The 72,089-nt window shown below is 38.9% G+C and overlaps 3 protein-coding genes across 3 annotated transcripts; 1 reads left to right on the top strand and 2 right to left on the bottom strand.

Moving 5' to 3' along the window:
• Nucleotides 1-24,570: 24,570 nt before the first annotated feature.
• On the bottom strand, nt 24,571-29,522 carry vgll3 (vestigial-like family member 3). Its single transcript, XM_058082393.1, has 4 exons — nt 29,174-29,522; nt 26,925-27,267; nt 26,306-26,863; nt 24,571-26,226 (listed from the first exon to the last, which is right to left on the bottom strand). Exons 1-4 carry the CDS (start codon nt 29,279-29,281, stop codon nt 26,186-26,188), a joined length of 1,050 nt encoding a protein of 349 aa, XP_057938376.1. The 5' UTR covers nt 29,282-29,522; the 3' UTR covers nt 24,571-26,185.
• A 12,695-nt stretch (nt 29,523-42,217) lies between these two features.
• chmp2ba (charged multivesicular body protein 2Ba) lies at nt 42,218-50,484 on the top strand. The gene is made up of 6 exons (XM_058082743.1): nt 42,218-42,423; nt 45,209-45,300; nt 47,156-47,350; nt 48,553-48,655; nt 48,858-48,964; nt 49,341-50,484. Exons 1-6 carry the CDS (start codon nt 42,390-42,392, stop codon nt 49,452-49,454), a joined length of 645 nt encoding a protein of 214 aa, XP_057938726.1. The 5' UTR covers nt 42,218-42,389; the 3' UTR covers nt 49,455-50,484.
• Nucleotides 49,340-62,511, bottom strand: pou1f1 (POU class 1 homeobox 1). Its single transcript, XM_058082742.1, has 7 exons — nt 62,131-62,511; nt 57,621-57,782; nt 57,436-57,534; nt 53,010-53,273; nt 52,595-52,759; nt 52,472-52,532; nt 49,340-51,522 (listed from the first exon to the last, which is right to left on the bottom strand). Exons 1-7 carry the CDS (start codon nt 62,264-62,266, stop codon nt 51,300-51,302), a joined length of 1,110 nt encoding a protein of 369 aa, XP_057938725.1. The 5' UTR covers nt 62,267-62,511; the 3' UTR covers nt 49,340-51,299.
• Between the last annotated feature and the right edge of the window lie 9,578 nt (nt 62,512-72,089).

Here is a 72,089-nt window from a genome sequence, read left to right as displayed (position 1 = left end):
TACAATATGTTTGGATCTTGTCGATGTTGAAGCTAACCAGTTCACATCTGCCGGAGCGTAAAGATAAATAATGTCAGAGCTTTCACTACTCTATTGTAAAAGGGAGTCATTGGCTTTAGTAACATATAAAATACCTTCTGGGTTTCAACCAAAATGGCCTAAATATTAAAAATATAAATCAAGACTGTTGAGTTTAAACCTGAAATTCCATATGTGTATATTTTTAATTCAGAGCAGACTGTTTTCGACGTCTTAAAGCGATTCTGTTGTCGATCTGAAATGGCTTAAGTCTGGTTCAGTGGTATCCTTGTGAAAAAAAAAAAAAAAACATTATTATGAAAAAAAAAAAAGAATAAACAAATTGACAGTGAGAGGCAAACAATGCTGATTACAAAGTGACATGTAGATGGCATTTTTATGGGCATGCACTGCAATCTTATTATTCCTCCCAGAAAATGTTTAGCTGTTAATATTATTATATCTTAATTATCCTATTTTTTGCACTTAATTGATTCATTCGCACTTGATTTGTGTAACCATGGCAACGCTATTAACAAAAACGTTCAAAAATGAACACAAAAATGAAAACGTGATTAGTGGCTAATTTTTTAGACAAACTTCTCAACTCTCTCTGTAGCTAATTCGGATGGATGTTTAGGATGTTTAGTTTTGGTTCTATCGTCGTCAGATAGAGGTGTGCGCAGTGTCAAAAATAGAGCATAAGAGGCTGAAAAATAACTTTTTTTTTTTGCAAACAACTCCTCCTCCTGGCCATACCGTTTTAGCTAGCTTGATTTATTTTGGTGAAAACATAGGCATCCAAAAATGTCACTATTATAATTGAAAGATGTACGGATTGCCTTCTGTGGCCCGTAGAAGTGACAAAAGTCGAAAAATTCTCCCATTGACAAAACTTACCACTTCCACACGGATAGGGAGGATAACTATTAACAGTTATTTAACCTGTTTGTCCTAGGTCATATATACTGTACAGATGTCACTCAATTTGAGAGCCTAGTGCAGGGGTCTCAAACACGCGGCCCGTGGGCCATATATGGACACTAGTTTGAGGCCCCCGCCTTGATATGAAAGTTTAATGTTAGTGCGGCCCGCGCAAGTTTGATATGGATGCTGTATGGTATCATGTACCCAGAAAAAATTATTACGTTTGATTAATGTTCATGATAAAGGTTAAATAACTGTTAATAGTTATCCTCCCTATCTGCAGTTGCGCAATATGTTGTAAATAAAAAGAGTATAAATGTGACTATAGTCGTGTTTTGTAACGTCTACAGGGCTCTAATAATGCTTTGTTCATTTTAATCTGAAAAAAATAATTTGTCTACCCACCAACTATATGTGGTTTCTTAAGTTTTTATTATTTGCCGTTTTATTATTATTATTATATTTATTTATTTATTACTGATTGATTTTCTTTATACTTGATTTGTTTATTTTTTTTCATCTTATTTTGTGTAGAAAAATAAAAAGTAAGATATTTGAGAACAGTGGAATGTGCTTTTCTTGTAGAAAATTACTAAATGCGTTTTTTTTTTTGTTTGTTTTTTTTTTTGGAAAACCTGATACGGCCCAGCCTTGCCCAGATCCTAGCTCCAGTGGCCCCCAGGTAAATTGAGTTTGAGACCCCTGGCCTAGAGTGTCCAGACTGAAGATGTATCTGTAGAAAAGAACTTAAATCACACAGACTTCATAAAAGGCAAAATCTGATTTGGGCCTGGCAATGTCAACAAGGCTTTGAGACAGTGTAGTACTTTTTGGAATGACCCATTCCTGGAAGTTCTCCCAAATACTGGGGAGGTCTTCAAATGGGAGAACTACAAACCGGATTATGTGCCTGGACGCAGACTTCCCTAACCAACGTAGCTGTATGCTGCATACTTTGCAGAATGGTCATTCCTCAAAACTTATACGAGTGCCTGCTGTCAGTTACCGTTGTTATACGACCCCCCCTCCTTGAAATAAGAACAATATGCCTACTATGATATTCATCAAATGTAACTGCTGAAAAAACAAATCCTGCCTGACAGGGAACCAATATGCTTCTCCTCTTAAAGATTCATGGAACCAATAAATCAGTCCGGAAAGATACAGTACAGCTGTAGTCCAAAGTACTACAGAGCTGGTATTTGTCAACTACTCGATTCGACTGTCAGACACAGCTCACCTATGTCTCCCTGGGGCTCCCTGGGGTCCTTGGTCATACAGTCGACCTCTGCTTTCCCCACTGACACGGTCACACTGCTCAGATTTGTGGATTTTAGACCTAAAAGTGTGTACACATTGTAGTAATAAGAGAGCATGTGATACCAGTTGAACATCAAGCATGTCACAGAACAGAAATAAACAGTCATGGACTCTCCTAAATGTAAGGCTGGTACTCAGAAGTTGAGTTGGGGATTGGGGCAGGGACCAATCTATGATTTAAACATCACAGTTAGCCGGATTGATTTCTCCGGGTACTCCGGTTTCCTCCCACATTCCAAAAACATGCTAGGTTAATTGGCGACTCCAAATTGTCCATAGGTATGAATGTGAGTGTGAATGGTTGTTTGTCTATATGTGCCCTGTGATTGGCTGGCCACCAGTCCGGGGTGTACATCACCCCTGGCCCGAAGACAGCTGGGATAGGCTCCAGCACCCCCGCGACCCTCGTGAGGATAAGCGGTATAGAAAATGGATGGATAGACGGATGGATTACTGAACTCCACTATGACGTTTGTGTTTTACCTGCCAAAACTGGGTGAGGTGCACTGTAGGTAGACACATGCTCCGAGTAGCCCTGGGAATATCTTTTAATAATATTATATTATATTATAATATAATAATATTATAATGGGTGGCACGGCGGTCGAGTGGTTAGCGCGGAGACCTCACAGCTAGGAGACCAGGGTTCAATTCCACCCTCGGCCATCTCTGTGTGGAGTTTGCATGTTCTCCCTGTGCATGTGTGGGTTTTCTCCGGGTACTCCGGTTTCCTCCCACATTCCAAAAACATGCTAGGTTAATTGGCGACTCCAAATTGTCCATAGGTATGAATGTGAGTGTGAATGGTTGTTTGTCTATATGTGCCCTGTGATTGGCTGGCAACCAGTCCAGGGTGTACCTGGAAGACAGCTGGGATAGGCTCCAGCACCCCCGTGATCCTTATGAGGAAAAAAGTGGTAGAAAATGAATGAATGAATATTATAATAATATTTTTATATAATATTTACACTTTCTGCTATATTATTTTAACGTTATTCTCGTAATATTTACAATTTTTTCCCAACCTGATTTTCCCAACTTTTTAACTTTATTCTTTTGTTTTCTTTTTTGTTTTTTTGTTTGCTTCTCAAAATATTAAGAAAAATAACTTGTCCTAACTTAATTTTCAACTTTTTCAATTTTATGCTTCTAAAATATTTTTTCCCCTCATAATATTCCAATTTATTTTCTCATAATATTACAACATTTTGTCTCTTTTGAAGGTGCTAATGGCCAATAAATAAACAGCTGCATTTTGGACATCCGTGGGTTAAACTCAAAGGTCTAAAAAAAAATTAATTCTGTGTACCTTTGTGTCTCAATATCATTCACAAATCCGTCTAAGTGACCCTTCATAACTCATAATTCATACATTTGTGACTACATGAAGATGCAGGTGTGTCTTAGGTTGGCCACAACAAAAGGCCCCTTCAAAAATGTGCAGTTTAATCTACAACTTGGTGCATGTTTATTTACACCGCAGAAAATAGCAGATAATGACATATAAAGTACATATATGCATGATTATAGTCCCTATGGATACATTTTCATCCAACCGCAATCCAACCTCTGATACCACCTATGAATGTTGTCCCCCATTCTGTGTAGGCGCTATTCAGCCAGAACAGAAGAATAAAAAGCTTTCACATCAAGTGCAAAAGGTGCTATTGAGGGTCTGAGGTTTTAAAAGGTGTACACAGCGTCTGACAAGCTATTTATCATCGCCAAAGAGCCGTGTCGGAATCCTTCAGGTGGTAGCCTCGAATGCCAACATCTTGTCAGATAATAATGTCTGCTCAGCACATGAGCCTCCTGCAGGACCTCAGATGCTTGTCATTACGACACACCGTTCAGATTGACAGGTTTCCAGAAGACATTAAAGCCAGGCAGTTGAAGGTAGATGGAGCCGGGAAGATGTTGTCAAATTGTTGGTGTTGAGGAGATGAGGAGGAAAGGCGTCAAGAAAAGGGCTTACAAAACACAGCCAGGAGTGCTACAACCTAAAAACCACAAGAAGCTAAGGGGCGGGAGCATGGAGCACATCAGACCTGCACTTGTGAAACAAAAACATGAATGACGAGAAACCGACAAGAAGCAAACAAAAACTAGAATCTAAACACACTTGATGCCTTGCTACATCACAGTTCAACTGGTTTTCAAAAATTCATTAATTATTAAACGATTGCCTGTTTCATGGTTAAAAATAGCCTATTAGTTGTTTTTTTTGTCCATAGGTATGAATGTGAGTGTGAATGGTTGTTTGTCTATATGTGCCCTGTGATTGGCTGGCGACCAGTCCAGGGTGTACCCCGCCTCTCGCCCAAAGACAGCTGGGATAGGCTCCAGCAACCCCCGACCCTCGTGAGGAAAAGCGGTAAAAATGAATGAATGAATGAATGTTCACTATACTGGGTAATACGAGTGTAAAAGTGACTATAGGGGTGTTATTTCCTGTCAAGAGGGCTCTAAATGTTCATTCATTCATTCATTCATTTTCTGCCGCTTATCCTCACGAGGGTCGCGGGGGCTGCTGGAGCCTATCCCAGCTGTCTTCGGGCGAGAGGCGGGGTACACCCTGGACTGGTCGCCAGCCAATCACAGGGCACATATAGACAAACAACCATTCACACTCACATTCATACCTATGGACAATTAACCTAGCATGTTTTTGGAATGTGGGAGGAAACCGGAGTACCCGGAGAAAACCCACACATGCACGGGGAGAACATGCAAACTCCACACAGAGATGGCCGAGGGTGGGATTGAACTGAGGTCTCCTAGCTGTGAGATCTGCGCGCTAACCACTAGACCGCCATGCAGCCTTTTAATAATGTTAAAAACTGTAAAAGTTTTGCATGCTCTAACTACCAAAATAGTTAATTTTGAAAAAAAATCTTACTTTGTGGAATTCTCTGGAACCTATTAACCACGCTAAATGACGGATTACTGTTATGACAAGACAATTTATACGATTTATATACTTTTGATTGATTTGTGAAATGCCCCGTCAAAGAGAGCTTTTTTTTTTTTAGAAATTGCACATTACATTAAAATAAATGTCATTAGCAACACCTGTTTTAAACCTTATTTAACAACAGAACAATAAATTATTGACTTTTGCGTATTATTATTATTATTATTATTATTATTATTATTATTATTATTATTATTATTATTATTATTATTATTATTGTGCATATGCCTTATGACACACACACAAGTGATTTACAAAAAAATGTTCTGTTGATGCAGTTAGAATAGATCACAAAATATGAAAACCAATAAGACTGCTGAAACATCAAAGAATGAACGTGATTATCAAAAAATCTCCACTGATACAATACAATTAAAATCAATATTACTGTATCTGCATGTAAACACAGGTACTGAATGAAAACCACCTATGACAACACAAGCTCTCTAAAAGTCACTCAGACCACATCAGTTATGCAGAAAGACCAATGTTGAAGCGCCTCCTTCTGGCCTAAAGTCAACACTGCGCCAAGTGTATCCCTAGCTATCAATTGTTCCTTTAGTTCATATTTGTGGCATATTTGTAATATTGTGGCAGGAAAGCAGTCAGAGCCAGAATAAATATAAACATTTAAATAAAAAAATACTATATAGTTTACCAGAGTACTTTGTCTTTGAGGGTAATTTCCGACTTTAAAGACCGTACAGCCAATATAACGGTGTCACAACTAAACTGTTCCCCCCTTGAATGTTGTCTTTGTTTACATTGCAATGCTTTTACTATCGAAGCTAAACGTTTAGCTAGCCAAAAACACACTTCCGCCCCAACCCACTAACAAAAGTGTATGCAGTGTTTAATTTGAAACGTCGCTTCCGGTTTGTATGTAACATCTGGGGTTTTATAGTGGCTCCAGACACTTTGTCGAAAAAGTGCTCATTTACCAATTACATACTTATTATGATTTTTTTATGTTATATTACTTTATTTTTTTTACATTTTATTTTTGTATTTGTTATTAATTTCACCAACAGAAACACGTGGCTGAATTTAGCTACAGTTTCTATACGACTTTGTTGTAGTTTCATAAAATTGCCACTAGGTGTCAGTGTTTCCCAAATGTTCTCTCTGGGGACCAAGTGGGCAATCGACACAATAAATAGACTACCACTTATAGAGCTTTGTAAGAAATTACTTACTTTGCAAGTAATTACTATTACTTTGCAAGAAAGAAATGAGTAAAACAAAATAAAGATAAAGGTGAACACATGCTCCAAATGTGTATAATTTATCAATATTTGCGTATTTAATAGTGTGCCATCAAAGCATACACATAAATGTGCAGATGAGCACATGATGAAATAGCATAATTTACAAACATTTCTGTGTGACTGCAATTTAAAATCTCTTCACTAATGTGACAATTTGTGGGTCCATCCATCAATATGGTCAGTCTTCATTTTTTTTCTGCTAAAACTGTATCCAAAATGTAAAGATACTGTATATATGTACATGTGTGCATTTACATGAGCATGTAAACTGATGAAGTGTGAGGAGGCCAAACATGGCAGGAGGCCAGTTATCGTCTTGTAGCACCTCCTGCTAACAGACAAACACACAAGATGTGGCCCTGGGGGACATAACCAGACAAAAGCAATCAAGTCCCATCATTGAATTAACTGCACACTGTTATGTTGTATTACCGAGGCAATTATCTTCTGTCTCATGACGACATGAAAAAAAAATAAAACATGAACACACAATTACAGTGGCGGCGGTAAAGCTCTGCTGAGAAAATGATTGCTCTCCAATCGGTACGACTCCGCGGCAGCCACAGAGCAGCAGTCTGTATGCTAATACAGCCTTAAGGGCTGCAGAGCGGCCCTGCAGCAATTATACTGCCTCAGAAGACTGCAGAAGACACCGCAGCCTTTTTATGAGTGCTTCAATATTAAAGTTTTTTTGTTTTTGTTTTTTTTTTAAAGTAAACCCTGCTGCTGAATAAACCACCTCTGAAGAACTATTGTTAGCAGCACCGAGACGGTGTGACACAGGTGGAAGTTTGTGGAAAACGAAAGAACAAATGCTCCCGTCATCAATATAAGTCATGTTATTCCAGAATAGCTGGTTGCTAGTTGATTCTATTCTCAAGATAAATCTTTTTTACTCGGGCAATTAACACGGCAGCCAAAGCGCTGATTTATCCTCATGATAACTACAACCCATTGCTAGATTCATTTTATTAGATTAATTTCTACTGATTTAATTGATGCATTAATATTTGAATGGTTACCACTGGGCAGTGCCGTTGGGGTTTTTGGGGAAATTAGTAGAAGAGGGTGAAATGAAGGAAATTGTATATGAAAATAGTTATTCCAAATAATATTTCACCAGATTTTGATGACTATAATTATTGTCATGCTTTAATATAAAGTCAATTCATTAATCACGTCGAAGTACGTAGGTGCGAATAAGCATTCATTCATTCATTTTCTACCGCTTTGACCTCACGAGGGTCGCAGGGGTGCTGGAGCTTATCCCAGCTGACTGCAAAATTTAAGCTAGCCGAAGTGAGCAACGCACTTCCGATTATTTTCACAAAATAAAACACCCCCTTACTTTTCTCATACAAAAAAATACATAGTGATAAATCACTGCTTTTACTTTGAAAAACAAGAAGCGAACCAACAGCGGCTGACACCGCCGTTTGGTCCATCCTACTTCTCAGTGTTCAGCCAATGTATTTTTTTTTTTTTTTGCGGTGGCGTCATGTCGCGTTGCATCCTGGGTAATTTGGGTGTGAGTACTAAGCTGATGATACATAATCAACATTTTTGGGAACTTCTTGCATACTCAAAAATCACATACTGCCAGTGTAGACACACTGAATACTCAAATAGTTAGTACAGTAAACCTCGGATATATCAGACTCGGATATATCGGAAATTCGCTCACAACGGACAGATAAAAAAGAACCAATTTTTCTGTAATGCATTTCCAATAAAAATTCATTGCATATATCGGATTTTTTATAACGGATTTCGCCTATTTCGGACAAAATCTCCAGTCCCATTCCAATGCATTTCCATTAAATTTCCCTTGCATATATCGGATGGCCGCATCGTGGCGCTCCGATTCGCCGAATCGTGACAGGCCGCTATACGACGTCATTTGCAGCGTTTGCAGCGTTGCCTGCACGTCCAGGTACATTGGAAACATAGTCAAGGAAGTGCCTTTTTATAACGGATAAAATCCGATTTACGCATATACCGGATATAAATCCTATATATGCGTAAAACGGACATTTTCCGGTATACGCATATAACAGATTTCGCTTATATCGGACAAAACCAGTGGGAACAATTGAATCCGATATATCCGAGGTTTACTGTATGAGTAGTAGGGAAGTATGCGGTTTTGAACACAGCCAATGTCTCTGAACTGACCTCGGAACGCCTTGGAATCCACTGAGAGGAGCCGGACGGAGTCGCCTGGGAGTGGGAAGTCTAGACTCCTGCCCCGCTGACCTTACCTCGGATAAAACAAAAGAAGATTCAATGGAGGCTGAGAATCTCAGAGTACCTCAATATACAATACGATTTTTGATAGGATGAAACAAAAACCCAAAACATGACATAATTTATGTATATTTTGCAGCATAATTTAACCAGAGTACAAACAACAATAGTGCAATAGTGACAATGACACTGAGGTCGTCCTGAGATATGCTTTCAATGTAGACAAGACGGTAAAAAGACAAGGTTCATGTGATGGACTACGGAGGACAGACGTGACAAGTACAGTATATCAATAGGACCTTCCTCTGTGACCCTGGCAGTGTTGTAATTCCTGCAGGATTGTGTCATGTGAGATGTTTCTGGCTAGTCTCTGAGCCCGGCAGCCCTTTTTTGGGAATGTCATGTTTTAACAACTCCAATGCCTTTCGTATTCCCGCTTGTGAGGGACTGTCTGGAAGTCATGGAATGTGTGTAAGGCAGCAGGGTACATGCTTGTATTAGGAAATAAACCCTGTGTCATGTCTGATAGGACCACTAATAGAAGAGAAATATGCATGAAGGAACGCACCACTTGGAAAACTGTAATGCTTTTACATACTTGCAAAGGATAATACCTTTTTGTTAATATCCCGCCCGCAGCCATTCTTTAGGAATGGCTACTCTTCAACCATTGGAGGATGCGTCGAGACATGGTGCAGTTAATGGAGCATAGCAGTCTGTGTGTTTATGTTACAGGCTAAAGGAAGATGTGGAGGAGTGTGATGAAATAAGGCACAATAACATAAAAGCCTCATAATACGTCCCTCAAGGCAAAGTATGAGAACATGAATACAAACCACCCACATTCCAGCACAAACACTGGAAAACAACAACAACAATATGATAACACTTTTTCTTACTTATTATTGATGTTTGCGGAAAACATCATTAAAAAAATGAAGATAGTTTGTGGAGTGAATGAGAAATAGGATTGGAAAAATGTCATAGATGTCATGTGATGTGATGGGATTGCAAGTTGAACCTCTTCACTCAAACAACATTCTCAGACTAACACTCTGTCATTCCATGTCAACACGGAAAAATATAACTGTACAATGTTTGTAATGGTTATTGGTATTGGTTTAATTTCATTTGAACATGCATCAGATTACAATTGAATGCATCATGTGAGATCAGTCAATTTATCAGTCAAGTTATTCCGGTGATTATGACTAGTGCTTGTGTGTCTCACCAAAATTATAGTAACATTTCTGCCACCTAGTGACCAGTGTTATGGTTTTATTTCATTTCAACATGCATCAGATTACAATTGAATGCATCATATAATCAGTTCACAGTTCCACACGTCCAAAAGGAGTAGGAAGAAGCAAAGCTTATTAAATCCTACCCCTCCATCTGGTACTTTTTACAATCAGTAACTGTTACATTTGTTCACTTCCTGCTTTCCATAATACAGTTTAAGGTTTTTTTTTTGTTTGTTTTTTTTAATAATGTACCTTCATGTACAGTCAACCAAATATCAAACATGGCAAAAATTCAACCAATGGTTCTCATAGGTGGTATACTGGATGCCTACAATACCCAACAAGGCTTGAAATCAGCCCTAACTGAAAAGTCAGTTGGCTGATACTTTTTAATCATCTGGTACTTTTTACAATTAGTAACTGTTACATTTGTTCACTTCCTGCTTTTTTGATATAATTTTTTTACTATTATTTTTTGTATATATTTTTTATGTGTTTATAATTATTTTTTAATTTATTATTTTTTTACTATTATTTTTGTATATATTTTGTATTTATTTTTAATTATTTTTAAATTTATTTATTATTTATTTTTTTGTTTCTAAAGAATGGTAGCAAATAAAACCTTGCCATCCCAAAACATTTATTTTCAGCAAAAATAGCAGTGATGATGGGACTCCACATCATTTTACTCGGGTGGAGTCATTTCTCCCCGATAATTATAGCCTAGCTTCTTGCTTTGCAGCAAAACAGAAGACGTTCAAGGCGCTTCCCACGCTAATTAACATGCGTGACGCCGTTAGACACGAAAATGTGCCGATTGTTGTTAGATTTCCCAAGTTCCCGTACTTGATAAATATTATCTGTATAACAGAAGTTGTCTGTGTATTTTGCAAACAACACAAACCGCATACTAACTACTACATAGAGTATGCAAAGCATTTACACTACCGCGTACTACATGATAACCCAACTGTAACACATTTAAAGCAACACACACTTATTCATGTCTTATTTTCTCTTGTTATGTTTACTATATTGGATAATATGAGTGTAATTGTGAATATAGGGGTGTTAAAACATGTCTAAAGGACTTACTCTGTTTTGGTTTATGAATGCCACATTCTTCTCTGGGCGTCAGTGTGTTTCCAGCAAAGGAGAAGGTTGAATGCTGAGTTCCATAAAAGATAAATTCACAATGCAACAGAGATAAACAAGAAAAGGAGTCATGGAAAGTATGATCTCCAGAACATCCTGTCTGAGTCATTGCATGTTCTCCAGCCACTGCTTCATTGAAATCTTCCTAGGTTTGTTTTCTTGGATTCTATTAGTACATTTTGCCAGTAAATCAGCTGTCACAGCTGCTCACTAGCCTCAGAGGTCAGTGTGTCCTTGACAACTCGTTTGTTACTGGGAGATAGCCTATATACCCAAGACCGGTGTTGAAGAGGTTGCCTCAATTCATTTGTTTTATTCAGTTTTGTGTGATTTACAAATCATGTCCCTTTCACGTCACGTTTCTCTTGTAACAACATCAGGTTGTGGAAGGTTCAGGACCTCACCTTGATCTTGTGGAGTGGAAGATTGTTGGAAAATTGATCAGGATATTTAAGTCACAAATACATACCCGGTTCTGGGAACCCCTATGGAACTCAGACATTGTTAATTTAAGATTATGGAGCTAATTTTAATGATCTGGTCACATCTTTCCATTATATCCTTTTTGTGCAAATATAGGGAATATCTATACGCCATGGTAAGTACTCGAATTTGGGAACTTTTGGTGATGTATCATCACTGTCAATTGAAAACAGTGTCATATTTTGTATCCAAGAGCAATACAAATTGTTTTGGACCCCTGTAATACAGTAGAACTGCACATTTTGGACCAGCCTTTTATTGGGACCAGCCTTGAAGTTAATCATTCTGTCTAATCAGCATCTTGATAGGCCACACCTGCAAGGTGGATTCATTGAATGCTCACTAAAACAGAGTAAGGCAGATATGTGAGCAATATTTGAGAGAAATAGGAGTTTTTTTCTCTTCGAGATCAACACAAAAGTTGTGTTTTTGTTGAGTGTAGTAATTCACTTTTTGTTGGAATTTTTGTTCTATTCTAATAAAAATTTGACATCAATATTGTGCTTTGATTATCGTTTACTCAAAATATATACCATATTTTCTGGACTATAAGTTGCACTGGCATATAAGTCGCATTTTTTGTGGGTAATTTATTTCACAAACTACTTGATTACGTCCTCTTTATTCAGCTACACATGAACAGAGTTCAGTTTTTTCATTTATAAGTCGCTCTGGAGTATAAGTCGCAGGAACAGCCAACCTATGAAAAAAAGTGTGACTTATAGTCCGGAAAATACAGTATACACACATATATATATGAAATATTTTATATTTATATAATATATAACATACATATATATTTTTGGTGGCTGTTTTGTAATCGATTATAATATTGTAAGTAATAAGTATAATAGTATAAGTAATATGTGGTATTATGGTCACTAGGAAGCAGTAATGGCACAAAAATTATATTATATATATTAGATAATAATATTATATTATATTATATTACCGTCACACTGTACGGAGTCAGCTATGGCCTGTCCTATATGAGTTTTTGGCTTCTTAAGTTAAGAAGAAATGAATTTTAGGCTAACCGGTTAGCATGCTAGTTAGCTAGCATAGTTACACAATGTGATGTAAACAACTATTGGTTATTTCATGTCTCTAACAATGTTAAAAGTAATATTTAGAAAGTTGGAAACAGGTTTTCTATGCATTGTGGAAATATTTAATTTGTTAGCATTGATTTTATATTGTGGAAATTCGTTTACCTGGAACCAATGTACCGCTATAAATAAGTGACAACTGTATACAGAACACATTGGGAAACATGTCCACCAAAACGTTTTTAGTCGCGACGCATAGGGGGCGCTAAAATGCCAAATCAATTTATTGTAATATGCAATGTTTACAACACACTTCATTGTTTGTGTTTGAATGATAAAGGAAAAAACAAGCATTTTTTCTCTCTCAAAAACACAAAATAGCATAGTTTTTATGGTTTTCAATGTAAAACAAACACTTTGCAGCATTGCCTTTGTATGTCACGTAACAAAGGGTCAGTTCTCCTCTTGAGTCCATTTGCATCTTCCTTAATGTGAGCAGCACTGCTTCACATCCACATGCAGTTACACACACACACGCTGATGGGTGTGCGTAGGCAGATGGAAAAGAGAGGAATCCCTGATAAACCAGCAGCACGGCCGAGGGCATACAGAGAGGAATGGCAGCTATGCCAGGCATTCACAACACTGTGTGGTATTACCAAACAAAGCCTTCTCTTCAACCACTTGTCAAAGACACTATTGTAGTGCGAGGGCTGAGCCTCGGTATCGCACACACACATTCCTCATGGCACTCACAATACACACACACTTACATCTGTCCATATGGTAAATACAGTGGCGTATTATTAGTAATATTTGTATTTTGAAAAAATAAAAACACCCTTCAATATTTCATTTCATAGCTTCAAAACTTTCAAAATGACATGAAGCCATTTTTAAAGCACAGTGAGAACCATTATCCACAAATGGCAAAAACATGGAACACTGGTAAACGTTCCTAGGAGTGGCGGTCAACCAAAATGGCCACAAGGTTTGTTTGAGACCAATAGGTCACAAAAGACCCCACAACAATGTCCGTAAACCTGTAAAAAAGAAGTCCTGACCTGAATCCTATTGAGATGCTGTGGCATATTTTCGAAAAAAAAAAACTACATGAAAAAAAAAAAATTCTTAGTATCAACTTTAGTCTTTTTTCAAATTTTTTCTGTTGTTTTTTTTCCAAATATTAAACTTAAATAATCTTTGTCATTTTTTTCTTGGAATTATTATAATATAATAATATATTCTATATAATAATTTTTCCTATAATATTTTGACTTTATTCCAATAAAATCAAAACTTTTATTATTATTATTATTTTTATTTACTTTACTTGTATTATTTTTATTTACTTTTTATTATTATTACTTTTTAATATATAATATTACATGGTTATTCGTGGTTAAATTTAAACTTTTTTGCTTAATGTTTGGACTTTATTTTAGTAAAGTTACTTTGACTTTTTTTTTGGTTTTCTTGTTAAACTATGAGAATAATTAGAATGTGCTGCAGGACAACAAAAGAATTGCTACAAATATATTCTACAATCTTGGAATAGTAGGAACTGAAAAGAAAGGAAGTCTTGTATATATTATGGTCAGGTGTCCCAATACTTTTGACCATTGTATGTTATTAGGAAAGAAATGCAAAATTTTAGAGGGCAGAAAGTATGAATTGACCTTGCTGACAAAAAAAGGAATCAGGCAAAATAAAGTGAGAACTAATACCCATTGTAATGTGTGGGCATCCATTTTCTATAGGGACCTGAACTGATTCAATAATTCATACTTTCAAGACAGGATGGAGACCTCCAGCTTTGAATGCTCACTTTTCCAGCACGGAGCCCCAGTGAGAGTCACCTGTGAAGGGGGTGGAGGCCAAAGGAAAGCTCCCTGCTTACCGGAAGTCTGACAATGACAGCTCTCACACACACAAACACACTCACAGGGGGGTCGACAGCGAGAGTGTCGGAGGCTTGCTTCCTATAGCCGAGAAGGAATCCTTATGTGTGATAGAGGCAGACGTGGAGTATGCTAGCTTCTTCCTGTTTGCTCTGACGTGCTCCTGACTGCTCCTGCCACCTCCACCTCCTCCACAAAAGACTCATGGGAAGGCAGACATGACAGGAGGGAGGGACGCCCATATGTCTTGTGTCTGAATTTGCAGAATGGCGTTGCCAGCGCTTGTCAATCACTGTCAAGGCAGGATGAGGGTTCCACAGCGAGGATGGAATGTGTGCCACTGTAACATGAGAGAAAGTCCGAGGAAGCTTGGAATGCTCAACTGTTCCCAGATGTGCAACTGTGATGAAAAGCTTCACAATTAAAAGCATGCATGCTATTCATAGCACAGTGGAATTTCGGTTTTTGTACGCCTCGGTTTTCATAGGTTTCGCTTATACATCTAAATAATTTCTGCAAATACGTAAAACGGTGCTCAAAACTATCCATGCAGAGTGTTTTTTTTAGAGTCGGGACACTATAGACAGATTCCGATCAGGGAATCTTTAATGCTCTTCATCGTGTGTGCTTTATTAAGTCACATAATGCACATAAAAAATAATGGAGAGTGTTTTTTTTTAGAGTCGGGACACTATAGACAGATTCCGATCAGGGAATCTTTAATACTCTTCATTGTGAGTGTTTATTAAGTCACGTAATGCACATAGAACGTCTCCTTTCTTCCTCCTTTCAGGCATTGCTCCATGTACTGATGAGGCGTTCAAGTGCACTGTGTTACAGGAATGTGTGGCTTTTCTTGTGGGAAAATTTCATACACTCAATTTCATACATACAAATAATCACTATTTCATGGTTGACTATTATTAGTCAAAAACATGCATGCATGTTTAATCAAATTTTACATATTATTGGTCCAAATTAACAATTTTTAAGCATAAATATGGCCAAATAATTAAAATACAAACACAAGGCATTGTATAAAATAGTCACTAAATACGCTGTCCAGGAAAATATACCAAGATCCTAATGACTCTATTTTATGTCTTATGTAAGTGTAATACAGTGCGTCTTATTTTCTGTTGTTATGTATACTATATTGGGCGATAGAAGTGTAAAGGTGACTATAGGGGTGTTAATTTGTGTCCAGAGAGCTCCTAACCCAACCCTAAGCCTAAAAACTGTATTAAGACAGTTTTTCTATGTTCTCCCTAAAAAAAAAAACCTGCCAAGGACATCATAAAAATATGTTTTATTTGATTTTATTTGTATCTGCAGGTATGGTAAAATTGATGTTTACATGAATACATTCTGGACAAAAAGAACACTAAGGCTAGTTTCAATTTTGATGATTCCCAAGACCTATGTCGATGTCCCATTACATCTGGCGTACAAGTAACGCTGCACTTCAGAAAAAGAACATCACACCAACAGTAAAATATAGTGGTGGTAGTGTGGTGGTCTGGGGCTGTTTTGCTGCTAATTATAAAGGAATCCTTTGAGAAAATGTAATTGTAATTGTAAAGCGCAAAGATGTTTATCTTTTACAGTTGATACAAGTGTTTGATGGGTGGGCATCCCAGGCAGGCCCGCTCATTTTGGGCCGGCACTCCTGTCACCCTCGTGGAGAGCTTCTCCACATGGGGGTCATCACCACAAAGGAAGTTCTCAACTTGTCTTCCCCAGATAACAGTGACAGAACCCACAGAGCCGCTGTCCCCCCGGACAAGACGCCCCGCTGAGGAAGGGGGCTCTCCGGCCGCAGGGTGCCTGGTTACATTGGTGGAGAAAAGCCTTGGACGGTCGAGCCCCGATGCAATAACAATGGGGAGACAGTAGAAGGTTGGCAGGGGAGCAAGGAATTACCTGCCAATTAGGCAAAGTTAATGTGAAGAATGATGGATGTCGACCTGTCAGAACCCGGGGAGGTTGGAAGATCAGCTGGATAAGCTTCATGTTATCCCTCAGATTACACTCTCTGCTTACACGCACGCATGCACACACACACACACACACACACACACTGAGCTACAGTGACTTCTTAGCCCAACTACTCTCCCTTGCAGTCAAGTCCATGCACAGTGTCTTGACTGTGTCCTGCACGAGTATAGTACAGTGTAAGCAAAAAATAAGAAACACAGGATATACAGGAAGTCCGCATCACCAATAAGCATTTCCTATTATTTTGCATTGTTTTCTGCATGTAAAACTGTAATTATTCATTCATTTTCTACCGCTTTTTCCTCACGAGGGTCGCGGGGGGTGCTGGAGCCTATCCCAGCTGTCTTTATGCGAGAGGCGGGGTACACCCTGGACTGGTGGCCAGCCAATCACAGGGCACATATAGACAAACAACCATTCACACTCACATTCATACCTATGTACAATTTGGAGTCGCCAATTAACCTAGCATGTTTTTGGAATGTGGGAGGAAACCGGAGTACCCGGAGAAAACCCACGCATGCACGGGGAGAACATGCAAACTCCACACAGAGATGGCCGAGGGTGGAATTGAACTCTGGTCTCCTAGCGGTGAGGTCTGCACGTAAAACTGTAATTATCCTCCATAAAATTTATTATCTCTTCATTTTTTTTGGGGGGGGGGGGGTATCTGGAATGGACTAATTGGATTTACAATATTGGGAAAAACTGGTGGCCAGCCAATCACAGGGCACATATAGACAAACAACCATTCACACTCACATTCATACCTATGGACAATTTGGAGTTGGCAAATAACCTAGCATGTTTTTGGATTGTGGGAGGACAAACTCCAACACAAACTCCACACAGAGATGGCCGAGGGTGGAATTGAACTCCTAGCTTGGTCTCCTAGCCTTGCGGCCTGCGCGCTAACCACTCGTCCACAGCCTTCTGCGAATTTCAGTTGTTTTTTTTGTTGTTTTTGAGCAAATTAACAACCAAAATTGAGGTCCCATTGCATATATTTATATATGCAGTATCAAGTATATAGTTGAGCCAGACATATTCACAATTCAGCAAAGTCAACAATTTTTATTTTTTTCTCCAAAAGTTGTCTGTTTTTCCCATAGAAAATAATATCACTCACAATAACTCAATAATAATAATTTATAAATACAGGTCAAATGTACATATTGCATACATATACCACTGTTAGTAATCCCCAATGTATGTCTTTATACTTAAGTGATCATATTTTCTTGTCAAGTGTTGCAATTTTTTATTTTTTTCATCTGCCCTTGAATGCACCATCGTTATTTACCTGAGTGCAACCTGTCAAGCAGTATGGATTATGTATGTGCGTATGTATCATCTTACGTTATCACTGTATATGATATGTTTTATACATTGTTTGGTCTCCTCTAATTTACAAAAAAATAACCCAAAAACATAAAAAAAATTATGGTATTATATTTTTTAGGCTTTAATGTTTTTCAAAAGAACCCTACAGGAACAATCCAGGATTTGTTGTCTCTCCACGTGCATCCTGCTGGCTCGATTCCATGGTTCAACTGAGGAAAGCATCCTTTTAGTTGATCTCATTCTCAGAGGAAACATTATCTCAGTGACAGCCCCAAAGTACAAACAAAACAAAGCCAACAAGTGAGTGAATGGTCCAGGAATGTGCCTGTTGAGGCTCTGGTATGTGCGGTATGGTCACTACAGGCAGCATGGGAGCAGCAGGTAGAGGGCCACATTGGACCCCATCCAATGATTGACAGGCAGGTGGCTGAGCTGGTGTTGTATTTGTGTTCCTTTTCATTGTTTTATCATAAACACAATCATGAGCAGAGGGTTTTGCCATAAAAAAACTGCTGAGTACATCATAAAATATGTTTTATTTGATTTTATTTGTATCTGCAGGTAAGGTAAAATTGATGTTTATATGAATACATTCTGGACAAAAAAAACACTTAAGGCTAGTTTCAATTTTGATGATTCCCAAGACCTATGTCGATGTCCCATTACATCTGGCATACAAACACTTCAGAAAAAGAACATCACACCAACAGTAAAATATAGTGGTGGTAGTGTGGTGGTCCGGGGCTGTTTTGCTGCTTCAAGACCTGGAAAACTTGAAATCTGGAATCGAACCATGAAATCTGTTGTCTACCAAAACATCCTGAAGGAGAATATCCCGTCATCTGCTGAAACCAACTTGGGTTCTGCAGAAGGACAAAGATCCAAAAAAACACACCAGCAAGTCCACTTCTGAATGGCTGAAGAAAAACCAAATGAAGACTTTGGAGTGGCCTAGTCCAAGTCCTGACCTGAATCCTATTGAGATGCTGTGGCATGACCTTAAAAAGGATTCATGCTGGAAAAGCCTCAGCCTGTAAGAGACTCATTGCAAGTTATTGCAAACTCTTGATTGCAGTTGATTGTTGTTGGGGTGGCCCAACCCAAAAAAAAAATTTTCGTTGTTTTTCATTGGGTCATTAGGATTTTCTAATACAGTTACATTTATATTTCTGAGTTATTTGTTCATTGAGTAAGCTATTATTTTTTTAATAGGATAATTTTTTTCAATACGGAAGAGATGTTACTTTGATTTTAGGCCTAGTCGAGAGACTTTAAAAGGGTCAGTATGGTGGGATGGCAGCGACAACAATTCTGCAAAGATGAGTGGACCAACATTCATCCAAAGCCTGTAAGAGACTCATTGCAAGTTATCGCAAACTCTTGATTGCAGTTGTTGGGGTGGCCCAACCGAAAAAAACTTTTTTTCGTTGTTTTTCATTGGGTCATTAGGATTTTCTAATACAGTTACATTTATATTTTTGAGTTATTTGTTCATCGAGTAAGCTATTATTTTTTTTATAGGATAATTTTTTTCAATACAGAAGAGATGTTACTTTGATTTTAGGCCTAGTCGAGAGACTTTAAAAGGGTCAGTATGGTGGGATGGCAGCGACAACAATTCTGCAAAGATGAGTGGACCAACATTCATCCAAAGCCTGTAAGAGACTCATTGCAAGTTATTGCAAACTCTTGATTGCAGTTACTCGGGTGGCCCAACCCAAAAAAAAATTTTCGTTGTTTTTCCTTGGGTCATTAGGATTTTCTAATACAGTTACATTTATATTTTTGAGTTATTTGTTCATCGAGTAAGCTATTATTTTTTTTAATAGGATAATTTTTTTCAATACAGAAGAGATGTTACTTTGATTTTAGGCCTAGTCGAGAGACTTTAAAAGGGTCAGTATGGTGGGATGGCAGCGACAACAATTCTGCAAAGATGAGTGGGACAACATTTATCCACAGCCTGTAAGAGACTCACTGCAAGTTATTGCAAACTCTTGATTGCAGTTGATTGCAGTTGATTGCAGTTGTTGGGGTGGCCCGACCAAAAAAATTTTTTTTCGTTGTTTTTCATTGGGTCATTAGGATTTTCTAATACAATTACATTTATATTTTTTTAGTTATTTGTTCATCAAGTAGGCTATTATTTTTTTTAATAGGATAATTTTTTTCAATACAGAAGAGATGTTACTTTGATTTTAGGCCTAGTCGAGAGACTTTAAAAGGGTCAGTATGGTGGGATGGCAGCGACAACAATTCTGCAAAGATGAGTGGGACAACATTTATCCACAGCCTGTAAGAGACTCATTGCAAGTTATTGCAAACTCTTGATTGCAGTTGTTCGGGTGGCCCAACCCAAAAAAAAAATTTCGTTGTTTTTTATTGGGTCATTAGGATAAGGGTCAGTATGGTGGGATGGCAGCATGCTCTTTGTGTCCATCACTTCTTTGCAATGATATAATGTACTCTGTATACTATATACTATACTATACTACTATACTAAACTGTACTGTGGTTGTCGAAGTTAATTAACATACAGGACTGACAGAACATTAAATATACTTTGTTTATGCATCCCCTTGTAGAACTTCACACGGCTTCTTCCCGTTGTTGATTTGTCTTCCCTACAATAACAGCATTCATGAAGTAAATTCCTGCTAGTCTAAATGGAGGACAGGCCCCGCTGTTGAGCGAGTGGGCAGTGGAGACGGAGCTGGGGGGGGAAACAGGTGTTGCTTGCTAAATGTGCTTTGAGTGAGCAGAGGAATGAAAGCTATGTACTGGCCTCTGCGGTTACTGGAACATTACCCAGAGTGGAGCAAGAACCTACTGAATGGAACGTAGGAGAACGCTGCTCTCCCAGATCACAACATAGACTGCAGGGACACACATTCATTCATACCTGGCAACCCACAGAGTGACAATGGTGGCCACAACAATTTTTGTAATAAAGGTACCTCTTTATTTACCTCCAAAACACTCTCCTTCTCTCTTTAATTGCTATTGTTCACCCCTGACACAATATGGGTTTAAGCCCAAAATATGTCTCAGATATAGTTTTATGTGGTCTTTATGTCGTGAAATGAAACATACATTTTTTTAATTTTGCTAAATTATCTTTTGTATTTTAAAACATTGTAAAAATATCATTTCATGACTATTATTATTTATAATAATTTTGTTTATTTTTAACTTTTTTCAAATGTAAAGTTACAAAATTATAATAAATAAAATAAAAGTAAAAGAGACTGAATGAATGTGTCCTATTAATTTTCACTTTTTTTTTTTGCAACCCCAATTAAAATAATTATACAATAGTAATAGTTACAGTAATAGTAATAAAGGGCATGATATATAACAATGGTTTCCGAGTTCCAGGAGCCTCTCTGGGGGCAACCATTACTGCGATGTGGCCCACGAAATGAGTTTGACGCCCCTGCTATATATACAGTGCATTTATTGTAGTTCATTTATAGTGCATTTAATACATGTATTACCGTTTATTTATACATTATTACTGACTTGTGATGAAAAAAGGCTTAAAATAAATAAAGCTAAACAGTCGGACCTGTTCAGACTGCCTGGTAATAAAAGGTGCTGTAAGCTTTTCCTGCGATTGGTTGGCGACCTGTCCAGGGTGTACCCCGCCTCTCGACCGAAGTCAGCTGGGATAGGCTCCAGCATACCCCCACGAGCACTCATTTATTGAGGTGCACCTGTACATGCTATGTTTATTGTACTAGACCAGCATGTTAGCCATGACAACAACTGCATTCAATTTCATCCTTTTGTTGTTCTGTCTCACTTAAGGAGGACATCTATTAGTTTTTTAATTTTGATCAATATTATATTTATGTGTGTGTGTTCACCGGAATCACCGGAATCCTTGTCGCAACTCAACAAGAGCTGAAATGAGGTTTAGCAAAAAGGAGAATATAATCTAATTATTTTTTCAATTCCCTTCAAATCCAATACAATGACACAGTATTAAAAGGAAGGATATCGGATACAAAAGATGCAATCCTTGCAAAAAAAAAAAAAAAAAAACAGATGAGAGGCCAGATGGGAGCACATAGAGTACATGCTAGTAAAAGTACATTTACTCAAGTATGTGTATTTTAATTTCATTCTAGACATCGCTAGGGGTATAAGGAATCTGAAAACCCTTTGAAAAGCTATTTTAAACTCCAATTCATTTGAAAAACACTTACCCCTTTTGGCATTTATGAGTAATTTGAACTTACTTCGTGAGACGTTTGGGTGTTTTTCCTGCATTGGAAGTGCCTGGAGTGTTTCTCCAAGGCTGCCAGTGGGATGTCTGTTTGCATTTAAGTACTTGACATGCTGATGCACAATACATGCTCATGATAATTAGGAGCGCTGGGAGAAAAGCCTAATTCTGCTGCAAAATTGGCTTTTTCTGTTTTCATGATAAAATGTGCTGCTGTTTTTTTGTGCAAATTTTAACTCTATAATTCTTTAAAATAAAAATATCTCTTGCATATACATATTAAGTAGATCTGAGCACATTCACGATTCAGCATTTCTTCTGTTTTCTCCTTCATCATAAGTCAGCAATAATTTATAAACAAGCAATAATGCAAGTAAAGTGTGTAGAATACATTTACCACTGCTAAAAGATCCCATAATTTTTTACATTTTTATGTCTGTATGCTTCACTGATAATGTTTTTTTGTCATATTTTACCCTATATTCTGGGGTCCTTGAACACACCATAATGTGAGCAAAAGTTTGTTGGACTACAGAAACACTAGCATTGACTGTCAATTTCATATTTCATATTTCATATGCGATGGTACATCATGACCGGTTAAGCTCGGCTCTACTGTGTTTGGTTCCGATTTTCTACAATAAAAGCTCTGATAAAACATTCCCTTTTCCTCAAATATCTTAATTTTTATTTTTCAGCACAAAATACAATGAAAAATAAATAAACAAATCAATAATAAAGAAAATCAATCAATCAGTAATAAATAAATAAATATAATAATAATAATAAAACAGCAAATAATAAAAACTTAAGAAACCACATATAGTTGGTGGGTAGACAAATTATTTTTTTCAGATTAAAATGAACAAAGCATTATTAGAGCCCTGTAGACATGACAAAACACGACTATAGTCACATTTATACTCTTTTTATTTACAACATATTGCGCAACTGCAGGGTCTTGAGACACATGCTAACTCACAAACTAGAGAGCTAGCGACCTAAACGGTAGCCTTCAAGTTATTTCCTTTAAACATAAATAGCCAACCGTGTGGAACTTACCACTTCCACACGGATAGGGAGGATAACTATTAACAGTTATTTAACCTTTAACATGAACATTAATCAAACGTAATAATTTTTTCTGTGTACATGATACCATACAGCATCCATATCAAACTTGCGCGGGCCGCACTAACATTAAACTTTCATATCAAGGCGGGGGCCTCAAACTAGTGTCCTGCGTGCCACATTTGGCCCGCGGGCCGCGTGTTTGAGACCCCTGTTTTAGAGCATTCTTTCGACGTAATAATTAAAATCTCATCCACTACATTCAGCCTATTTGTCTTTTTTTATCCTCGCAAGTCTTGCTGGAGTAATAATACAGAAGGAACAAAACAACTAAGAGGTTCAATTGCGTGACTGTGTCTGCCGTGCCCAGCAAACTTCCTGTCCAGACAGGACAAAATGCTTTCTTACTGTTTGCTGGACAGTCTCTGTGTGATTTCATGTGCATGTTTGTGCGTGACAAAAGGCAACCAACCTGTTTATGGTATCTTATGTTTATCTATGTGTGGAATGCAACCTATTTCCTCTGCTGCCTCGAGTCCAAGTTATTGTTTTTAATATAGTAAGCAATTTGTATAAATGTAGTAGTGTACCATTTGACTTCAAAATTAGTCACGAAAGGTTATTAAATCTTAATCAATAGTCTTTCGTCAAATAATCAATCAATAGGTCATTCTTTTATTCATTTTTCAGAGTGTGCAAGCTTGTACAAGAAAGCATTTTTTTTAGTGTGGCGAGCCGACCAGGAGGATGTCCGCAGTGAGGTCTCAGGAGGGCAAGTTTTACATTGTTACAGATCGGAGCTCAATTTATTAATCTATTTTGATAATAAGGTGACTGTAGAATTCTGGTGCCAGCAACTCATACAGTGGTTTATACAGATAGATACATTAATATTATCAGGATGCATGCATGGATGGATGGATGGATCGGACAGAAAATAATTTTAAACCACTGGCTTAAATTAAAGGCTTGACATGATCCTGGAGCTTAATAAGTAAAAAAAAAACTAGTAAAACTAAGTAAAGACTCCCGGTCTATCAACTGTAACTGAATGAATACAAACTCAAGAGCTTCATTTGCATATAGACCTTCATAATTTATTACTTATAGTACAACATACAGTATCAAAATATACAACACACAATCCCTTTAAGAAAAAAACAAATGTAGCAACTGGCCCGAAAAACACTTAGAAATGCAAAACTGTACACTATTCAAAAGCATAAGTTCTTGAAACAGAACCACTTTGACACAAAATTTGCTAATAAACAGACACACAATGCGGTTGTTCAAGGCCACAACTACTAAGGGGGGGGGGGGGGGGGGGGCGACCGCATGATCAGAAAAGCTCTGGACACGTTTTAAATAATAAGATTTTAAATGAAATTTAATTTGTGGAATTTTGGCATTTTGATTAGTAATTTAGAAAATCAAAAATTCAAAAAAAAAATTCAAGTCAATTGACATTTTCAATTATTTGTGACATTTGGTGTCTTTGAGGGTTGAATTTGGTGAGCAACTCATAAAATCAAACCCTTGTAGTGGTAGGTTACCGGGACATAATTCACCCCGGAACGATCGATAGGGGAGGGGTTGCCACCCAGAGGGGTGGGCGCAAGGGACGGGGGTTTTCCGCTTCCTGTTGTGGTTGAGAGACGGGGCTTTCATGTCTTTACGTAGCAAAGAGTGCAAGTTAATGTTTGCAAGAAAAATAAGACACTCCTCGTGACCCCTGACACTGGCGGAGCCCCCTCGCCGGGGTAGGCCCCCGCTCCCCGGCAAGGCGCCCCCTGCCGGGCCAGGCGTGCCGACCCCCGTGTGGACAATCTTGTCCCCTTCACCACACCCTTCTCCCCTGACACTGGCGGAGCACCCTCGCCGAAGTAGGCCCCCGCTCCCCGGCAAGGCACCCCCTGCCGGGCCAGGCGTGCCGACCCCCACGTGGACCACACCCTTCTCCCCTGCCGCAAGTAGTGCGCACACGGCGGGGCTGTGTGGTTGTCCACGCACGGACGATTTTGACTATGGGTGAATTCTGTGGGGGGGCTTGTGTAGTGGTAGGTTACCGGGACATAATTCACCCCGGAACGATCGATAGGGGAGGGGTTGCCCAAATTCGACACTCCGCCTCAGACTCCAGTTCTTCGGCGCTTCACTGGTGACCCCTGACACTGGCGGAGCCCCCTCACCGGGGTAGGCCCCCGCTCCCCGGCAAGGCGCCCCCTGCCGGGCCAGGTGTGCCGACCCCTGCGTGGACAATCTTGTCCCCTTCACCACACCCTTCTCCCCTGACACTGGCGGAGCCCCCTCGCCGGGGTAGGCCCCCGTTCCCCGGAAAGGCGCCCCCTGCCGGGCCAGGTGTGCCGACCCCCGCGTGGACAATCTTGTCTCCTTCACCACACCCTTCTCCTCTGCCGCAAGCACGGACGATTTTGACTATGGGTGAATTCTGGGGTGGCTTGTGTAGTGGTAGGTTACCGGGACATAATTCACCCCAGAACGATCGATAGGGGAAGGGTTGCCACCCGGAGGGGTGGGCACAAGGGACGGGGGTTTTCCGCTTCCTGTTGTGGTTGAGAGACGGGGCTTTTCATGTCTTCTCCCGAATTCGACACTCCGCCTCAGACTCCAGTACTTCGGCACTTCACCTTATTACTATTAAAGACCAAAATGGGGCCACAAACAAAATCCTGTTTAGGGCCAAAAACCACTAGGGGAGCATCACATGAGCAGAAAGGCAGGTCAATTAAGATTTTAATTATTTTTAGCATCGGAAGGTTGAATTTGATGAGCAACCAAGTTAATTAAACCCTCTTATTATTAAAGACAAGAATTGGGCCACAAACAAAATCTTGTTTCTGGACCAAAAAAAAAGCCTACAAAGATGGAAGGAACAGGCAGGCATAGTACTTTGTGGTGTCAGAGTCATAGAGTCCATGTCCGCATCAAGAACTAGAACCAAACAGATGACTTAGCTTTGGTGTGGTCATGAGCTGCAAACAAAGAATAAGAGATGATCAGGATTACTTCTTCTCTAATACATTATGTGTGCGGTTGTTCTGCGCCACTTACCTAAATCATACAACTCCAAAGATCCGTGGAGTGGTGACGGGGTCCAGGAGACAGATGAAGCTGTAACTGGACTGGTACTACTTGCCTCCATTTCAGTCTTTGCACCCTCGCTATGTGGGGAACTTCCTGCACTGGCTGACGGTTGACTCTGGTTCCTCACACCCGGCAGGAGAATAGGACTGAACCTTGACTCCAACGATGTTCCATGACTTGGATATGAATGGAACATGGGGTGGTGATGGTGGTGATGGTGTCGAGCGTGGATGTGGGAGTGGGTGTGAGGGTGGTAGACGTCATGGACGTTGGGGTAGCCGTTTGTGCTTTGGGGGTTCAGGCTGTAGGCCCAGCTGTCAGTGAAGGTTGTCAGGGGTTGGAGGCCGGTCTGGGAGAGCACATGGCCAGCCCACAGACCTCCATCAGTGTGGCTGAGGGAAATGGGACTGGAGGAGAATTCTGGGTGGACTGACACCGAGACAGAAGGGAGGCAGGTCGTAGAATGGGATGGATAGGTGTTGTTCCAAACTGAGGAGTTCTGACCCTCAGGAAGTGACTCACCATCTGAAACAGACATTTATTAAATCTGAACAAGTAATGTAGCAATTGTACTACCTCCTTTTACCTTTCCATGTATTAGTAGTACTAGAAACAGACGTCTGACTCGTACGGATCGGTTTTGTCTCTCTGTGAAGTCCAGCGGACTGACTGAGCGCCCGAATGAAGTGTTCATCTACCACATCACTGATGTCTCCTTGGAAGTAGGTGAACAGTATACATCGGGAGTTAAGGTACTCCGCTTCGGCCGGTTGAGTTCCGTCTTTCAGATCCAAGTCGTTTATCGATACACATCCCGATTCGGTTCCATGACCGTGCCGAAGACTGGGATCTCTTGACGGAAGTCCTCTTCCTCCGGCTTGCTGCTGGTTTGAGCAGCTCTGCATCTTAGTGTGAGCGCTTAGCCTCTTCTGTAAGGTGAAATGAAAGCATGGACACATGAACACATGAACACATGAACACATGGACACGTCTACCAGGCCATCAAGTACAAATTCATAAACGGCAATGACTCATTTACCCATGGAAATATGGAATATTTCCAGTCAAACTTCCATATTTACTTGCTGGTCCATACAAACTATTTCACTATACATCTTCAGTTATAGCTTCACTGACTCATTTTTAGAATATTTTCATCTGTTTACAGTTGATTTTTGTTATTTAATGTAGTAATAATAATAATAATAACTCAGGTTGGATCCTGAGTTAATAATAATAATAATAAAAAATAAAATAAAATAATAATAATAATAATAATAATAATGGCATAAAAAAAGGCATTCAGAAGCTGTGATGTCAAATCTGTCCCTTAACCGGTGGTGAATGAATGAACATTTAGAGCCCTCTTGACAGGAAATAACACCCCTATAGTCACTTTTACACTCGTATTACCCAATATAGTTAACATTCATTCATTCATTCATTTTCTACTGCTTTTCCTCACGAGGGTCGCAGGGGTGCTGGAGCCTATCCCAGCTGTCTTCGGGCGAGAGGCGGGGTACACCCTGGACTGGTGGCCAATAATGCAACCACTAATATCATTCATGCATTTGGCTTGTTGCTGACTTTGATGCTACTGTTTGTGTATTTCAGTGAAGTTAAGATAAAGGTGTCCAAAGTGCGGCCCCAGGGGGCATTTATGGCATGCGGTTGTTTTTGGTTGACACTCGGACATTCTAAAAATATGATTAAAAAAGAAAATTTAATAACAGAAATGCAAAAATTTACAAAAAGATCAATCATTCTATAGGAATAATTGTATTTATTCCTTATTGCTTATTTATTTAAATAATGTTGTAGGTATAAAAACTATTTTCATATTTAATATTCATTCTTTCATTAATTTTCTATCGCTTGTTTTCATAAGGATCACGGGTATGATGGGAACTATCCCAGCTGTCTTCAGGCGAGAGGCGGGGTACACCCTGGACTGGTGGCCAGCCAACCACAGGGCACATATAGACAAACAACCATTCACACTCACATTCATACCTATGGACAATTTGGAGTCGCCAATTAACCTAGCATGTTTTTGGAATGTGGGAGGAAAACCGGAGTACCCGGAGAAAACCCACGCATGCACGGTGAGAACATACAAAACTCTACACAGGGATGGCCGAGGGTGGAATTGAACTCGGGTCTCCTAGTTCTGAGACCTGCGCGCTAAGCACAGCCATTCCATTTAAACTTGTATTGGTAAATGTCTTTATATTTTTCAGGTATACCTTTTGAGTGTTAAGTTACTGTGTGATGAATTTTATGTTCTTGTAAGATAAGCGAGGACAAGTCAGATTGTTATATTTTTATACTGTTATATATCATGGCCGAAGTAAACCGAAAGAAACCGAAGTACCCGGAGAAAACCCACGCATGCACGGGGAGAACATGCAAACTCCACACAGAGATGGCCGAGGGTGGAATTGAACCCTGGTCTAATAATAATAATAATAAATATTTGTAAACAAACATTTTCATATTGCACATTTTATGGTAAGTCCATTTTAATTACATTAGAACACAATTTGTAGTGAATACAGAATCATAAGCTGTGTGATAGGATATTTAAATTTATCATATGAAATCACATTACACCATGCTTATATAACTGATCTCAGATCAGGTTATGTGCTACATATTCCTTATTTAGTGGAGGAAATTCTGCATCTCGATGACATTTTAATGCATTATAACAAATACCGTCTGTTGTTTTTATAATTTTCACGAGTGATAAAGCCTATGAAGGTGGCTTGGGTTCTCCATGGTGCTCTACTTAGTAAGTTCAAGATGCCACCCCAGGAAAGAAAGTGACCTCACCTGTTGTTGCTGGTGGTGATGGTGGTTGTAATAAGTGGACCTGTAGGTTTCTGCAGGCAGGAGATGGGCTCCATAGCTTTGGTGGTACATCACATCCAGGCAGCTCATAGCGAGAAGGAAACAATCACCGGACACCACTTGACAAGGGGCTTCAGGCTCCGAGACTTCAGGCTGGTTGTGTCCCTCTCCTCATCCCGGCCTCCATATATTGGCAAACACATACAATGGCCATGCCGTCCTGCTTGAATACACACAATGCGCCTCCAGCTGTGCACCACCCTGGGCCACAAAGTAGACCAAAAACTTGTGACACCGGAGCCCAGTGAAAAACTCCTGTCAAGACTTGAGACCTCATCTGATTGGCTGTTTGCATTTCTCTCCCCCCTTTTTGCCTTGCTCGCTCTTTTTTTGGGTTGTGAGTGGGAGTGAACGAGGGCTGGACTGTGACACACGCCCACTTTGGGAAGGGCCTTGAGTTTTGCAGTCTATACAGTAAATACAGTAAAGTTCCATGCATTACTGGTTTGCAGAAGAGTTGTCCATTTTATTTCCCATCAAGTACTCTATACAGCTCTATACTGCTCCCAATAGACTTTTACACCACTATGTACTTCTGTGCAATACTTTTTATACTCAGTATAGTTACTCGGACTCCATTCACTGTGCAATATTAAGGCTCTAAATACAATATATTAAGTTGTATGTGAAGTACTTCTATAATGCCTCATATTAACTCACTGGGAAGATCTCATAGTGCAGGGGTCACAAACTTGCGGCCCGCGGGATGCTAGTCGAATGGTTGTTTGTCTATATGTGCCCTGTGATTGGCTGGCGACCAGTCCAGACCAGTCCCGCCTCTCGCCCGAAGACAGCTCCAGCACCCCCCGCGACCCTCGTGAGTATAAGCGGTAGAAAATGAATGAATGAATGAATGAATACTTTTCAGTCATGAACGACTCATAGCAAAAGCTTGAGTTTCACTGACTCACGGGCACTACACAAAGATTCGAGTATCATTGACTCACGGGTGGTCGACGAGGACACACGTTTCACTGATTCATGGGTCCTAAACAAAAACTTGAGTTTGAGATTGACTGACTCACAAGTACTCCATGAAAACTTGCTTGATGAAGACTAGCGATTCACTGACTCTTGGGTCAAAATGGTAACGGACAGCTGTAGCCCTCCCATGTCGCTTATTATGGCATTTACTACTAATTGAAATGACATACAAATAGTATTGTTGTTCATCATAGTAAGTGTGGCTGCTGACATGAGGAAACGAATGTATGCTTCTAACATCACTGACATGGTCCTCACAAGGACACAAGACCTTGGTGTTGGAGTGTGAGTGTGGAGTGTGGATGCAAAGGAGAAAGAGAATGAGGGCATCTTGTGGAGGAAATGTTGATGACAGGCGGTTTGCTGAGTTGCTGATGGTATAGTGCAGGGGTGGGCAAACTTTTTGACTCGCGGGCCGCATTGATATAACAAAATTTCCGGGGGGGGCAGACTATATATTTTACACGTAACAGTCCACCTGGTATTATTGTATCTGTAAAATTGTCATGCAATCTGCTATTATTATTTATTATTTTATATTTATGTTTAAATATTTTAAAAATAATAAAATATTATAATAATTAAACTAATAATTATTATATTATTATTATGTAAAATATGCAAATATAACAATATTATTATATATAATTAATATAATAATTAGCATTAATATAATAAATATAATAATCATAATAGTTATAATAATAATATAATAATTATCATTTTAATTTTTATTATTATTATGTGCTTGTGTCTCTTTTTTCAGGAGCACTTTGTAAACAACAGACCATGTCAAACAACGAAATTGATACAACCATCAAAAGGTTGGCTCAGGCCATGATGCCAGGTTGTATGTTGAGTTTAAATTAAATACTTTGGAAAGATTGGGCGGGCCGTATTCAAACACTTGGCGGGCCGGATGTGGCCCCCGGGCCGTAGTTTGCCCACCCCTGGTATAGTGGGACTGCAGCACAGGCAGTAACTTTACATATTTCCATTATTTTTCTCCCTAATAGTAGAATAAAATCTGTTAAAAAAAAAAAATCTTAGTCACAGTCACTAAGATATAAAACCCTGCATGACTCCATGATATACCATAGATATTATTATTGGTGACACTGCTTCCTGTTTACTATTCATCACTGCACTGTTTGATCTAGTGAGACATAAATAAGACAGCAGAATAATTTATTATGATTTCCTGGCACGACCCTGCTTGCTGTCATTGTTTCCAAGACTGATGAGACCTGGGGGACGGAGACAAACGTGCAACGCTGTCACTGTTTTCACATTCACTTTGAGTGTGAATTATTCAACCACTGCCTCATGTTGTTATTGGATGTCACAGAAAGCAGGCAGCATTTAAAGAGAATATTGCGATTTGGGTTTGTGATATTGGTAATGGTAATGGTTTTATTTCATTTGAACATGCATCAGATTACAATTGAATGCATCCCATAATCAGTTCACAGTTCCACATGTCCAAAAGGAATAGGAAGAAGCAAAGCTTATTAAATATTACCCCTCCATCTGGTACTTTTACAATCAGTAACTGTTACATTTGTTCACTTCCTGCTTTCCATAATCCAATTTGAGGGTTTTTTTTGTTTATTTGTTTTTTTTTATAATGTACCTTGTACCAAGGTACAAGGTGACCATTTGGCCATGGTCACAGTCGACCAAATATCAAACATGGCAAAAATTCAACCAATGGTTCTCATAGGTGGTATACTGGATGCCCACAATGCCCAACAAGGCTTGAAATCAGCCCTAACTGAAAAGTCAGTTGGCTGGTACTTTTTTATTTATCTGGTACTTTTTACAATTAGTAACTGTTACATTTGTTCACTTCCTGCTTTTCTGATATAATTTATTTTATTATTTTTTCACAATTATTTTTTTGTATATATTTTTAATTTATTTGTAATTTTTTTTAATTTTTTTTTTTACTATTATTTTTTGTATATGTTTTATTTATTATTTATTTTAATTTTTTTTCTAAAGAATGGTAGAAAATAAAACCTTGCCATCCCAAAACATTTATTTCAGCAAAAATAGCAGTGATGATGGTACTCCACATCATTTTTTGTTCACTTCCTGCTTTCCATAATACAGTTTAAGGGTTTTTTTTTGTTGTTTTTTTTAATAATGCTCCTCGTACCGAAGTACGAGGTGATATGACCATCCAATGACATAATGGGTACCATAGTAAGTGTCAATATAGTGATATAGTATATAGCACATCATGACTGGTTCAAGACTCTTCATCCTTGTATTTAGCAAACATCAACTGCTTGTATTGTTTCTTGAATTGGCTCATCGTTGTGCATTGTTTGATTTCCTTACTCAATCCATTCCATAGTTTGATTCCACATACTGAAATGCTATGGCTTTTTAACGTAGTCCTAGCATATAAGTGTTTCATATTTATTTACAAAGATATATATATTTTAAATTGCACTCATAGCATAGTTTATCCATATTTCCAGTCAGTGTTCCTCATGGGGGGGGAAATTCCTGTCTCACACTTGGTGTGGAAGTGGGGCACCGGAGCAACTTCCAAGTGCCTTCGGGCGCACACACGCTCATACCATCATCACACACACACATATTTATCCACTTGAGAGTATACATTACAGCACAGACACACATGAATTCCTCGTGTCAGACACTCGACCTCGGGGGTTTTCCATCCAACATCTGGAGCAGCTCGTGCCGCAACTCCTCTGTGACTTAATGAGACTCAGTGATGATTATTAGTGGATGTTTTAAAGTGGGGGAAGAGGGAAAAGGACAGAAATGAGTGTGGAGTTGGAGAATTGTTTGCTTTTTTCGAGTTGTAGGACGCCTAAAGGGATAGGAAGAACCTCCAGTGCTTAGGATCTAAAGACTTTTTATGAGCAAGGCAGAGAACATTGTGCTTTAGGATGATGATGATGATGTTTTTGTGTCTAGAGATGCAATATTTCGACAGATACTACAACTATCTGCTGATACAGACTAAAAATATGCACTACAGTGGCACTATTTAGCATTCATGGCCCTGCAAATGTGTGTATTTTTGCACAGTTCCTTCACTCCAAGTATATAAGTCCAAGTATATCACTCCAATATACATTAAATGTGTACCACTGTTTAAAAAAAGCGCATTATTTTTGCATGTTTATATCTTTTAGCTTCACATCACACAGTGTTTTTCCATCAAATCATGAGATTTCGCACTTTGTTTGGCGGTATTTGAGGGTACCATAGTTACTGTGAGTCTCGCCTCGCTTTTCATATGATTTTTTGTACAAACATTTTGTAGTTCTTCTCGATGAAATGTACTTTGTTCGTATTTTGGAATCTGTGGAACCGATTAATTGGAGTGCGTGAGGCATATGTAGGGGGGTAAACCTGGGTTGAGTTTTTAGCAATTAGCTTGTTAGCTTCCATTGTTAATGAACAATGGCAATTAAATAAAGAAGGGGAAGGTTCTGGAGCTTTTGTCACTTTTGCTTTTAGAAATGTTGATGTTAAACTGTTAGCTGGACAGTTTGGACGTGTGTTTAATAATAATAATAATATAATAATAATAATACATTTTATTTGTATAGCGCTTTTCAAAATACTCAAAGACACTTCACAGAAGAATGGAGTTGAACAAAAGCAAGCAAACAGAGCAAAAGATACACCAAAATACATTTGTCAATAGTCACAGTCAGGTATAAAAAGTTAGACCAGGGGTCTCAAACATGCGGCCCGCGGGCCAAATATGGCCCGCAGGACACGAGTTTGAGGCCCCCGCCTCGATATGAAAGTTTAATGTTAGTGCGGCCCGCTTAAGTTTGTTGTTAAAGGTTAAATAAAGGTTAAACAACTGTTAATAGTTAACCTCCCTATCCGTGTGGAAGTGGTAAGTTTTTGGCTATTTAAGTTTAAAGAAAATAACTTGAAGGCTACCGTTTAGGTCGCTAGATTTCTAGTTTGCGAGTTAGAATGTGTCTCAAGACCCTGCAGTTGCGCAATATGTTGTAAATAAAAAAAAGTATAAATGTGACTATAGTCGTGTTTTGTCATGTCTACAGGGCTCTAATAATGCTTTGTTCATTTTAATCTGAAAAAAATAATTTGTCTACCCACCAACTATATGTGGTTTCTTAAGTTTTTATTATTTGCTGTTTTATTATTATTATTATATTTATTTATTACTGATTGATTTTCTTTATTCCTGATTTGTTTATTTATTTTTCATCTTATTTTGTGCAGAAAAATAAAAAATAAGATATTTGAGAACAGTGGAATGTTTTATCAGAGCTTTTATTGTAGAAAATCGGAACCAAAGCACTGAAAAAGTTTGTATATTTTTCTGTTTTTAATAAATGTGTTTTGTTTTGTTTTTTTGGAAAACCTGATGCAACCCAGCCTTGCCCAGACCCTTGCTCCAGTGGCCCCCCTCAAACAGAAATGTGACTCTATCAAATAAGACCATGCTGTATGTATAATTGCTGAATGTATAATTAAGATTTGTAATTAACATATCAATCCTGCACTCCTGATGAGGCAGGTGTGAGATAACGCTGAGCGCTGCTGATGGAAACTCACATTAAGCAGAGTGCAGCATCATGGATTTCCCAGTCCATATTCTCCAGAGAGAATATCTACAGAAATGTACACCTGCCTCCTGACAACTTGATGAAGATGACAGTGACACCAGTCACCAAACATTCATTTTGGTTGTTTTTTAATTTTTTTCTTAGTCCAAATTCAGACTTTTGTCCTTCATATCCGATATTTTTTCGTTTTTCCAGGTTGTGCAGAACCATATAAAGAAGGTCATTTGTTTGCTGGTATGTTTACATATGTGTGATGTGATGCGAAGGAAATAGCTTTTAATTCCATGGCCCATTAAAAGACAATGTTTTGACGATGTAAACGGTGCTATTTGCATCCAATTTAAAAAAAAAACAAAACAACCATTTCCAATCTTGATGAAGAATTCAGTGTAAGTGAGACACAAATTACCTCAGAAGGCTCATTTGCAATGTGGTACCGCTTTTAATGACAAACACAGACAGTACAAAGTATTTTTTTTTTGGTCCTCATTTTCATTATCTTGAACATTGACTTTTAAGTGTTGTGGCCATTAATGCGCATCTTATAAATGGTAATGAGAGTTTTGATAGCAGACTTGGGTGCCTCCATACATGTGTGAGGGCGTAGTCTCCTAACTGACCGTATATCTCTTAACTCAGTGACCAAGTGGATATTGGATATTGCCTCAGAGTCCTTCCGCTGACCCGACTTGAAAAGCACATAATTACTTGGTCCGTTCTCCAGTTTTAACTCTCATTCTGCATGTGTAAAGATAATGAAGCTGCCTCGGCTGCTGGCTAGGAAGTTAATGAGATGATGATGTCTCAAAAACCAGGGTCATTTTCACAGAAGGGAATTTGCCTGACAGATATATCGGCGGGTTAAACACAACTTTGACATGCATTAAACATTTAATCCAAAAAATCCACAGCGTATCGGAAAGGAAAATGTAGAACAATTTGTAGTAAGTGTTTGGGTTTGTATTCTGGATACGCGTGTAATGAAGCATGGACGTTTCCTTTCCAATCCAATTTATTCCAAACACTCAACTCCAGCGATGGGAAACACAAAATAACGTAATCAACGGAGGACATGTCTTTTTAAAATACAGTGAATTTCCAAGTAGGATTCCTTATTTAGGAATGGAATATTTTTGTCCACTCTCGGCCATCTCTGTGGGGAGTTTGCATGTTCTCCCCGGTTTTCTCCGAGTACTCCGGTTTCCTCCCACATTCCAAAAACATGCTAGGTTAATTGGCGACTCCAAATTGTCCATAGGTATGAATGTGAGTGTGAATGGTTGTTTGTCTATATGTGCCCTGTGATTGGCTGGCGACCAGTCCAGGGTGTACCCCGCCCAAAAAAGACAGCTGGGATAGGCTCCAGCATCCCCCGCGACCCTCGTGAAGAAAAGCATTAGAAAATGAATTAATGAATGAATATTTTTGTAGTTAAATGATAGAAGCCTGTTTACAACATTCTGAATATTAAAAAATAAACTATTAGAGCCCCGTAAACATGAAATAACAGCCCTATAGCCGCCTTTACACCCCAGACCAGAAAATAAGACATATAGATTTGCATGTGTTAGAATTGGGAGAGTTCCTTGTTGCTGTTTTTTTTTTTTTTTTACTTTCAGTACTTTCTGTGATGGCTATTGTCTTATCAAAAATATAATAATAATAAAACAGCAAATAATAAAAACTTAAGAAACCACATATAGTTGGTGGGTAGACAAATTATTTTTTTCAGATTAAAATGAACAAAGCATTATTAGAGCCCTGTAGACATGACAAAATACGACTATAGTCACATTTATACTCTTTTTATTTACAACATATTGCGCAACTGCAGGGTCTTGAGACACATGCTAACTCGCAAACTAGAGAGCTAGCGACCTAAACGGTACCCTTCAAGTTATTTCCTTTAAACTTAAAAAGCCAAAAACTTACCACTTCCACACGGATAGGGAGGATAACTATTAACAGTTATTTAACCTTTAACATGAACATTAATCAAAAGTAATAATTTTTTCTGGGTACATGATACCATACAGCATCCATATCAAACTTGCGCGGGCCACACTAACATTAAACTTTCATATCGAGGCGGGGGCCTCAAACTAGTGTCCTGCGGGCCACATTTGGCCCACAGGCCGCGTGTTTGAGACCCCTGGTCTAATTTCCATGCCTCAATGACAGGATTCCTAAATAAATCTTCTCAAGTTAACATATTTTGGGTGGTTTTTTTTTCATGCACTGTAAAATATGGGATGAATAATTTGCGTGTCGTGTATGAAAATGTATCACCAGCCTCTTTCTAAAGCTTCACCCTCATTTACAGAGTGAATAACTTGTCCTCTGTTGCCCTTCTCGTCATAATGACTTGGATTCCCTCGTGCGGTCGCTGCGTCTGTGCCTGACTCCTGCTGGGACCACCAGCCTACATCTCGGGGCGAAGTCGGCCGCTCACTCACAGCCCCGGGGAGAGATGCTTTGATACATGTCGGCGCTGACCTCAGACAGATTGGCCTCCTAAGGCAATGTGGACCTGTGGATAAAAGAGGACATCATTGGAGCTTGCAAGTGTGGAATTAGTGCCGGCAGCAGATTCGGCTACATGTGTAGTCCAAGTGCACCTGCATATGCTAAATATTGCTGCAGTGGCAGTGCCGTGCCGTGTGTGGTGGCGTGGGAGGGCGGGGGGTTGGGAGGCTAGTGATGATGAGCAAGCACTACAGGGGGCGAATAATCTCTTATTACCCACAATTCCCCGATGCTGTGTTGTGCCAGTGAGCCAGCGAGTGTGACTCGATTGGTCCCACGGGTAGACAAGAGTGGAGTCACTCAGTCGATTTATTCGAGTATCCTCCCCGCTGCCTTCTTCTCTCCACTTCTTGTTCCCTTTAGCCCCCTGCTGTCTTCCAGATGCTCTAAGCCAGGGATCTCAAACACGTGGCCCGCGGGCCAAATGTGGCCCGCAGGACACTAGTTTGAGGCCCCCGCCTTGATATGAAAGTTTAACGTTTAAAGTTTGATACGGATGCTGTATGGTATCATGTACCCAGAAAAAATTATTACGTTTGATTAATGTTCATGTTAAAGGTTAAATAACTGTTAATAGTTACCCTCCCTATCCGTGTGGAAGTGGTAAGTTTTTGGCTATTTAAGTTTAAAGGAAATAACTTGAAGGCTACCGTTTAGGTCGCTAGCTCTCTAGTTTGCGAGTTAGCATGTGTCTCAAGACCCTGCAGTTGCGCAATATGTTGTAAATAAATAAAGTATAAATGTGACTATAGTCGTGTTTTGTCATGTCTACAGGGCTCTAATAATGCTTTGTTCATTTTAATCTGAAAAAAATAATTTGTCTACCAACCAACCATATGTGGTTTCTTAAGTTTTTATTATTTGCTGTTTTATTATTATTATATTTATTTATTACTTATTGATTGATTTTCTTTATCTTATTTTGTGTAGAAAAATAAAAATGAAGATATTTGAGAACAGTGGAATATTTTATCAGAGCTTTTCTTGTATAAAATCGGAACCAAAGCAAAGTTTATTCATAATTCTGTTTTTAATTAAAAAAAAAAAATTTGTAAAACCTGATGCGGCCCAGCCTTGCCCAGACCCTAGCTCCAGTGGCCCCCCAAGTAAATTTAGTTTGAGACCCCTGCTCTAAGCCCTTCTGACACACTTTGTACTGCATCTTATTCTTTCTTCCATCAGCTCATCTGTGTTCTTCCATCCATTAACCCCCCCCCCCCCCCCCCCCCTTTTTTTTTTATTGTGACATTGCATCCCGGTTCCATGTTTCTTTCATGAATCCTGCCATTCATCTTTTCAAAATCCCGGGCCTCCCATCACAGCCCTGCGTCCCCCCCTTGTGTATGCATGCAGACATATTTCACACTTGTTACATGTCAGGGGGGAATACAAGAGGAACGCAGGATACTAATGTATGTTATGTTATTATAATTTAGGATCAGTGCCTGGATTGTAGATATACACCCCACACCACCAGAGAATCAGTTTGAAATTCTATTGCATTTGACAACAAGGAAATGAAAAAAAAAGGCATGGAGGAGGCAAATACACATGTATACTGGCCACAATATTAAGTACACCGGCACAATGTAAAAAGCTGAATTCAGTTAATTGTAATATTACTTTACATTTTGTGTCTTCACTCTAAGATGTATTATATTAAAAAATTGAAAATTTTACGTATTTTTACACTAAATGAAGTAAAATATACGTAAATACAAGGCATTCAGAGGTTGCATTTCAAGAGGCTTTGAATGACATGTAGTATCCTGCACAGGTCACCAATGTCAATAATGTTACTGTAATCTTGCTTGAGACACACAAGCACCAGACTTGATCGCAGGAACAACAAGCAACAGGCACAATAATCCCCTTCCGCTTATTGGATTACAGTAACATTATTGACATAACATTATTGAAATACGTAAAATTTTCCTAAATTTGCATATTTTTGGATTAATAATTGGCCGTATTCAACCATGAATCAGAATGATTTATGAATTAATCTATTTGTTTTATCAGCGCTTTTATTGTAGAAAATCGGAACCAAAGCCCTGAAAAAGTTTGTATATTTTTCTGTTTTTAATAAATGCATTTTTTTTTGTTTGTTTGTTTTGGAAAACCTGATGTGGCCCAGTCTCACCCAGACCCTTGCTCCAGTGGCCCCCAAGTAAAGAGTTTGAGACCCCTGGCTTAGAGCATCTGGAAGACAGCAGGGGAAAATAGGTGTATCCCAATGACAGCATTGTAAGCTAGCTGAAATTAACTATTTTTCTTCTGTTGTAATGCACAGAAAAGGAAAATAAATATGTGTTCATGTTTGACATAAGGATTGTGAATGCAAAAAGGTGTACTTCCCCTTTAAACTATTAGCTTAGATTTGACTTAGATTTAGTTAGATTTAACTTAGATTTGAGATTCGCCTCAAACGGCTGGCATGCTGGCCTACAATAATGTATGTCATCATTTTCCATTCTCTGATTGGTTTGACAACCAGAAGGAGGCTGTTAAGCCCACCAAAATTGGCTTACCAACCGCCAATATTATATTGGATATTATTAGACTCAGCAAGCACACATAATGTAACGAGTTATTGATGTTAAAGAACTTTTTCATGAGGGTACTATAATGTTTCACATAAGACAAAGCCATTTTAAAACACTTGATTTTTTTCACCAATTCTGCAAAGTGGGACCCAACGTTCTCGTGGCTGCCCATGAGTGGTTTTATCTCCACATAGGAGGAAGAGCACAGTTCCTTCCTATCAGACTACATCAACTTCACAGACATCAAGTCAGAACAATTTGTTCGATAATACCTTAAAGCGGATTAGCTTGGTGTGCTTTATGGCTGCGACTCCCACTGATTGTTCAGCGTTCTCATTTCACACATGAAGGTTTCTCTCCACCGGGTGTGTTTGTATGTGCGTTCATACGCTCTACCTTGTGCGGAGACGTGCTTTTTTTACGTTACATGTTGCCCTGGGCTAAATGATCGGCAGGAGGAGAATGTAGAAGCAAAAAAAAAGTGCTACTCGAGGCAAATTGTGAATGAAAATTCTTTTGCCAATAAAACAGATGGAACTGCCTCTTTGTTTTTCAATCACAGTAGCCCTTTAATGTGATGATTTTGCTGCCATCTTTCATGAGCTGCAACTTTTTCAATATACACAAAAGCTCTATTTGTCTTATGAATAACCTGTAATTCACTGTGCTCCTTTTCAGCATCCTATTTGCAGACAAATGCAAGGTTTGCATACCTGGAGGAGCCCTAAATGCTTGGGGGCCGGATATATCACCACCCGGGCCCTATGATGATGAGCCCATTTAGTGTGGGGGGGTCCCCGTAGTCCTCCAGTGATTAGCGGCAAACATCTTCTCCTAATAACCTTAACAAGAATAACGCCTCCGGATGACATGCCAATATACAGACACACACACACACACACACACACATCCTCAGAGATAGAAGAAAGCTGTGGGCTACCCATCTTCTACTCCTCCTCCACAAAGTCACCCCTCTCTCCTTTCCTCCTCTCCTCCAGCCATAACTGGGCCTCTGCCACCAAACACACACACACACAGCATGCTCACATGCACTAAATTGAGTTGGTTATGGTTCATGGGTCCCACCTCGCCACATAAAGTTGCTCTCAGCATCGCTATGAAATAAGACAATATGAATACACAATAGAAGGGAAGGGAAACCCTCGTCTCTCGGGATGATGAGTTATGGAAGGAAAACCAGAGAGGAGCACAAATTATTATCTTTCATATAAAGATATTTGTATTGCTTTGCTAGAATCTCTTTCTCTTTTGTCTCATTCGTGCATCTAATACATGAAGGAAGTGAAAACAAAAATAAAAGTAAGATATGCACAATCTGAATGCAAGTAGCGTACATTTTAGTGGTTTATATAATATTTTGATGACCTTTTTAGATACACGCATGAGGGTACGGTAAATCGATATCACAGACAACAGTGTAATATCGTTATGGGGTACTGCGTGATGAGATCAATATATTTTTTGTGTTTTTTAAGTTTATTTGTGTTGTTCAAATGTTTTGTATACATTTCCATACTGTTATTCTGTTTACAAAAACAGGGATTAAGTTCTTGCCAGGAGGGCTTTGGGGGCAAAAAGCCAAATACTTTGAATGAGAGTTAATAGTAGTTTTTTTTTTGTTGTTGCCTAAAGTCATTTTATTTACGTTTTATTATTATGATAACAAATTAAAGGACATAATAAACATGCATTATTTTGAAAATGTTCAAGTAAAAAGTATACAATGGATTAAATTAATTAACAAATAAATTAAGTAATAAAGTAGTAAACTTAAGTCATACATTTACTAGGTATGGATCGAGTCAATATCAAAATATATAGTATCGCTCATTTCTGTTTGTAAGCCAATATCATTGTTTGTCATCTTGTCGGTGATGCCTTCAGGACGTCTGGAAATGTACCATCTATAAAAATAGACTGTCAGAAAAATTACAATTATGTCATCAAGGCGGGTGTCTATTTACTTTTAAGCTTATTATTACATAAATGTCTCAAACCTATACAAAACCGAGGAAAAATAACTTACATATAAATAAAAATAACGAAATAAAATTTACATTTTCCAAGTACAGACACAATAAAGGTGTGTATTTTTCCCGTTGGTGACTGACGATATCTGTCCTCTTCAGCTCCCGTGCGATATGTCTGTGTCCAAAATAGACAATGTATTTTACGTTAAAAAAAAAACAGTGAAGCTTGTTTTAGTTGATGTGACGCTCCATATTTCCACTAAAGTTTATATTTCACAGAGCACATGCGAATGCAGCACGGGTACACTTTCATGACGTCACGTGGAGCAGTAGAGCCAGTCAGCTGAGGGAGGAACTCAACAGAAAGTCAAGCAGGAAGCCGTTGAGGCAGCTAAACTACCCTGCCGGCAATAAACAGCGCTTTTATCGCCGGGACTCGCTTTAGTGTACCTCTACAGCTTTTGTATTCGATATTTTAATAGATAGAAAACAAATTATGGCTTCCATTTTCAAGAAGAAGACTGTCGACGGTAAGCTTTTCTTCTCCCTTTTGTGGGAAGCTAGCTAAGTTGTTTTTAGCTCAAGACGGTAGCAATGTCGCTTTTACGTAAAGTTAGCCTTTCCCTTGAACTCGTTTAACCTGTTTTATACTGTATGTTCCATGAGTCACTAGTCACATTGTTCATTTATGACAACCACGTCAAGGGGCTTCCATTAGTATAGAATAATTATTCGTAAATAAGATAGCAGTGTACGTGTCAATTCATGTTTGTCACGAGTAGTTTTTTAATGTCGAATCTATCCGGATTCATATCTGATCTGGGGTCAGTCAAAAACGTTAAAGTGCGTTATCATCTGCATCATGGACAAATCAACGACGATTTAACAATGTGTTTTACATTACAAATATAGTGTAGCTCCAATAAGAGAACGGCATGCCATATACTTTCATGTGTATTTTACTTTGAACTAATATTGTCCAAAAACTTGTTTAAAAAATGCCAAAATTTGAGTCAGTTATGTATAGCATTGTCAAAAAAATGACTGACCTCTCAATCTGAAATATTTTTTTTTCCCTTCAGGCTGGATAATTAAACATCACAAGGTCAAAAGCCACTTAGTGGCAAAATGAATTAATAATTCAATCAACAAGTCATTATAATGATTAATCAATAGAACAATTGAATGAAGTCCACACTTCAAATACCAGCGTATATATATTAAAAAAGGTAATAATTTTAAAAATGATCTAAAAGTACAGCATTTTTTTTACCTGTGCCTCCCAGCATCCACTCGCCTTTTTGTCTTACCTTCAACTTGACGGTTGCCAAGTCAACATCACATCTTTCTGGCGTCATCCCACCCAAAATGGGTCATTACTTTACATTATCTAAAGTATCATTCGCAGCCTTTGGTGGCGTGGATGGAAAAATGTTCCTGGTTATTAGGTGATCGGAAAGGGGGGGTGGAGCGGGTTGATCACTTTTATATTTGTAGGACGATATCCCTCCCACTTTACACGTTGTTGTCACGTCATGTTGTACGTATTCACGTGTCGCCCTCGCAAGTGGTCCGACGCTATGTGACGTGGAAGGACCGACTTCATGATTATTGAACTTCCCATACATGGGAAAACATTTCATGCTGCTTCTTGAAATCTCCAACGGCATGCAATGAATAATCCGATTGTTGACCATTTGTCCATTATTAGAAATATTCATTTATTGCAGAGAGAAAGTGAAATATTTTTTTTTAATGTAAATTACAGATTTACGTTACAAGCTCTATAATTAACTGTCTACGTGCTGGAGGTTTCCGGTATGTGTTGTGGCACACCAGTGGCACGCTTACTTGGATACTTTACACCGTGTGTGAATTTATGGTCATGCATTATCTCACATGATGCCACTTAGTCCAAGTGTGGGTGGTTTAAAGATGACTCAGCGACTGTGTGAGCTGAATGCTGGACGCACACAAACACCCTCAGTGCTCACTATTAAAAGAACACAAACATGTTTTAGTGAAGCCATCGTATACAGTGGTGTGAAAAGGTGTTTGCCCTTCATGATGTCTTATTTTTATTTTATTGCATGTTTTTCACACTTAAATGTTTCAGGTCATCAACATTAGCCAATGACAAAACAGCTAAACACAAAGGGCCCACACAATGGTAATTTGGTCCAGTGCATCACTGTGCACAACCAATTTGGTAATTTGGTAGACTGGATTGCGCCGAGATGGGAGTGGCGGCGCACCAGGGGAAGAGTCCACATTTTCAGCTTGGCGCAGTGGCAATTATGTGACAACACACCCCGCCAAAGGTGCTGAGAAAGCTCGCCAGCTCTGATCTGGTCTATTCTGCGTAATGGTGAATTGGCTGACAGGCGGACAGTGTAGACACATCACCAAAACCTCACAGGCACATTTTTCAGAGTGTCATGCACATGTCAGTGGAAAAAAACAATGACAGCAACCACTATTTAATGCAAGCGTCTGAATCAACATGTCCATTTTCGTATTAATTGTCCCATCACATCTGAGATGTCACCCACAAACTCAACCTGACGGCAACTGAAAGTGTGATGCCGACCGGGGCCAACTCCCATAATAAATGGCTTATCCCCAGAAATCAACATTTTAGAAGTGAAACCTCTGCAGACACTAACTAATAATTAACAACAACTAAAAACGATAACTATAAAGTTGATTGTTAAAATCTGGCTTGAACTTTTTGGAAGGTGTGTGTCCCATTACTTCTGGTGTAAAGGTAACGCCGCATTTCAGAAAAAGAACATCATACCAACAGTAAAATATGGTGGTGGTAGTGTGATCGTCTGGAGCTGTTTTGCTGCTTCAGCGCCTGGAAGACTTGCTGTGATAGATGGACCCATGAATTCTGCTCTCTACCAAAAAAATCTTGAAGGAGAATGTCGAGCCACTTGGACTGTTTGTGAACACACCAGCAAGTCCACCTCTGAATGGCTGAAGGAAAAACAAAATGAATACTTTGGAGCCTTCATTCAATATGAACCAGTTCAAAAGTCCTGACCTGATTCATATTGAGATGCTCTGGCATGACCTTGCTGAGATGAGTGTGCCAAAATTCCTTCACAGCGCTGTTATCAAAAACGCTTGATTGCAGTTGTTGCTGCTTAGGGTAACCCAAGCAGTTACTGTTTTAGCGTGCAATCACTTTTTTCACACATTTTTTTCGTTTAAAAACTGTTGTCATTTTTTTGATGTGTGACAAACAAAAAATATATTTTGCAAGTTTTATGTTTTTATGATGAATTTTAAATCCTTGTCTTTCCCAAGATGTCATCAAGGAACAGTCGAGGGAGTTGCGCGGTACCCAGAGACAGATCACAAGAGACAGAGTGGCGCTGGAGAGACAAGAGAAGCAAATGGTGAGTCCCTCTTCTGTTTCCAGTACAGATTAAGTCAGACGGGTCTCAATTAATAGACATGATGGATCTTCAGTGGTGGCTTTGCTGCAGGGCAAAGCATGAAACCACTGCTCTTTATCTCTCTCTCTCTCACGCACACACACTTATAGAGCTGCAACATAAGTCAGTTTTCACAAAAGAACACATTTCCTCTTGCTGCCAGATGAAAGAAACAGATGCGTCCTTTTGCCTCTGTTGTATTAAGTAAATATCATACACGACGTAATTGCCTCTCCGGGGGACAAGATTTTAATTTCACTTTAATGCTTTGCACTAATTAGCCAAGTTTTTAAACCTTTGTGGAACGTAGTGGAAAGATGAAACCTACCAGCGCTAGGAGGTTGAAATGACCTACATTTGCCATTTAGCATAGTCATGACATTCTAGTGCCCCGAGTGCATGCACACACTTGCACTTTCTCCCGCCAAAAACTGCACAAATCGCACAAGAAAGAGGTTTTTCCGCCGTAATTGAAGAGCATAAATAACATTAATTAATACCCACCGAAATTATTTTCGTGCAATTGATGTGACAGCCCAAACTTTTGACTAGCATGGTACATTTGACTTTGCTTGTACTGGTTAATAAATAGCCTTAAAGGAATGTCTGTTTTTCAATTAACATTGTTATCAATCTTTTCACATTGAGATTAAGCTTCTTCATTTTTAAACCTTCTAAAATTGCCAACAATTTACTTAACATACTTGACCACACCCTCTCGATCTGTTTGTAAAATTTTTACCCAACTATGCTATTTCAATATTTTATTGTATTTTTTTACCAAATGTTTATTTGACTCTCCTGCTACCAGATCAACATTTGCAATAAAAGACAGTGTAAATTACAGTCAGTTCTAGAACTCGGGTTGTGCATGAGCATCAGTGGGTATAAAAATGGAATGGTCACACGCAGTGCAACATTTGCAGCACCATCGTATCATGCAATGGAGGGTGCAGCACTAACACGATTAAACACCAAAAATCTGTGATTATGCGGGGATGTGGATCTGTATCTGGCAACCATGCTTTTGTGTTTTCACTTCCTGACAGTAGTAAACGAGCGATATGCTTTACATCAGGCACAGTCGTGTCTTTTGCCAACTAATGCTGTTATAGTTTACTGAGACGACAGTGAAGTTAGAATAATAAACGCTGTCTGCCTTTGTGTCTGACATGTTTCTTTGTCTGCATCGATGAGACATATTGGTACCAGCCTGACATGAATGCATCTCTATGGTATTTATACGCGCAATGTGCTTGCAAAAGCAAGACCGAGAGCTTAAGATTCAAACATGAATAATTGATTATTTCCTATAAAGGATGCTTTCAGCACAAACTAACAAGGCTGTTTGGGCTAATGTAGCACTGCGCAGAGGCCTGGCGAGCTTACTGCAACCCCGGAGCTCCACTCATGTCTCTTGGGACGTGTATACTGTATACAAACACACACACACATGCATGCCCACAGCCAAGAAGATCCTTGTGGGCATCAGTGTGTATTCTGATGTTTACCAAAGTTAAAAGCGTGCATTTGCGTGCCACTGATCCTGGCCTCAACCACATTGACTGTGTTTTTCTATATCTATATTTGTGTATATCTATATTTGTGTACACAGTGTATCTCTTGGGAGTGTTGTGGTAAAGTGTGTTTATCAATACTTTTGTGTGATTAATTCTAATGTAACAGACATTAGGTATTTTGCAGGTCCCAAAAAGACTTTTGTGATGGTCTGACCCCACCTCATGTGGTGTACTCAGTTCTTGTCGTCAGTGTGTGACTATGACAGAATTTGATGTATTCTAATGTCCCTCCGTAGGAAGCAGAGATTAAAAAAATGGCCAAGAGTGGTAACCGTGAGGCGTGTAAGATCCTCGCCAAGCAGTTGGTGCAGCTGAGGAAGCAGAAGAACCGCACGTATGCCGTGAGCTCCAAAGTCACCTCCATGTCCACCCAGACCAAGGTTATGAACTCCCAAATGAAGATGGCCGGGGCCATGTCCACCACAGCAAAGGTATTAATATGACTCAGAGATAAGATTTAAAAAATGTTTACATGTCATCAGTCAGGCTAGACTACACCAGAGCTGTACTATCTAGTCTCCGAGCATGACAAGATGAGAGGCGAAACGGAGCTGTCCTATCTGGTCTTTGAGCATGAACCGAAAATAGACTAGGCTGTTCTATCAGATGAAGCCTGCTGGGATGACGGGCAAATGGGCTCGATGAGAGCTGTCCTATCTGGTCATGTCCAGTCTAGCTGTTTCACCTCATCTGAGCAGCCTGCATCAGTGTGGACAGCGCTAAGTCTATCCTATCTGGTTTTTGAGCATGAACTGGTGACTAGGATAGGCTAGACTAGACTAGAAATGTGCTATCTAGTCTTTAGCCTGAACAGATGACGCCTGCTGGGATGAGAGGCAAAAGAGTGAGACTAGAGCTGTCCTAGTCCTGCCTATCTAGTCTTTGAGCATGAACCGACGACTGAACAGTTGAAAAGACACAGATCCAAAAAGGCTGTCATGTTCATTATTCATATTTGTCCTCATATTCATTTTTTTACTAAGAAAAATCTAAACTGCTTCTAAGCAGATCTAGAACTGTCAATTAAAATGCCTTTTATCAGTGTAAAAAGATGAAAGTTGTTTTTTTAAAGTTAGGTATGCCACAATGATGCAGGTCATAAACTAGGTTCAGTATTGATATCAATATTTTAGTGTTTTGTAGTGTTTTTGTATGATCCATTCTCTGTGAAGCCGAATCTCAGCGTTGCTAATGAGGTGTGAGAGGAAGAAAAAGCCTGGAAGCCATGTTCACTTCAGAGTCAAAACTCAGCAAACAGAGAGAAGGTCAGGTATAATTAAGCCTTTAATTAACAGGGTTTGACAATTAGGCACTTTCCGTACAAGAATACCTAGTGTCTGTTTTTCCATCCAGCTAACAGAGATGATTTACCAGCATTGTTGAGGAACAGTATCTTGTTTGCGTTGCATCAGGTAGACCTGACTAAAAGTAGGACAGCTTCTGATCTTTCACTGGAAGGAAGGAAGGAAGCAAGAGTCCTACAGCTGGCGTTTCAACATCTGTGTCACCCCAAGCCCGTCTCAACCCAAATTAATTGACTGTATTTTGTCTGTGCTGTTGGTGATGTTCTTGTTTTATACTCTTCGTCATCACGACGAGCGAGTAACTGAGAGTAACTTCACAATATCTGCAGACAATGCAAGCAGTGAACAAAAAGATGGATCCTCAGACAACCCTCAAGACAATGCAAGATTTCCAGAAGGAAAACATGAAGATGGGCATGACGGAGGAAATGAGTAGGAACACACAGACACACACACACATACATGTGAAAGTAACTCAAGAATATGAATAATATTGGAAAGAAGTACAGTGCAACCTCAGATTAATTAATTAAGCATTGTTTACAATGGGATTTTTTTGCACTAATTATTCATGAATACTGAATAATACCGCCATAATTCTTTTCTCTTTACCTCTCTGTGTCCCTCTGTCCAGTAAACGACACTTTCGACGAGCTCTTTGACGAGTCTGGTGATGAAGAGGAATCTCAGGATATTGTCAACCAAGTTCTGGATGAGATTGGCATTGAGATCTCAGGGAAGGTGAGGAGGTCCAAATAAGATGATCATTGTACTTAGAGCCCTCCATGATCTATTTTGTGGAGGTCATTTGAGTTGCAATTAGGTGACACTTCACCTTCTAGTAGCTGCCACATGATGGCGCTAAACCCTCATCTTTTTCTCATCTGCGGGCTGGCCCATCTGCCGTGAGTCGGGCTCCCCCTGGGGGGCTGTATAAGTTATTGCACTCCCCTCACACCAACATGATCCAATAAGCACGACCACGCATCTGGTGGGCAGCAACAGAAACCTCCAAAGCCGCTTCTGAATTGGCAATTAAACTAAGAAATCGCAATAGGAACGTAGTCATATATTTTACCTCCCAGACAAAAACATTTGTTTTGCTGTGTGTGCACAGATGGTCCGAGCTCCAGCTGCGGGAAAGAACGTCCCAGGCGCAGCCTCATCCAAAAAGGCGACCATCTCAGACGACGAGATTGAGAGACAGCTCCGTGCTCTGGGAGTGGACTAAAATTCCTGACTGTTTCCCCACACTGGCTTTGTCAAGAATATGATGGTTACACAACACACACACACACGCATAACAATGACATGCACAGACAAACACATAGCATTGCCCTGCTGGTTGCTCCAATTATGCTCAAATATTTATTATGACATTAGCAAGGCTGGAAGTGAATGAATGATCCATGCTTGACCCTAAAGAGCTATAAGATCTATTGTTCGCCTTGCAGCTCATTCTCTTTAGAATGGCTGCAGTGTTTATGCAGCCTTTTTCTTCCTGCTCTACTCAAACTGAAGCAAAACAGAATCGATGGAAAATCTTTTTCCTCATTTGGGGTCATAAAATGCAGAATTTATTTGCTTTGTCTTTGGATTGGATCAAACATTAGACTTGTGGGAGCACTTTTTCATGCATGCAACCAGCATATAGCGAACGAAGCCTCAGTCTCACTTGAAAATAATTGGAGATAAAACGACTGCAATGCCGTGCAGACTCTCTGAGGCGAGCCAGTCCTACACAGACTGCTGGTGGTACTGAAGACATCACTGTGCTTCATTCTCAGTACTTATTTGAGGGCTTCTGAGGTTGGTGGGGGTTCTTTGGTGGTGTTTGCTACCTGATGATCTTGTATAAAACACGGGAGTTCTTCAGCGATTGCGGGATGGCGCTGGTCCCGTTGTCGCTCTTGTCTTTCAGCTGCTGTGCAGTTATGGTTACACTTTTACAGCTGCCTTTTCTTCCTCAAGAATCGGGAGTTCCAGCGTCATGAGTGACTTTTATCTCTGGACTTCTCTCTCTCTCTCTCTTGTTTCCTCTTGCAATTTCTGCACGTGTCACTCACGCAAAACACCGAACTAATTTAAATGAATCATTCAGTCCTAAACATCTACTGAACAAATTACACTGAGAGGAAACTCCTTACTATTTGATTGCTTGGAACATTTTTGTGTGTATGTACACTTGATTCCTCAATTGCTATGACTATGTAAATGGGTTTTTTTTTTTAAGTAATAAAACTTCATCAGGTACAATCTTTTATACTGTGCATATTTCTCTTTTCAAAGTCAGTTTAACTTAACCAACAGAATTTGCAGCAAAAAATTACATTTGTACAAACAAAACACGACCTTCATAAAAATGTTGCAATAAATGTTTTTTAAATGATTAATGACCTTGCAAATACTATCTTCATTTACATGAAAAACACTTCAATTGTTGACATTTCACATCAAGAAACGTCATGTCTGTGGAAAACAAAAACGGTAACATTTTCTGCATTTTGAAGAGCTATTCAAGCTGGCTGTGGGAAATATCGTGTCTGGCGTACCGGCGTTGAAAATACCATTGCTTATAGAAATGTGGTGTAAATACTTAATTCGACTTTTCATCTACCACTGTGTTGGTCGGCTATATGATATATTTAACTGAAATGTCTGATCCTTACAACCAGTCATTTATTAAAGAAAATCTTAAAAATGATCAGGGGTGCCCAAACATTTTCATGTCATCATATATATTAAACTTATACAAAAACAGTAATTTAGCACATCATATATTAGATCTGAAAAAAGTTCAGAGAGTTCAGCTGTGGATAACCAATTAATTCAAACACTTAACACAGCAACAGGTTATTTGTGTAAAAACGCACATTATTTTGAGTACAATTACAAATATACACATAGTAGCAAATAGTAAAGTCCAAAAACATTTTTTTAAAATGACCGAGCCGTGTGTTAAAAACATTTTGCCATTCACTGTCTGTGTGGAAATTAATCTTCTGTATACTAAATATAATTAACCATATGAAAACAAATATCCAAATCCATACTGCATTTGATAAGACTTTGCCATTTACCGTGTTTTATTCATGTGAGCAATACAGTTTGGAATTATTTTGGACAAGCAGGAGCTCAGACTGGTTTTCACCCGTTTCTCCCTCTGGCGCCTGTTACAGAACCAGACTCGGACCACTTCCTTCTCCAGATGGAGGCCTTTAGCTATCCGGGCTATCTCCTGGGAAGATGGCTTACTTTTTTCTGCAAAGCTGTGCTCAAGGGCCTCCTTTGCTCCGAGGCTACATTTTGGAACAAGCAGAGGAAAATTAACTGTAAAAAGATAACAAACAAAGTACAGGGGTGTCCAAAGTCCTGGCTGTGGCTTTTTTTTTTTTTTTTTACATTCTAAAATCTGAGGTAATTTCATAGGAATAAAGTCAAAATATTATGAGAAAAAAGTAATTGAACAAGAAAAAGTATTTTATTATGAGTAAAACTTGGGTAATTTTACTTGCATAAACTAAAAATATTAAAGAAAAAAAATCTGTTTTTGAAGTCATATTATATTATTATATTATATTATGAAAAACAAAACATCAAGTTAAATTTTTTGGGAAAATTAAGTTGGGGAAGAGAATCACAGAAAATAGCAAAAAAAAAATCTATAGAAAAAAAATAGCAGTGAATAGTCTTAGGGGAATAATAGTAAAATATTTGAGAAAAAAGTCATTCTAAAATCTGAGTTGATTTCATTGGAGTAAAGTCAAAATATTATGAGAAAAAAGTAATTGAACAAGAAAAATATTTAAAAATATATTTTTAAAGTCATAATATTATGAAAAACAAAAACCATCAAGTTAAATTTTGGGGGAAAATTAAGTTGGGGAAGATAATCATAGCATTACAAGAAAATCTATAGAAAAAACAGCAGTGAATATCTTATAATAGTAATATTATAATATAATAATATAATAGTTTAATAATATAATAATAATGGTAAAATAATAGTAAAAAATAGTAAAATAATAGTAAAAAATAGTAAAACAATAGTAAAAAAAATAGTAAAATAATAGTAAAAAATAGTAAAATACTATTTGGAAAAGACTTCTTTTGTACCAAAAAAATAGCAAAAGTGCATTTGTGTTGCTTTACAAAAACTAAAAATGGCCCCATTTTTCACTTTGTGACCCCCGCTGGAAACAGTTTGGCCACCCCTGACAAAGCACATTATTCATCTTTCTATTTTACCTGATGGTTGTTCTCCTTTTCCTCTTCCGCTCATTGATTCCAATCTTATCATTGTTCAGGGCTGAAAGGAAGTCGCCGTCATTGGAAATGACAAAAGGTGCAGAATCCCTGAGTGAGACTCACCGCGAGCGAGCTCGGCCTCATCCAACCACTTGGCCAGAATGGCCTTCAGTTTGCAGGCGTTCTTGAAGCTCAGCTGCAGGTTCTCAAAGCGGCAGATTGTGGTCTGACTGAACTCCGAACCGTGCACTGCGGCAAGAGCCTCGCCCACGTTGGTCTGAGTATAACCTGGTGAAGCATAAAAAGTCATGATTAAGAATGACACGGAACAAATGGAAGAACGCAATCTCACACCCTCGAGAAGCCATTTTCATACTAAATGGCTTCACCTTTTCAATTGATCCATCTATAAAGCTGCTGTTTGTGCTGTGCTTTGCTCTGCAGCCACAAAAGCAACACACAGCAATAATTGGCCAAATAGCTGACAGCAAAGCTGAAAGCTGCGCCGAGGGACGGAAACATACAACAATGTCCTCACCGAGTTTGATCCTGCGTATTTTAAAGTCATTGGCAAACATCTCCAGCTCTTGTATCTGCGGCGAGTCCATAGCGGGGGTGTCCTCCAACTCTCGTATGTTCTTCCTCTGGATGTTTGCTTTCATCTCGCCCACGGTGGGGGCCCCGGGGCCTTCATCAGTTAACAGGAGCGCAGAGGGCAGCGAAGAGAAACCGTGACTTAATGCACAGGAGCTACTGCTCAGACTGGGATCTGGAAACTTGTACAAGCACGGCGTCAGGGAACCTGAAGGAGGCGGGATTGAAGCAGAGGAAACAAGGTGGGAAAATGGCTACAGTGGACCCCTGGAAATTATTTCTATTGATTATCAAACAGCCATGTGCTCTATCATTCCTGTGCTTTTTTGTGTTTGTTTTAGTGCGACGACGAAATAATGCGCCATGGGGCCCAAAAAAGTTGCAAGCACCAGCAATTTAATAAAGAAGATGAAAAACACTATTGAATTATGACGTACGAAGACGGCATACGTATGGGAAGTCCGCATCAACAGACTTTGCAACCATGGGTCTTCAGTAAAGGTAGAAATATTTTAAATGTTCATTTATCCATTCATTTGTGTTTTATATCTATTCGTGTAAAAATATTTATTAGAAAATGTATTTTCTGTTAATTAGGCTTACATGATTCCTATAGGAAAAGTGGCTTCGGTTTTCCGACTTTTCGGTTTTAGTCCCAATCGTCCCATTGGGTGATGTAAGGCGGTATTAACACAACTTGATGAAACACTGCCCTCTTGTGGTGATTGGGCTATATCATATAAGCTGCCAGTTTTGATAAGTACACAAGCAGAGTAAGTAATATATTTGTTTATTTTCCCTTCATGGTTTGAATTTGAAAATATTAAATTTTAAATTATTTTCTTAATTTTGCCCTCAGTATCAATATGTAATCCAGGGGTGTCCAAACCGTCCAGCGAGGGCTACATGTTAACAAAAGAAAGGATGCAAGGGCCATTTTGATCATTTATAAAGCAACACATAACATGTAGATATGCTAAGAAATCATATATTCAGATTTGTGATATCGGTGAAAAAGATTATTAATATGAACTTCAGCCTTTGCTCTTTTTTCCCCTTGATTTCTGTTTTTTATTTTTTTTATTTTTAAAAATATTTCTTCTTGAGTTATCTTTTTTAATTATTTTCTTGTAATACTATGATTATTCTCATAATATAATAACTTTTTCCCCAAACAAACTTTTTAAAAAGTACCATTTTGCTTTCTTTCTCATAACATTACAACTTAAAAAAAATATATATTTTTCTTTAATATTTCAAGACATTATTTTTACTCATAATATCACAAGTTCTCGTGAAATTGTGACTTTGTTTCTCCCTGGAATTAATTTTTGTTTTTGCTTTATTCTTATTAAAATGTTTTTATTTTTATCTCTGATGTATTTTCCAGTTATTTCAACTTTCTTCATGAAAATTGTGTTCTCATAATTATGACTAGATTCCCAGAATTTAAAAAAACTTTATTCTTTTTACAATGTAACTTATTAAGGGAAAACGTGCATTTTTGTTAATTGATTTGTTTGTTTTTCATATTCCAACATTCATTCATTCATTTTCTACCGCTTTTTCCTCACGAGGGTCGCGGGGGATGCAGTCGCAGGGTACACCCTGGACTGGTGGCCAGCCAATCAATCACATGGACAAACAACCATTCACACTCACATTCATACCTATGGACAATTTGGAGACGCCAATTAACCTAGCATGTTTTTGGAATGTGGGAAGAAACCGGAGTACCCGGAGAAAACCGACGCATGCACAGGGAGAACATGCAAACTCCACACAGAGATGACCGAGGGTGGAATCGAACCCTGGTCCTCCTAGCTGTGAGGTCTGCGCGCTGTATCACTACATATTTATACATTAGTTCTGACTTAAGGTGAATTAGATGAAGAAAAAAATGACCTATTCTTTCAGGAAAAATGAAAATCTGACCAAAAATCAGTGAATTTGTGTGTTTAAGGTCAGTATTAGTCAGCGATACTTTTTTTTCACACCTACTAAACATTAAAAAAAATGTCTTTCCATCGTATTTCATCAAGGTCACAGAATTCAGTCCTTCTATTATGTCTTCATACTCATCTTCTGGTGTGGGATGTTGTTTATGATCACTAAACACGCATTAAAGCCAATTTATTCCATGAACTTCCATCCAAGCACACTTTATATGCTTCTGACCCCCTGCCTTTTTCAATAACTCTTCAGTCCTTCCATTACTTATGTCGCCCATCTCCATCCATAACGATATTGTTGTAAATGTGCCGGGATGTCTCACACAGATTGAATAGAAATAATATTAGTTCCCCTCCCAGCGCCCCTTTCAGCATGATGAATGTAATATATGGGATGTATGTAATAATATTGCGGTGCAGCCTTTGACATGGCAAGCGTTTGGTCGGGTCATATGCGTCCACATCTCGGTGTGAGTAGTTCAAGTCGTATTTACTGGCTCCCGTGGAAAAAAGAATCAATGTCATTACCTCATCTGGAAATGTTAATTGTGCTTGGCCTCCAGCTTCAGGTCATATTCCATCTGGGCGCCGTATGATTACTTCATTTCACTACGCCGGAACTTTCGCTTGAATTTTTTTCCTCGTTGTTGTTCTTTGAGCTGTTTACGTTACAGTGGAACTTTGGTTTTTGATATTAATTTGTTCCAAAACGTCTTGACAAAAAACAAACTATCCAAGAATTCAAGTCATTTTTTTTTAAATGAAAGTTTTTATTATCAGTTGAGAAAATTCATTCTAAACTACACAAAAATATATAACTTGACTAACCTTACCATAACATTAACATTAACGTTAACATAACAAAATGCCACAATAGCGTAAAGTTAACATAGTAGTAACATCAATAATATTAACCTAAAATAATACAGCAAGATTTGATGAACCAACGGGTAAACTAAAACGGTTTAAGTCCAATATTGTACAATAAACAAAGAATTGCGGCAAAATTTTAGCGCAAAATTTCGCCCAAAACCGAATTATATAAAAACAAACGAAATACTGTGCCATTTGTGAGTCAGCGAGGAAACGTTAGCGAATTTGTTAGCACTCGCTAATCACAAGCTATAAGGGAACCAATGAACTGCTCTGTTGGGAACAATGTATTATGGGATGAAGTTAAAATAACTAATAATAATAAATTTTAAACCTGTATTGGTACTTGCCTTGTATATATCTTTGCTATCTTTGAGTGTTTATTTGTGATGATTTTAGTGTTCTATTTTGAGTAATGACCTCCTGCAATTTCTTAAGCTCGTTGTAAGTTTTCTACGGGTTCCTGTCTGATGCAGAATATTTATACACAAATCTGTTTATCTCTCTAAATTTAGTTTAGATTATACAGCAAAATTATGAAAACATAACTTGAACATAATGTATTTGCCAAATTAACGTAATGTATTATGGGATGAAGTTAAAATAACTAACAATAATACATTTTAAACCTGTATTGGTACTTGCCTTGTATATACGTATCTTTGAGTGTTTATTTGCTGTGTGATGATTTTAGTGTTCTATTTGAGTAATGACCTCCTGCAATTTCTGATGGGTTGATAAGCTTGTTGTGAGTTTTCTACGGGTTCCTCTCTGGTGCGGCATATATATATACACAAATCTGTTCTTCTCTCTAAATTTAGTTTAGATTATACAGTGAAATTATGGAAACATAACTTGAACGTAATGTATTATGGGATGAAGTTAAAATAACTAATAATAATAAATTTTAAACTTGTATTGGTACTTTGCCTTGTATATATCTTTGAGTGTTTATTTCCTGTGTGATGAATTTAGTGTTCTATTTGAATAATGACCTCCCGCAATTGTGAGTTTTCTATGGGTTCCTGTCTGATGCGGCATATATATATATACACACAAATCTGTTTTTCTCTCTTAATTTAGTTTAGATTATACAGTGAAATTATGAAAACAGAACTTGAACATAATGTAACATTCATGTAGCGTTAACAAAACCCAGCAATAATGTCCACACAAGATAACACAACGTAACAACATGTCTTCTGCTTCCATGAATAAATGCGTGCAATGTGTGTTGTTTCTATTATATCTCCTAGGTAGGTGCAGGACTGACTCACAGTTGCCATCAACACCTACAACAGTCTGCAGTAACTCCAAATAACACAATGTTTGGCAGCGATTTAAAGGCGATGGCTTCAAATGCACAGTGTGTGCTCTGATCCATGACACAGAAACATTTTGTTAGTACTGGTCAAGTTCCCAAACGCAAACACAACACATGCTTCCTTGCTACAAGGAAACAATGCAATAACAAAAACACTACGCTCGGCTTCATATGTATCATTCATACACGTTTATCCCTTAACTTGTGCGTGTGCATGTTACCTTGTAGCGGGTTTGCAGCGCTCACCATGTTAGGCGGAGGAACACCACATGTTTGCAGGATACAAGTCTGAGAAATACTTGCAGACAGCATTTCCTGAGCTGCAAAGCAGTAAAGACACATTGTATTCATAGAAATACATATAATACTGACATTGTTGTTGTCATTGTAAGTGTATACACAGTACCTGCCATAATCCCATAGGTGGTCTGCTGGTTGCTGTAGTGGCATGGAGTAACTGGGTAATGCAGGCTGGGGGGGCTGTTGCCAAGAGCATTTCCCATCGGGGTGGAGGATAGTTGCATTTGGGGGCGCTTGGACGTCTGACCCAGCGACAGCCCAGACGACACTAAAGCACACAAAGAACCAAACAGAAAGACATATGCATATTGGTTAGGTTAATCCAGGGGTGGGCAAACTGCGGCCCGCGGGCCACATCAGGCCCGCCAAGCATCCTAGTCAGGCCCCACCGAGCATTTCCAAACATCAAAACTAGAGCACGTATACAAACTAGTCAGATGCAATCTGTATGTAGCTTGTCCAAAAAAAAGCCATCCCACATGGTAGAGTAGCTAGCTTACACAAAGTAAGCTAGCTACTCTACCATGTGGGCATACAAATAAATATCTCCGCACAATACAACACCCATATTTTCCTTGTGGTACTCTTTCTCTTAACATGTTTGTTGCGTGTTGATTAATTGCAAAATATGTCGAGGAGTTACCATGCTCATCATTTATATTTTTGTCGCTAGACTACCCAGCATGCCTTGCAGACATTTGGCAATAAAGCACTAAAGCACACAAAGAACCAAACAGAAAGACATATCATGCATGTTGGTTAGGTTCATCCAGGGGTGGGAAAACTGCGGCCCGCGGGCCACATCAGGCCCGCCAAGCATCCTAGTCAGGCCCCACCGAGCATTTCCAAAAACATCAAACTGGAGCACGTCTCCAAACTAGTCAGATGCAATCTGTATGTAGCTTGTCCAAAAAAAGCGATCCCACATGGTAGAGTAGCTAGCTTACACAAAGTAAGCTAGCTACTCTACCATGTGGGCATACCCTTATTTTCCTTGTGGTACTCTTTCTCTTAACATGCTTGTTGCATGTTGATTAATTGCAAAATATGTTGAGGAGTTACCATGCTCATCATTTATATTTTTGTCGCTAGACTACCCAGCATGCCTTGCAGACATTTGGCAATAACAGTTTCAAGTTCTGTGTTATTTTTAGTGCTTAGCTGTTAGTTGTCACGTACGTAGCAGTGGTAGTTGATTTATGTAATGCATTAACTCGCCGTGGATGTGTTTTGTTTTTGTTTTGTTGCACCGTGAGCAAGTATGTCATTCTTTATGATGGCCACCTGTAAAGAATTTTTTTTTAACCCAGTGTGGCCTACATTTCTGAATTCCTACACATTGTGGTCATGTACAGTCACGTATGTGTAGTTTTTAGTTTGGAGACAGACCAGTATGTATTCTGACGACTCGGTGCTAATAATTGCACAAATATTGAGCGCGTGCCCACTTCTATACACCCACACTCAGGCATTTTCTTTTAGTTAGCAACCTGCTTCTTTTGAATAAATAGTACAGGTCTGTAGTTCTGTACTTGACATCATTTTTTTTTTTAAAACAATCATAATTTGTTGAAAATATACAACCTATAACACTCCAATGTGGTATAACCTGACGACTAGGCTAAAGGCTACAACGTGACTCCCATTTCATCTAATCACTCATCATAATTCATTAGTGCTGAGTAGAGTAGTTATACATTTTACACGTTAAATGTGTGTGAGGCATATTGTGAACAATTGTGACAATTGCAATTGAATGGCAACTGTCACTTTTATTGCAAATGTTGATCCAGGAGGATCGGAGGAGTTTGGAAGGGGGGAAAGGAGTAAGCCAGCTGCACTACGTATATTGTAAAGCAGGGGTCTCAAACACGCGGCCCGCGGGCCAAATGTGGCCCACAGGACACCAGTTTGAGGCCCCCGCCTTGATATGAAAGTTTAATGTTAGTGCGGCCCGCGCAAGTTTGATATGGATGCTGTATGGTATCATGTACCCAGAAAAAATTATTACGTTTGATTAATGTTCATGTTAAATGTTAAATAACTGTTAATAGTTATCCTCCCTATCCATGTGGAAGTGGTAAGTTTTTGGCGATTTAAGTTTAAAGGAAATAACTTGAAGGCTACCGTTTAGGTCGCTAGCTCTCTAGTTTGCGAGTTAGCGTGTGTCTCAAGACCCTGCAGTTGCACAATATTTTGTAAATAAAAGTATAAATGTGACTATAGTCGTGTTTTGTCATGTCTACAGGGCTCTAATAATGCTTTGTTCATTTTAATCTGAAAAAAATAATTTGTCTACCCACCAACTATATGTGGTTTCTTAAGTTTTTATTATTTGCCGTTTTATTATTATTATTATTATATTTATTTATTACTGATTAATTGATTTTCTTTATTCTTGATTTGTTTATTTATTTTTCATCTTATTTTGTGCAGAAAAAAAAAGTAAGATATTTGAGAACAGTGGAATGTTTTATCAGAGCTTTTATTGTAGAAAATCGGAACCAAAGCAAAGTTTATTCATTTTTCTGTTTTTAATAAATGTGTTTTTTTTTTAGAAAACCTGATGCGGCCCAGCCTCGCCCAGACTCTAGCTCCAGTGGCCCCCAGGTAAATTGAGTTTGAGACCCCTGTTGTAAAGATTACAGAAGTGTGTGTGGGGGGGGGGCTCCATAATAATGATAATTGATCGTATTGATATAGTACATAGTGCCTTTCTAGACACTGAAAGCACTTTACAGTGAGTAGCCATTAGTCATTCCATTCAAAGTCACACACTGGGTGGTTTATCTTCATCCTGGGGAGACTGACGGAAACATGGCTGCCGATTCACACAAATGACTTCTCCAGTTGCCGGCTTAAATATTAACCCCTATAACGAGTATTTAGCATGAACTCAAATCAGTTGACAAAATTCCATAAAATCTCCTGGCAGTGAAAATGCTAAAACTGCTTTGTGTTGCTTTGTATTGGAGGAAGCAGCTGTTGCCTTATTGTAGAAGCATGCCTTTGTGTCAATACACCTGCGTCCTGACTGGAATGCATCTGCTGGGATCATGGCCTAACCCAGGATACAAGATGTACTGGAAATATATGTGGACAAACATATGTGCATATACTGTAGATCTAGATATATATTTATGTGTGTGTGTATAAAATTCAAGATATATTTTTTTTGGGGGGGGGGGGGGGGTTTACACATCCACCAGTCCCTCAACTAGTACACAAGAAAAGTGATCAAAAAAGCTGACAAGTGATCAGAACCTAAAATGTAGAAAAAAAGAGCTTATTTTATTTGCATATCAATAAATTACAACATCCAGGAAAATGTAATTGATTTCACAAGTTCAAAATTCAAAAGTGAAACCGGTGTCTTATGAATACATATCTTCATGACTTTAATAATTATAGCTGATATGTTATAATCCGTTTGTCTATATGTGCCTTAAATGTGTCTTATCAGAGCCCTCTGGACATGAAATAACACCCCTATATGTAGTTACCTTTACACTCTTACTACCCAATATAGTCAATATAATAATTATACTGCATGTCTCATCGGTATCAAGGTGGGGGGCCTCAAACTAGCGTCTCGCGGGCCGCATTTGGCCCACGGGCCGCATGTTTGAGACCACTGGTGTACAGTATCCAACGTTCATCACGACAGCTGACTTTCCACGTAGTAGGATTCTTTATTTACAAATGTATTCATAGTTAGAGCATTGAAATCCTGTTTACAACCTTAAATGTGTCTTATCAGAGACCTCTGGACATGAAATAACACCCCTATAGTTACCTTTACACTCTTATTACCCAATATAGTCAATATAATAATTATACTGCATTTCTCATTGGTGTAATATTACCGACGCCTAGTGACTGAATGGAATATTTTCCTATATTTTACGGACAATTATGTGACTTCACTTATGCAAAACAGCTTGGGAAATGTGTCATTCCTAAATATGTCACTTTTTAAGTGATGGACCGTCAGGTATAATTACATGTTGCGTTCTTGAATAATAATCCATATTTAACCATCAAACAGTGATGATTAATTAATGTATATATTTAGTGACGGAGTGAAGATGCTAAAGTCAAAATGCAAAATAGCGAGTGATTACTGTAGTAATAATTAATATTAATCAATAATCAGCCTGGTTTGGCTGTAGTGACTGAGATTATTTATTTCACAGATGGGAAGAAAACAAGTACATTGATGGTTGACATTGTTAGGAATGGAATATTTTCCTATATTTTATGGACAATTATGTTGCATCACTTATCCAAAACAGCTTGGGAAATGTGTAATTCCTAACAATGTCACAAAATGCGGAACTTTGGCAACACAAATGTGTACAATTAGTTTAAATATGGATTTTTAAAATGAATAATAATCCATATTAAACCATCAAACAGCAATGATTAATTAATGTATATATTTAGTGACGGGAGTGAAGATGCTAAAGTCAAAATGCAAAATGGCGAGTGATTACTGTAGTAATAATTAGTATTAATCAATAATCAGCCGGAACGAACCCGGAAGAAAACTATCACCGCAATGTGTAAAAGAAAGACAGAACAGAAGCTAAATGTTAGCGTTCCGGACGGCTTACCTGCCGAGACCATGTTGTGTCCGTGGGAGGTGCTTGGCAGGCAGTCGCTGGCAGAGCCATGGTGCATGAAGATTGGCAGAGGCGAGTCTGCTGCCAGAGGCGTGAAAGAGTCGCCGCTGAATGCTTGAGAAGCCATTTGGGCCCCCGTCACAATAAAACGTGGACCGATGTGCTCCACTTATTCTGATTTCTCAAACACCGGTTTCATCTGGTGCTTCCTGGTCCCGGACAAACATATCTTTCTATTGCCGAATGGCTTTACTTGATTTACTTTGTTCCCACAAATGGAATTTCACCCCTTTACTCTCCATCCAAATGTTGTGAATATCAAACATCAAAATATCCCTCCATCCGTTCCATCCATTCCCTTTCCTCTCATCGATCAACAGGTAACTCTGTCACCCTGGCCTCCTGCAGGTATTTATACCCCCCGCACCTTCATCCTCACTCCACCCTAGGAGGCCCTTTATTTCACATCAACCACCAACCTACCAATCCCATGCCGCTGCTGTTATTGTGTTTTTTCCTTACCGGCCTTTCTGTCATCCCATCTCCAAATCCAGGATTAAGGTACAGAGCGGCTGGGAAACCTGATCTCGCTCTGTCTCTCCGCCTGATTAAAGGCTTCAGCCGGGAATGACGTTGTACAGTGGCTTGTGTTGAAAAATAACATGTTTTTTTTTTTTTCTCGATTTCATGTGGCGATACGTCAGGTACACATCACACATTTGACAGGTACACATTTGACATAAGACGTTATGTCAAATAGAACGCAACACATAATTATACCTGACGGTCCATCACTTCAAAAGTGACATATTTAGGAATGACACATTTCCCAAGCTGTTTTGGATAAGTGATGCAACATAATTGTCCGTAAAATACAGGAAAATATTCCATTCCTAACAATGTCAACCATCAATGTACTTGTTTTTTCCCATCTGTGAAAAAAAATAATCTCAGTCACTCAGTGTTAGGAATGACACATTTCCAAAGCTGTTTTGGATAAGTGATGCAACATAATTGTCCGTAAAATGTAGGAAAATATTCCATTCCTAAAAATGTCAACAATCAATGTACTTGTTTTTTTCCCATCTGTGAAATAAATAATCTCAGTCACTACAGCCAAACCAGGCTGATTATTGATTAATACTAATTATTATTACAGTAATCACTCGCCATTTTGCATTTTGAATTTAGCATCTTCACTCGCGTCACTAAATATATGCATTAATTAATCATCGCTGTTTGATGTTTAAATATGGATTATTATTCAAGAACGCAACACGTAATTATACCTGACGGTCCATCACTTCAAAAGTGACATTGTTAGGAATGACACATTTCCCAAGCTGTTTGGGATAAGTGATGCAACATAATTGTCCGTAAAATACAGGAAAATATTCCATTCCTAAAAATGTCAACCATCAATGTACTTGTTTTTTTCCCATCTGTGAAAAAAAAAAATCTCAGTCACTACAGCCAAACCAGGCTGATTATTGATTAATACTAATTATGACTACAGTAATCACTCGCTATTTTGCATTTTGACTTTAGCATATTCACAAGCATCGTCACAAAATATATACATTAATTAATCATCGCTGTTTGATGGTTAAATATGGATTATTATTCAAGAACGCAACACGTAATTATACCTGACGGTCCATCACTTCAAAAGTGACATTGTTAGGAATGACACATTTCCCAAGATGTTTTGCATAAGTGATGCAACATAATTGTCCGTAAAATATAGGAAAATATTCCATTCCTAACAATGTCAACCATCAATGTACTTGTTTTTTCCCCATCTGTGAAATAAATAATCTCAGTCACTACAGCCAAACCAGGCTGATTATTGATTAATACTAATTATTACTACAGTAATCACTCGCTATTTTGCATTTTGACTCCATCACTAAATATATACATTAATTAATCATTGCTGTTTGATGGTTAAATATGGATTATTATTCAAGAACGCAACACGTAATTATACCTGACGGTCCATCACTTCAAAAGTGACATTGTTAGGAATGACACATTTCCCAAGATGTTTTGCATAAGTGATGCAACATAATTGTCCGTAAAATATAGGAAAATATTCCATTCCTAACAATGTCAACCATCAATGTACTTGTTTTTTCCCCATCTGTGAAATAAATAATCTCAGTCACTAGAGCCAAACCAGGCTGATTATTGATTAATACTAATTATTACTACAGTAATCGCTCGCTATTTTGCATTTTGACTTAAAAAATGGCTGTATACAGTTAACAAAGTTTTATGTAAGGTACTTTTATTAAGGTACTTCAGAGTTGATGTCACTACTTGACTTCTTTGCGGGGCTCAGTGGAAACTTCAGCACTTCTTACCTGCCTTAGAAGTCTAAGGATCTTTGTTTTCCCAGTACGGTATATTTAAGTCCTGCTCACCAGTGAAGTGAACACCACCGAGTAAGGGGCTGCCGTGGACTGCAGCACTGCATTATGCCCCCCCTCCCTTCCTCCCTGCTGGGGATGGAATTGACATAGTGATGATGTAAGGAGAGGAAATTGATTCCAAGCTTGGGCCAAATATTGATTCTGTTAGAAAGAAGAGAAAGAAGCAGTATGACACCGTATGACAGGAAGATTGTAAATGAAGAAGGAAAAGTGATGTCAGCGTGATAGAAGAATAGGGAACAAAAGGCACCGTGAATGGTTAGTGTCACTTTGCCCCCAGGTTGGAATTTGGACGGTTTCCGAGAGAAATTGGATTTTCATGAGTGAAGAGTGAAAGTTTCAGCTTAAGGAGCATCCCCTTGTCTAACAGACTGAACACCACATCACTAATTTAACTTGCTTCTTTTTAGATTTGACAAAACTGTCAGTGGTGTGCAGACCTCACACCTAGGTTCAATTCCACCCTCGGCCATCTCTGTGTGGAGTTTGCATGTTCTCCCCGTGCATGTGTGGGGTTTTTTTCCGGGTACTCCGGTTTCCTCCCACATTCCAAAAACATGCTAGGTTAATTGGTGACTCCAAATTGTCCATAGGTATGAATGTGAGTGTGAATGGTTGTTTGACTATATGTGCCCTGTGATTGGCTGGCCACCAGTCTAGGGTGTACCCCACATCTCTCACCCGAAGACAGCTGGGATAGGCTCCAGCAACCCCGTGACCCTCGTGAGGATAAGCGGTAGAAAATGAATAAATGAATGTTCTTTATGAACGGCACGGCGGTCTAGTGGTTAGCGCGCAGACCTCACAGCTAGGAGACCAGGGTTCAATTCCACCCTCGGCCATCTCTGTGTGGTGTTTGCATGTTCTCCCCGTGCATGTGTGGGTTTTCTCCGGGTACTCCGGTTTCCTCCCACATTCCAAAAACATGCTAGGTTAATTAGCGACTCCAAATTGTCCATAGGTATGAATGTGAGTGTTAATGGTTGTTTGTCTATATGTGCCCTGTGATTGGCTGGGTGGTACACCACCTCTGAATGAATGAATGCTCTTTATGAAGAAAAAAACATCTAGAAAATATGAGAGGACAGCAAAAATTGAATGACGTCTTTCTTCCATACAGCAAAGGAGTCGTCCCGTGGCTTTGACTTTTGGATTATTCCGAGTCTATGGAGAGATCCAATTCCAGTCATTCCATGTGCATGGAGTCATGCCAAAGGAGGGAACGCATGCTCACAGGAACCAAACATGGTGGCCTCATGACCTCGAGTGAATACACGCCTTTCTTTATATTCACGTAGGAGTGTTGTTACTGTTGCCGATATTGATACGGTCCATCGTATCCAGTTTGAGATCTTTCAAATGTCCCACACGTTCAACTGATGAGATGCGATGCTAAAACGCCAACATGTTGTATTAGTGTAGGAACACCACCGGGAGCAAGGAAAAAAATGTAAGCACATAAGGTGGATTCCATTTCATTCCTTGTTAAAGCACCTCTTCTTGGCAGCTCGGAGGCTATTATCCCTGTAGAGCTTAATTAGCTGCTGCAACACAGGAAAAGTGAATCACTGATAATGCACATTCCCTCTAGGCCTTGACCTTGGGATGCGCTTCCAGCTGCAAGTGCGGATCGCTGAAGTTGATGGCTGGACTGGGAAAATGTAGTCATTTAAAAAAAAAACCCAGCTGAAATGAAGTTTGAATGTGTGGCATTCTTACACGGTTCTTCTTTTTTTTTGTCGTAGCCAGGCAACTTCAGAGACCAGCATGGTCCAGATGCTGAATGGAAATGAATTTCCGTTTTCCAGCTCAGCTTTGGGTTCATTATAGCTCTTATTGGGTTGGCCACTTAGTAGAAGAGGTTCTGTATACATTTCATAGTTGATGAAAATACAGTATTTCAGGATTTGTCCTTGAATGAATGTATTCAGTGTCATTTTTATGTAAAAAAAAAAAAAAAAAAAACACTTAAGGTGGACTTACATACTGGGAAAACTACTGGAAAATACTACATCTCATAAATGTGCTTGTTGCCTAACAACCTACATTTAGGTCAGGGGTCTCAAACTCAATTTACCTGGGGGCCACTGGGGCTAGGGTCTGGGCAAGGCTGGGCCGCATCAGGTTTTCCCCCCAAAAAACGCATTTATTAAAAACAGAAAAATATAAAAACTTTTTCAGTGCTTTGATTCCGATTTTCTACAATAAAAGCTCTGATAAAACAATCCACTGCTCTCAAATATCTTAATTTTTATTTTTCTGCACAAAATAAGATGAAAAATAAATAAACAAATCAAGAATAAAGAAAATCAACCAATCAGTAATAAATAAATATAATAATAATAATAATAAAAGGGCAAATAATAAAAACTTAAGAAACCACATATAGTTGGTGGGTAGACAAATTATTTTTTTCAGATTAAAATGAACAAAGCATTATTAGAGCCCTGTAGACATGACAAAACACGACTATAGTCACATTTATACTCTTTTTATTTACAACATATTGCGCAACTGCAGGGTCTTGAGACACATGCTAACTCGCAAACTAGATAGCTAGCGACCTAAACGGTAGCCTTCAAGTTATTTCCTTTAAACTTAAATAGCCAAAAACTTACCACTTCCACACGGATAGGGAGGATAACTATTAACAGTTATTTAACCTTTAACATGAACATTAATCAAACGTAATAATTTTTTCTGGGTACATGATACCATACAGCATCCATATCAAACTTGCGCGGGCCGCACTAACATTAAACTTTCATATCAAGGCGGGGGCCTCAAGCCAGTGTCCTGTGGGCCACATTTGGACCGCGGGCCGCGTGTTTGAGACCCCTGATTTAGGTAGATCAGGAAAAACGAGAATGGCGGTATTGACGCCTATGCATACATTTCCTGAGTAAATTGGCCGAGTGCTGCCTAAGAAAAAGCAAAGAAAGGACAAGGAGAGTCACCAGGAAGTCAGCACACTGCAATATTTTAATATTTTTTTGTTTGTTTTTTCATCAAGCTTTGAGACTTCACACTTTTTTTGGAGGTCTTTGAACACACCTTAGTTGCTGCGGGATAGCAAAAGTGAAACTTATACATTATTTCCCACACTCAGTCATGGTGTGTAAATTATATATAAGTTTCACTTTTGCCCCTCACACTAGCTATGGTGCGTTGAAGGACCGGCGAACACAGTGGGAACTTATTACGCTTGATGAAAAACATGTAAAAATTGTAGGCTTTCTACCAGTAGTACAGTATACTGTACATTTGACTTGTATTATTACTGACTATTCATAAATTATTACTGACTTAGAAGTTTTCTTCAGCAAATGTACTCAACAAAGACTCACATTTTCCCGAGTCATGGGTACTGGAAGAAGACTCCAGTTTCACCCACTCATGGGGGCTCAACACAGACTCCGGGGTACTCGACAAAGACTTTAGGATTTAATAAGCTTTGCTTCTTCCTACTCCTTTTGGACCTTATCTTGTCATTTTGCGACACACAGATCCTGTAAAATATGTTTAGCTTTAAACTATGCTTGGCTTTAAAATAAAGTTAAGAAAGGGAGTGTTGCCAGTTGTAGTTGTTGTAGTAAATAATGAGCTTCTCACCAGTTCCGGAGATCAGAAACGTATTTAAAAATCAGCATAGCCAAGGGTAACTCAACGGCACATAAATCACAGGATGTCAACATCATGTCAATCCGTCAATCCAATCATATTGCTCCTATTTGTCAACACATTTTATATCCAATCTGAATATAATAATATGTATGTAATAATCGATTTGTTGTGCATTTAATTTTTCATTCATTCATTCATTTTCTACCGCTTTTTCCTCACAAGGGTCGCGGGGGTGCTGGAGCCTATCCCAGCTGTATTCGGGGCGAGAGGCGGGGTACACCCCGGACTGAACATTCATTCATTCATTCATTTTCATTTATTGGTGGCCAGCCAATCACAGGGCACATATAGACAAACAACCATTCACACTCACATTCATACCTATGGACAATTTGGAGTCGCTAATTAACCTAGCATGTTTTTTGTAATGTGGGAGGAAACCGGAGTACCCGGAGAAAACCCACGCATGCACGGGGAGAACATGCAAACTCCACACAGAAATGGCCGAGGGTGGAATTGAACCCTGGTCTCCTCGCTGTGAGGTCTGCGCGCTAACCACTAGACTGCCGTGCCGCCCGCATTTAATTTTTAATTGGTAAATTCATGATTTTTTTAAGACTTAAGTGTCAAAGTTACATATTACTTTCACTTTTGCAAGATGTAAATATGGAAAAAAAGGAATGAAAGTGCTGGTGATGCACGTTGTCTTCTGAGATGATGCAGCTGGTGCAGAGCAGCTGCAGTTGTGGACTTCAAAAAAAAAAAAAAAGTGCAACTTGTTGCCTTCATTTGTGTGAAGTCACAGCATGTTGGATAGGAAGCTAGCTGGCATTCATTGTGTGGCAAAGGCTGGTCTTCAGTTCTTTTGTGGGCCAAGCTCATCCCAAGTGGACCAATTAAATTGCCTTTGTGTTTCCGGATTGGTGTCCATCTTGGACTGAATGACGAGTACTCCGACTAAAACAGTGGGTCTCATCTGGAAGGTCAAAAGGTTAAGCCGAGGAACGCGGCCCGACATGTGTGTTTGTGTTTATCCTGGGCTGTGCTGCGCTATTGTTGATGGAAGTGGGCTGCAGGTGAGAAATAGCTGGTGGGTGGTGGGCATGATTCAACTTGCTGGAGCAACGCTGTGCTAATTTGGACGAGGTGTCTTCTGATACGATTTCGCTTTCATGAGTATACGATGAAATAATATTGAAAAGACGCTGGTCCGGTTCCAGAAGCCTTGACTACTGGCCTGAGGACCAGGATAAAGGCTACACCGTGGCTCCCATTCCATGTGTTCTTCATGGTCATTCATGACTGGTGAGTTGCTGTACATTTTATACTTTTTATACATTTTTATTTTTATTTCATATTGAAAAATGAGGGCAGCACAGTGGTTGAGTGGTTAGCGTGCAGACCTCACACCTAGGAGACCAGGGTTCAATTCCACCCTCGGCCAACTCTGTGTGGAGTTTGCATGTTCTCCCCGTGCATGCATGGGTTTTCTCCGGGTACTCCGGTTTCCTCCCACATTCCAAAAACATGCTAGGTTAATTAGCGACTCCAAATTGTCCATAGGTATGAATGTGAGTGTGAATGGTTGTTTGTCTATATATGCCCTGTGATTGGCTGGCGACCAGTCCAGGGTGTACCCCGCCTCTCGCCCCAAAGACTGCTGGGATAGGCTCCAGCACCCCCCGCGACCCTCGTGAGGAAAGCGGTAGAAAATGAATGAATGAATGAATGAATTGAAAATTGAATAAATAATAACATTGCAGCAAAAGTGACTCTAAACCAGGGGTCTCAAACACGCGGCCCGTGGGCCAAATGTGGCCCGCAGGACACTAGTTTGAGGCCCCCACCTTGATATGAAAGTTTAATGTCAATGACGGTAATATTACACCGATGAGACATGCAGTATAATTATTATATTGGGTAATAAGTGTGTAATGGTAACTATAGGGGTGTTATTTCATGTCCAGAGGGCTCTGATAAGACACATTTAAGGTTGTAAACAGGATTTCAATGCTCTAACCATGAATACATTTGTAAATAAAGAATCCTACTACGTGGAAAGTCAGCTGTCGTGATGAACGTTGGATACTGTACATCAGGGGTCTCAAACATGCGGCCCGCGAGCCAAATGTGGACCACAGGACACTAGTTTGAGGCCCCCACCTTGATATGAAAGTTTAATGTTAGTGCGGCCCACGCAAGTTAGTTGATATGGATGCTGTATGGTATCATGTACCCAGAAAAAATTATTACGTTTGATTAATGTTCATGTTAAAGGTTAAATAACTGTTAATCGTTATCCTCCCTATCCGTGTGGAAGTGGTAAGTTTTTGGCTATTTAAGTTTAAAGGAAATAACTTGAAGGCTACCGTTTAGGTCGCTAGCTCTCTAGTTTGCGAGTTAGCATGTTAGCATTTCATATTTAGGGACTAAACCTGAACTGATGCAATCGATGAGGGACAAAGACAAATAAAGTTGTGTTGAATTAAAAGGCGATCCAACCATCTACCCACAGTGAGGGCTTTGCATCATGGGATGGAAATAGATGATGCCATATGAAGACAGATACTTCAAATAGATTTGAGTCTTCTTTCATTTCAGCCAACTGCTCCCACTCGGGTCAAAGGTCAACTTTTATGCACCGCTGAAGACTCGGAAGGATTATTTTTGTGTACTGAGGCGCCTTATATTTTTGGGAGTCTACTGTATGTATTTATACGCCGATGCACCTTTTGGACAAAAAAACAAGAAGTAAAACCTTTCCGCAGCATTTTAAGATGATGACGGTGAATGTTCCTCGATTATTTCTGCTCAAATGTCAACATCCTTTCTCATAGCTGGACAATGTGCAAAGAAAATACACGAAATACATTTAATGGTAGTAGGTAATATAAAATAGACATTTTGAAAAAAGGTCTATATTATGCTTAAATTGTGTAAAGTATGAACCTTATTTTTATTTTTTAAATCGTCTTACCATGTCAACTTTGACAAATGAAAATCCTTTTCACCTTCTTTGTCCCATAGGTACTGTTGATGAACGCACCGTGTGTTTACACCCATCACTATGCGGAAAATGGCTTTGTAAAAAAAAAAAAAAAAAAACAGGCTTCGCTACACATCTTAAAATGCTTAATGTACTGCAAAAAAGATAAAATAAATGAAATGGTTGTCATCTGGTGGGTTGTGACCATAAAGTCGAACTAAAAAAAATGAAAAATGAATAAATAATAACATTGCAGCAAAAGTGACTCTAAACCAGCGGTCTCAAACACGCGGCCCGTGGGCCAAATGTGGCCCGCAGGACACTAGTTTGAGGCCCCCACTTTGATATGTAGTTTAATGTTGTATATAATGCTGTATGGTATCATGTACCCAGAAAAAATTATTACGTTTGATTAATGTTCATGTTAAAGGTTAAATAACTGTTAATAGTTATCCTCCCTATCCGTGTGGAAGTGGAAGTGGCCTCGCCCAGACCCCAGCTCCAGTGGCCCCCAGGTAAATTGAGTTTGAGACCCCTGCTCTAAACTCTCTCTGCCAGACAACACAGGAATATGCGGGTATCAAAATATTATACCAGCTTCCATGACCCACAGAGCATGCTGGGTAACCTACTCTTCCCCACATGCTAATATAAGATATTTTACTTGAAAAAACATCCGCAATTTGAGTTGGAAACCAGTTGAGAACCATTGGTTTAAAGGCAGAAAGAAGCACTTTTGACACCGGTATTGGTTAATATGTAAACAATATCCAACATGAGCACAACAGCGTTTGACCTTGTCTTTTGATGGATTTTCACTGTGACCCCCCAGATAATTGCAGCCTCAGTAATGGTAATATGTGGGCCGGTTAACTTAAAAGCTTTTTAAGATGACAAAGCGCACT

Source organism: Doryrhamphus excisus, chromosome 9 (genome assembly GCF_030265055.1).
Source record: "Doryrhamphus excisus isolate RoL2022-K1 chromosome 9, RoL_Dexc_1.0, whole genome shotgun sequence".
Taxonomy (NCBI): Eukaryota; Metazoa; Chordata; class Actinopteri; order Syngnathiformes; family Syngnathidae; genus Doryrhamphus; species Doryrhamphus excisus.
The sequence above is the reverse complement of the archived record's forward strand: the minus strand, read 5'-3'. Positions and strand labels throughout refer to the sequence as shown.

Coding starts and splice junctions, on each gene's coding strand:
- pou1f1 (XM_058082742.1), bottom strand. CDS start 62,266: ATGGCTTCTCAAGCATTCAGCGGCGACTCTTTCACGCCTCTGGCAGCA. Junction 57,783..62,130: donor ACACAACATGGTCTCGGCAG/GTAAGCCGTCCG, acceptor TGTGTGCTTTAG/TGTCGTCTGGGCTGTCGCTG. Junction 53,274..57,435: donor CGCTGCAAACCCGCTACAAG/GTAACATGCACA, acceptor CGCCTCCTTCAG/GTTCCCTGACGCCGTGCTTG.
- vgll3 (XM_058082393.1), bottom strand. CDS start 29,281: ATGAGCTGCCTGGATGTGATGTACCACCAAAGCTATGGAGCCCATCTC. Junction 27,268..29,173: donor ATCACCACCAGCAACAACAG/GTGAGGTCACTT, acceptor TTCACCTTACAG/AAGAGGCTAAGCGCTCACAC. Junction 26,864..26,924: donor TACTACTAATACATGGAAAG/GTAAAAGGAGGT, acceptor TGTCTGTTTCAG/ATGGTGAGTCACTTCCTGAG.
- chmp2ba (XM_058082743.1), top strand. CDS start 42,390: ATGGCTTCCATTTTCAAGAAGAAGACTGTCGACG. Junction 42,424..45,208: donor CAAGAAGAAGACTGTCGACG/GTAAGCTTTTCT, acceptor GTCTTTCCCAAG/ATGTCATCAAGGAACAGTCG. Junction 45,301..47,155: donor AGAGACAAGAGAAGCAAATG/GTGAGTCCCTCT, acceptor GTCCCTCCGTAG/GAAGCAGAGATTAAAAAAAT.